The sequence below is a fragment of the Artemia franciscana genome, chromosome 2, assembly GCF_032884065.1.
Source record: "Artemia franciscana chromosome 2, ASM3288406v1, whole genome shotgun sequence".
Lineage (NCBI taxonomy): Eukaryota > Metazoa > Arthropoda > Branchiopoda > Anostraca > Artemiidae > Artemia > Artemia franciscana.
In genome coordinates this window covers 3,757,275-3,829,363 of record NC_088864.1, presented here as the reverse complement: position 1 = coordinate 3,829,363, position 72,089 = coordinate 3,757,275, and the positions used below count along the sequence as shown (strand labels likewise).

Genomic DNA, 72,089 nt, shown 5'->3' with positions numbered 1-72,089 from the left:
GTTTAGTTATTAATTATGTTATTATGTATGTTATTAATCATGTTCCCAACCTTTTTTTCGCATGAGATAATTTTAGGGGAAGGCGATGTTTAAAACTTGTCTAGACGCCTGAAAAATTCTCCCTTATTAAGAACAAGTAATTGCAAAATTATGAATTACCAAGCCGTTATTGGAGGCGTAAACGAGGGTGCATCATTGCTACCCCCTGATGTGTTTCTCAGTAAATACTTCTTGATTTTCTTCCGCTTACATCAGAGCCCCTCCCTGCAGCTACTCGAAGAAAACTATCAAGGTGGTCTGCCAATCATGTCAATACAATTTTTTCTTCTCCAATACAGCTACAAAAACTTGTAGTGCTACGTCAAAGAAGAGACGGCCCCAACAGAAAGTACATATCTTCAATGCCAAAGAGGATTCTCAATGGAGTAATGGATGCAAAGTTTTGAATACCAAGGAGTCCTCTCTTATTTAGTAATATTATCGCTTGTTATTATGGAGCCTACAAGCATCAAACCCTTAGATGGCTCCAAGTTACAATTTAAGGTAAAATTAGAATGTTTCGGTTTCTTGCAAACTCTAATCTCCTTTCTTCTTACCTCTTGCTGTAGATATTACATATGCCATATATATTATCTTGCCATAATATTGAAGCATATTGAAATGTTTCAACACAAAAATCCCACTGAAATACAAAAATTACAAATTTAAAGTGCTCGAGGGGATGTGGGTCCTTGGAATCATCTCCTTTTCCCTGTTTGTAGGTCTGTTTCTGAATGTTCAATTGTTTCTTTGTTGTAGAAATGCCCACAAGTATTCGATTTTAATTCAAGATCAAAATTGATGCCCATGATTATTCGATTCTAATTCAAAATCAAACTTGCTGCCTACAACTATTTGATTTTAATTCAAAATCAAACTTGATGCCCACAACTATTCGATTTTAATTCAAAATCAACGGACTCGGTCGAGGCCGAGACCTCGTTTTGAAAAAAACTTTCCCTGTGATTTTAATTCAAAATCAAGATCAAATTCAAGACTTATCTTTTAACAAATGAACTAACATCATTTTTATACAATCCTAGTAAGGGGGGTTAATGCCAGATTTGCCTCTGACTCAGTTGGACTACATGTCTTGGCTTTTCCTACAACTATCCATGGCTTGATGCCCACAAGTATTCGATTTCAATTCAAATTACACACAGCGCAATTCTTTCCTTGAGACGGTTTTATTATGCTTCTATTTCAACTTAGTGGCACCGAATTTTAACATGTATTTACTTCTTTTACGCTCACACTTTTTCTTTAATCATTTTTTAAGTATTTTTATTTTGTATTTTGTATTTGAAAGACCAAGAATTCCATAACATAAAAAAAGTCACTCATTCATGTTCCAAGAGAAAATCATTGCACAAATATTTGAGTCTAAAAAAAGCGGGATTAATCTTTTACATTTGGTATAAAATGTTGTAATCAACTTCAAGGAAAGTTTTCTAACCTTTTAAAGTTCAAATTTTCAAATTTTTCCAATTTTTTTTTCAAAAAATCATTTTTGCATATGAATCAAAATTATTGATCACGGGAGAATTATGAACGTGTTTTCAGATTCTGTTTGCCCTATTAAATCGTCTAAAGGACAGACAAATTGACAGCCAACCACAATCCAAATAACAATAATTTGTAACCCAAGTTGGGTCTATTATGACAATAAATATTGTGAGACGGACAAAATTGCCTGTTCATTTAAAGTTTTGCGACATTTGAAAACAAATATCATGACTCAGAAGTCATAAAACATGTCAGTTCTATGACATGACATTTTGTGACATTCTGTAAAAGTTACTAGAGTGATGTTACCCAAGTCCCTTAGTAAATAATGAATGTTAAATCTAAGGGACTTTTATAATCTGGAAAACAAATATTTAGTGGCATCCCAATTTGATCTTGTTACCAATCTGGAGGTGAAAGCATTTAATAGTTTTCAAACAGTCTGGTAACGAACTGTAGTAAGGAGCGACCCGGCTCAATAGTAACCAAAACTCTAAAAAATGGAATTTTGATACCAATAGCTACATCAAAAGAATCGCGTTTTAATGCTGATCTTAAATATATAAGTTTCATCAAGTTTAGTCTTACCCATCAAAAGTTACGAGCCTCAGAAAATTTGCCTTATTTTAGAAAATAGGGGGAAACACCCCCTAAAAGTCATAGAATCTTAACGAATATCACACCATTAGATTCAGCGTATCAGAGAACCTTAATGTAGAAGTTTCAAGCTCCTATCTACAAAAATGTGGAATTTTGTATTTTTTGCCAGAAGGCAGATCAGGGATGCGTTTTTTTTTTTTTTTTTTATTATTATTTTTTTTTTTTGCAGGGGTGATCGTATCGATCCAGTTGTCCTAGAATGTTGCGAGAGGGCTCATTCTAACGGAAATGAAAAGTTCTAGTGCCCTTTTTAAGTGACCAAAAAATTGGAGGGCACCTAGGCCCCCTCCCACACTAATTATTTTCCCAAAGTCAACGGATCAAAATTCTGAGATAACCATTTTACTCAGCGTAGTCGAAAAATCTTATAACTATGTCTTTGGGGACCACTTACTCCCCCACAGTCCCCGTGGGAGGGGCTACAAGTTACAAACTTTGACCAGTGCTTACATATAGTAATGGTTATTGGGAAGTGTACAGACGTTTTCAGGGGGATTTTTTGGTTGGGTGGAGGGGTTGAGAAGAGGGGGGTATGTTGGAGGATATATTTGGGGAACTATCCATCGAGGAATTTGTCATGGGGAAGAAAATTTCCATGAAGGGAGCGCAGGACTTTCTAGCATTATTTAAAAAAACACAATGAAAAAATAAATATGATAACGTTTTTTCAACTGGAAGTAAGGAGCAGCATTAAAACTTAAAACGAACAGAAATTATTACGCATATGAGGGGCTCACCTCCTCCTAATACTTTCGCTCTTTGCGCTAAAGTATTTTTACTAATTTCAACTATTTAATCTACGGCTTTTTTGATTCAGGGGTCATTCTTAATGAATTGGGAAAATTTTTTAGCTTTAGTGTAAAGAGCGAGGTACTGACGAGGGGGTGAACCGCCCCATATATGTAATAAAAATATGAGAATACAAAAGTACGTTACGTAAGCTAATTTATAAGTTGTGTATATCTTTTACTAATAAAAACATTCGCAAAAAATTAAAAGTTCTAGTTTCCTTTTTAAGTCAAAAAATCGGAGGGCAACTAGGCTTCCTCCCCCACTCCTTTTTTCTCAAAATCATTTGATCAAAACTATGAGAAAGCCATTTAGCCAAAAAAAAAATATGCAAATTTGGTTTTAATTATTCCTCTGCGGAGAGCCAAAATCAAAACATGCATTGATTCAAAAACGTTCAGAAATTAAATAAAAAAAAAACAAGTTTTTTTAACTGAAAGTAAGGAGCGACATTAAAACTTAAAACGAACAGAAATTACTTCGTACATGAAAGGGGCTGCTTCCTCATCAACGTCCCGCTCTTTACGCTAAAGTTTTTTACTGTTTTAAAAAGTAGAGTTGAGAGAAAGAGCCAAACTTTAGCGTAAAGAGCGGGACGTTGATGAGGAAGCAGCCCCTTTCATATACGAAGTAATTTCTGTTCGTTTTACGTTTTAATGTCGCTCCTTACTTTCAGTTTAAAAAAACTTTTTTTTTATATTTAATCACCAACACTAATCACAAAAAGAAACAACAAACAACGTTAAAACAAAGCACACCATGAGTGAGCAATTCGTGAGCCACATTATAAATTATTTGGATTGCTATCCAGATTGCTATTATAAACTTTATTTGATTGTCTATTTATATTGTGATTGGATTTATATTTTAATTTGTTTTTGTTCTGGTTGCACACATATATTCAGGTTTTAGCTATGCTTATGATCTTCCTGGCACATTCGTGGGCATTTTTGCCGCGCCGAATTGATTTGCAGTTTATGTAATTCTTGCAGTGGACATTTGAGCCAACACTCTTGAACCTATAATTTTACCTGCATACTTTGCTTTAAAGATTTTTGTTGTAGTTTTTGGAGCCAGATTTTTTTTTTTTTTTTTTTTTTTTTAATTCAGGCAAAAACAAATTTCAATTCGTTTTCATCAATCCATCGACTTTTTCCATTTATTTTTGTATAACTTAGATAAGTTTGGTATCTATATTATATAAATTTCAGTTCACTTTGCCCCCCCCCCTCACTTATATTCATGTATTCTCGAGAAAAAATTTACTTTTTGATCTATTTTGAACACTATTTTAATTTTCTTTTACGTTTTTTATATACCAGTAAAAAAGCTAATCATAAAAATGATTGTCAAAGTTAGTGGTTCTTGTGCCAGTTTACGATAAAGGTATTATCAAATAATGAATTTAATTATTATGAAATATAATCAATTTTAATATCGAAACTAACTTAGAGCATAATATTTTTTTCGAGAATCTGAATGCAAGTGAAAATAAAGAGTATAAAACGGATAGGACTTTACATGCCTTTCATTATGTATTTATAGCTTAGATGAATTTAGTATCTATTTGTTGCAAAGACCAAGCCATTTTGCCTTCCCTCCTCCATCTTTTTTACCTATATTCGTAGATTGTTCAGAGAAAAAAGATCCTATTTTTAATCTATTTTGAAAACGAGGTAAGTATTTTTTTTTTTTTTCGAAGACCACACTGCCTTTCAGTGATCGTCATAAGCAGAATTATCTGCGACCCGGAAGTAATTATTTTATTCTTTATAAATATAATTTTTTTAATTGTAATACTTTAATTTATCTGCTGATCACGATCACTGATCCATGTGGTCGAAATATCCTAAACTTCTGTATTTGTTTTTCACTGTACAATAAAAGGACTTGTCCCTATTTGAACTTTTATTTGTTCGTTTGAAAACAAGTTAAACAAAATTTTGTAATCACAAGTAAAGCCTCTGTTTCCCTGTGCTTCAACTTCCAGAATAATAATGGATGTTGCAAAATTACTTTGTATTGTGCACTGTCCGGGTTTGAATATTAATAATTTCATTTATTCTTCCAAATATAGGTTTTTGATGCGTTGGTATCCCTGCCTCTGCTTCGGCTGGAAGTTACTTTGGATGGAATCGTTCCTGATACTAGTTGTATATCAAATCGACCAGTTAAATTCAGTCCCTCCAGTCTACTCGATTCTGATTGGTTGCAAGTCGTATGTAACCAGGAATACACTGTAAATATTAATATTAGCCGACTTCCTACAAACTACAAAAAAAGAAGTGACAGAAGGCATGCATTTGCGCCTAAATTTCCCAAACCTAAAGAAGAAGGATGGTATTTTGTTCTGGGATCTGTTGAGGAGAAAGAGTTATGGGCATTGAAGAGAAGTGGCCCGTTGCGGTGGGCTAAATCAGCCCAGCAGTTATCTTTCGCAGTGCCATCTAATCCAGGTAGATTTCAATTCCCTAGTTTTAATCAAAGAGTCTGATAAACTGAAGAGGAAGAAAGCATATAAAATACCAAGGACATCAAAACCAAAATTTTTAGCCCAAACATTAATATTTGAAGTCGTAATTTTCTAATTTTTCTTTTATTTGTTTCAAATTTTTGATATCTTAGGACAGTACCACATTTTCGTCAGTGTTGCCACATTGAACCTCAAAAAATAAATAAGCAATACTAATTGAGTAAATTTTACGACGCTTTTCGTCCTTAAAAATTCAAATATTAACAGTCTGTTGATTCCCAAATTTTAGAACAGTACCACATTTTCGTCGGTGTTGCCACATTGAACCTTGAAAAATAAATAAGCAATGCGAATTGAGTAAATTTTACGACGTTTTCGTCCTTAAGATTACAAATATTAACTATCTGTCTATTCCCAAATTTTAGAACAGTACCACATTTTTGTCGGTGTTGCCACATTGAACCTCAAAAAATAAATAAGCAATGCGAATTGAGTAAATTTTACGACGTTTTCGTCCTTAAGATTACAAATATTAACTATCTGTCTATTCCCAAATTTTAGAACAGTACCACATTTTTGTCGGTGTTGCCACATTGAACTTCAAAAAATAAATAAGCAATGCGAATTGAGTAAATTTTACGACGCTTTTCGTCCTTAAAATTACAAATATTAACTATCTGTTGATTTCCAAATACAACTTTACCTTCGAAAAAAATTACACCTTTTTAAGTGTGGAGCCAAATGTTTACAGCTTGTTTTTTTCCCTCGTTTCTTTCTTTACAATTTGGCAACGGCTGCTGTCAAAAACTGTAGAACTGCAAATATGGAACTGTAGAACTGCAACTGTAGAACTGCAAATATGGACGTCTTTTTTTTTATTAAACAGTAGATTCTGGATTTGTTCTAACTTTTTAATATACTTATGGTTGTATGTGATCCCTCTTCCCCGGTTTAAACAATCAGATTTCGTTTTCACTATCTATGGTACTTTAAGTTTTTATCCGGAAAAAGATAATAATCATCACTATACAAGTATACTCCATTAAATCGCAGAGCTAATTGTAAAAACCTAAATAAAATTTTAGTCTTTCTCTTTGTATTTTGTTTATGTCCTTTTATTTGAATTTGGCTTTACATTGAGCCGAAGACAGATAATTCACTTTTGCTAAAAGCGCACGGTACGTTTATTTGTGTTTTTTTCTTCACCTAACCTATATTCTGTAGGGTTAGCTATTTTAGTTGACTCGAAGCTTTTTTATTATAAAAAAATGTTTTCTTTTGTTAAGTCATTTTAAGAGCGATATTGTTATGGCTGACCCCACATTCCCAATTTAATTCCTTGCTGAAAGGCCATGAAACGGAGATGAGCACTGCCGGTTTAGGCTATAGAATCTAGTGCTTCATCCTTTCCTTTTTTCATTTGGTATTTTTAGGTGTGTTTTTGAAATGTTTTTATTTTGTATTTTGTATTTGTTTTTGAAAGACCAAGAATTCCATAACATAAAAAAAGATACTCATTCATGTTCCAAGAGAAAATCATTGCACAAATATTTGAGTCCCAAAAAATTGGGATAAATCTTTTACATTTGGTATAAAATGTTGTAATCAACTTCAAGGAAAGTTTTCTAACCTTTTAAAGTTCAAATTTTAAAAAAATTTCAGAAAATCATTTTTGCGTATGAATCAATATTATTGATCATGAGAGAATTATAAATGTATTTTCAGATTCTGTTAAGCTCCCTTGACACTTTTCAAAAAATCAGATTGACATTTGGAATGTCTAAAATACCTAAAAATACCAATTATTTGATATTTTTAGGTGTGTTTTGGAAGTGTTTTTATTTTTTATTTGTATTTGAAAGACCAAGAATATTTTTATGTTTTTTAGGTAACAATTTAGCATATTTGTAGGTATTCAAGTTATTAATATCAAACCTTATGATTGCATGAGGACCTGCATTGAAAGCAGCCATATTTTGGCATTTGTTAACGCGCCCTGTACATTTGTACATTTACTCAAGAAATATTGGACTAAATGTCTTTAATATTATTTCGCTTTGTCTGTCGTTAACTCTTTCTCATTATTATAATTTATTCAGTAAATACTGAACAGGAAGAAGAGCCAAAAAAAATACAGAAGAAAACAAACTGACTTAACAATAAATGAACGCTGCCGTTAAATAAGTAACCGTGATGTTATGCATGCATTATAGTAAAAGTTCTCAACTCTCAATTATACTAGCAGAAGGTGCCAAGAAAGCCACTTCATTTTTATATTATATTTTGCATTTAATGAAGTTGCAGCTTCCTTAGGGTAACTAGTCCAAGCCTACAAATTACCCTTGAACTTCAGGCTCGTGAAGGGAGGCGGAGGAGCAGTTTTTAGTACCGTTTAGCACTATTTGTAAATTTAGAATAAATTTAGTATCATTTATTTATTCATATAATGTCTCTTATCTTAAGTTTGACTTGAATGCTCATTTAATTTGTGTTTTTTTTTGTTTGTTTTTTTTAGGTTTGACCTGTTTATTCATATTAATTAATATCTATTTTAGGCTTGATGTATTGCATGAAAATATTTTTCTTGTTTTAGTTTTTGATTCTGCAATAGCGTTATAACTTACTCCTGGGGCACATGCTTCCGCACATTTCACAGAAAATGGGAGGGGTAGGCTTATTGATACCGCGTTATACACTCAGTTTTATACCATTAAAGCTCCAACCCTGCTAGACTCGTATAAGAAAAAATTACTTTCTTCAAGTTTTCAGACGAGACGCTAAAAAATAATTGCTGCCTGACTTCAAATGATTTGAATATGTCTATCTTGACTTTGTAACGGTTAGAGATGAAAAATCATAGCGGACCAATCGCATGTTGGTGCTGATTTTAGTAGGACTGTGTCTGTTACTCACAGGCCTAAATGGCATATGTTACTTTTTATTACAGCAGTCGTTACACCTCCGTGCTCCGTGCTTCAATTAATTGTGGAGTAAGTTGAGATTATTTTTTAACGTCCCACCAGTTTTATTGAAATTTGACAATTCTGTCTTGATAGCAAGAATTTAATTCCTACCTCCCCAATTCCCTGTGAAGTTAGGATTATGTCCTAATGGTCCTTCCTACTGGATGGGATGACGAGTATTGTCTTTTCCCTCTATTTCCTCTACAGTTCAGGTTTAGGAGTTAGATCACAGATCAGTGGTTCAAAAGGCATAGTTGATACGCTTGCTCTTCTTTCCCACAATGTTTATCTGATAACCAATACTGATAACCAACAATTTACAACAGTTTAATTGTTGGATCCGAAATTTACATGCTTCCAGAATCTCAGAAAGCTCAATCCAAATGGAAAATTTTTCGAAATCTGGGTACCCTACTGACTGACCGTATTTCAAAAAGTAGGTTGTATGAAAAATGTGGTTCGATTCCGCTTTCTAGGGCTATAATGAAAGAAAGGTTGAGATGGCTAGGCCATGTTCTGCGGATGAAGGATGACAGATTGCCGAAGATTGTCCTTTTTGGTCAACCGTCTGGGGATACACGGAAAGCAGGTCGTCCTTGTCTGGGCTGGGAGGATGTCATAAATGAAGATTTGAAGGAAATGGGAACTTCCTGGGAGGGTGTAAGGAGGGAGGCCTTGAATAGATTAGGTTTGACGAGGAGCGTGCGTAGCTGTGTTGGCCTTAGGCGGCTTGGTGCTGCAGTGAGTTATTAGTAGTAGTAGTAGTATTAACGTTAAATTATAGAAAAGGTTTGTAGTTTTTTCATCGTTATCCTAAAAGGTGTTATCCTATTCTACAGGGATCCAGCATTATATTACCCCCGAAAGCCATGAAATTGGATTTCAGGGCTACGACAGTTCTGTTTGATTTCTTCTCCTCACTTTATATTAGGCTAGAATGAATTATATTAGGCTTAGTGCTGATTTTAGTAGGACTGGGTCTTTTGCTCACAGGCATAAATGGCATCTGTCACTTTTTATTACAGCAGTCTTTACACCTCCGTGCTTCTTGTGCAGTGAACACCCTCCAATTAATTGTGGAATAAGTTGAAATTATTTATAACGCTTCAACAGTTTTATTGAAATTCGACAATTCCGTCTTGATAACAAGAACATAAGTCCTACCTCCCCCATTCCCCGTGAAGTAAGAATTGGGTCTTAGCGGTCCTTCCTACTGGATGGGACGATGAGTATTGTCTTTTCCCTACAGGAGTACTGCTGTTTCCTCTACAGGTCAGGGGTTAGATCACCGATCAGTAGTCGCAAAAGGCACACTTGCTCTTCTTTCCCACAATGTTTATCTGATAACCAATACTGATAACCAACAATTTACAACAGTTTCATTGTTGGATCAAAAATTTACATGCTTCCAGAATTTCAAAAAGCTCAATCAAAATGGAAATTTTTCGAAATTGAAATTTGGAATTTCGAATGTGATTTTTGCTGAAGGATTAACGTTAAATTATAGAAAAGGTCCGGAGTTTTTTCATCGTTTTTTGAAAAGTTGTTATCCTGTTTTACAGGAATCCAGCATTATATTACCCCAAAGGTCATGAAATCTGATTTCATGCCTATCACAGTTCTATTTGATTTTTTCTTCGCACTATATATTAGACTAGAATGAATATTTTTTTTCTTTGGAAAATCATTATTTGGTCTTGTGACAAGATATGACTCAAACCTGTAAATACTAAGTTGACCCTTGTAACTCAATAGCCGTTATATTAGAGAGTGTTTCACGAGAATCGAAAAGCTCCAAAATATTCAACAATGTTGAAAATGTTTAAAATCCAAGGAATATAGTTTATGATCTTATGGGCACGGTGCCTCTTGGGTTGATACCCTTTATTGTTATAATCTATTATCTTAGAAACAAGTCTTATTTCCCTTTTCTATTTCCTAGAATTTATCTTTTTAAACTCAAAATTCATCTGCCACCGAAATAAATCCCCAAATTCATTTTAGGTCGTTTTGTTGTTGTCCTTTTTATGCTGAGTGATTCGTACCTTGGCTTAGACCAGCAATACTCTTTGCACTTGGAAGCCGTAAAAGTCAAGGATAATATGGGGCCTTATACCCGCAGCACTTATGTGTCACCGTTTTCGCCTGCACAACGTTCAAATAGAGCCAAGAAGTCTTCAGAAAAGGAAGTATCTGAAACTTGTAAAGGCTGGATGGAAGAAGATGGCCACCCTTCATGGGAGTAAGAAAGTGCGTTTCTATGACTTATTTATCCGAGGTTTTTATATGAAGAATTAAATTCGATTGTTTGTTGTTTTTTTATTTATTCGTGGTGACGTTTAGGCGGCTGAAAAATTTGTCTTGGCTCACGCTCCCTAATTTGAGTCTAAAGATACTTAAGAGAGTTAAAAATACTTAAAGATACTAAAGAAAGTGCGTTTCTATGACTTATTTATCAGAGGTTTTTTATATCGAAATTAAATTCGATTGTTTGTTGTTTTTCTTTTTATTTATTCGTGGTGACATTTAGGTTTCTTAAAAATCTATCTTGGCTTACGCTCCCTAATTGGAGTCTAAAGATACTTAAGAGAGTTAAAAATACTTAAAGATACTAAAGAAAGTGCGTTTCTATGACTTATTTATCAGAGGTTTTTTATATCGAAATTAAATTCGATTGTTTGTTGTTTTTCTTTTTATTTATTCGTGGTGACATTTAGGTGGCTTAAAAATCTATCTTGGCTTACGCTCCCTAATTGGAGTCTAAAGATACTTAAGAGAGTTAAAAATACTTAAAGATACTAAAGAAAGTGCATTTCTATGACTTATTTATCAGAGGTTTTTATATCAAAAATTAAATTCGATTGTTTGTTGTTGTTTTTTATTTATTCGTGGTGACATTTAGGTGGCTTAAAAATCTATCTTCGCTCACTCTCCCTAATTGGAGTCTAAAGATACTTAAGAAATTTAAAGATACTAAAGAAAGAACGTTTCTATGACTTATTGATCAGAGCTTTTTATATCAAAAATTAAATTCGATTGTTAGTTGTTTTTTTTATTTATTCGTGGTGACATTTAGGTGGCTTAAAAATCTATCTTGGCTTACGCTCCCTAATTGGAGTCTAAAGATACTTAAGAAAGTTAAAAATATTTAAAGATACTAAAGAAAGTGCGTTTCTATGACTTATTTATCAGAGGTTTTTTATATCAAAAATTAAATTCGATTGTTTGTTGTTGTTTTTTATTTATTCGTGGTAACATTTAGGCGGCTTAAAAATCTATCTTCGCTCACTCTCCCTAATTGGAGTCTAAAGATACTTAAGAAAGTTAAAGATACTAAAGAAAGAACGTTTCTATGACTTATTGATCAGAGCTTTTTATATCAAAAATTAAATTCGATTGTTAGTTGTTTTTTTTATTTATTCGTGGTGACATTTAGGTGGCTTAAAAATCTATCTTGGCTTACGCTCCCTAATTGGAGTCTAAAGATACTTAAGAGAGTTAAAAATACTTAAAGATACTAAAGAAAGTGCGTTTCTATGACTTATTTATCAGAGGTTTTTTATATCAAAAATTAAATTCGATTGTTTGTTGTTGTTTTTTATTTATTCGTGGTGACATTTAGGTGGCTTAAAAATCTATCTTGGCTCACTCTCCCTAATTGGAGTCTAAAGATACTTAAGAAAGTTAAAGATACTATAGAAAGAACGTTTCTATGACTTATTTATCAGAGCTTATTATATCAAAAATTAAATTCGATTGTTTGTTTTTTTTTTTTATTTATTCGTGGTGACATTTAGGTGGCTTAAAAATCTATCTTGGTTTACGCTCCCTACTTGCATTGCATCTAAAGATACTTGCCATCTCGATTTGATTATAGAAATTTGCGAACTAGCTTCTCAACTAGACCTCCATACTGAATGTTTTGTTTTATATGGACTTGCGTTTTCTGAACTAGTTTGAGATCATATAGCTGAAGATGGTGCACAAAACTATATTGTAAATTACAAAGGTGTCGCTGAACAATACTATTCTTGCCATATTTGTGTATAGTTTCTTAGGAATCAGGTTGTCATGCTTGTTCTCACCAAGTATAAAAATCCCAAACGAAATGTGATGTTCACACTGTAGTGACAAACACCACCTATAACAAGAAGAAATGGTCCTTTATGACCACGGCCTTGACTCAGTTTGGTGATTCTTAGAAGCTGTTCATAAAGCCAACACTGAATTTTGTCAACCTTCATCACAGCCGGCTTGTAGAATTGAGAATTCTAGTTTTATTTCAGAAGTATCTCACATTTGATTAAAGAATAATAAGTCAATATTCTGCCTGATATTATAATCTGTTGGGCCCATATCATGTATCTATGAAATATGCCGTATTTTGTAATGTCAAGGAACTGTTGGCAAGATGCTTTATGATTTAGAGTTTGTTTCAAAAAACGTAGGAACAAAAGGGATATTGCCAGTAATATTGTAGACTACTGTATGATCTATTGTTTGTGAACAATTGAATACTGGGTATTATCAAAAAGATGCTGGATCAAATTGGAGATCGATTTTGAAGAGGCAATTTTAGTTTTTTTTTTGTTTCCTTTTTTTATATATATATCATTTAGTCTTATCATAGATTCTTCGTCTTTAAACAATAAAGAAATGGCATTGTAACCTATGAACAGGTTAGCTGCCACAACGAATCTAAAATAAATAATGGAAATTTTGACATAATCAGTTTAGATAATCCCACTTATCAGGGTATTAGGAAAAATATTCATAGGAATCTAAATAGTGTCCTCTATATTCTTTAAAAGGTATTTATTCTCTATATTCTATGTAGGTATCCTAAGACCAGCTTTATCAAAATTACATAAGGGAAGCTCCCAACATTCATAGGTGGTTATGTGCTGACTCTAATCAGTGACAGGATTTACCGTGGATATCAATAGAAGATGAATGGTGGGTAATATCCCCCGTGGGAAGAAGAAAAACAATAAAAAACTTTAGTTTGAAGTCTAGTCCTCTGCGTATTCGCCCCCTTTATCCTTAGATCTGTGTACAACTAAATTATGTTCATTGACGATAGTACGACCTATTAACATATATGAAGTGCTTTAATTTGTTAATATTATACCTATTCATCGCAATACAAACCGTGTTGACACTAGTCATAATTCGTCATTTCCTAACGGCATTCAATCATTTCTATTGCGTTTTTACCAACTTTCGAAATGTTAAACTATAAAAACGCATGTTTTTTCGAATGAAAGTAAGGAACAACATTATAACTTAAAACGAACGGAAATTATTTTGTGGATGAGGGGAGCTGCTCGCCCCCCCCCCCCCCAACCCTCTCTTTTTATGCTTAAGTTCAACGCATGCTTAACCACAATGGTGTTGAATTAAACGAAGAGTATTCTCGTAAAGAATCGTGGTGTGTGGAGGGAACGATCCCCCCCCTCACCTATAAAATAATTTATGTTTGAGCTCCTAAATAACAGAGTACAACATAAGGGGAAAAAGGAGAAAAGAGAAGAAAAATTGTACACTGAATAAAAATAAGCAGTTTTTAGAATCCTAAGAGCATGATTGCAAGATCCTTAACACAACACAAGCATTAGACACAACACATACGACATAAATCATAGAATCGCAGCACAGTCTTAAGTTTCGACCTGAATTTAGGCCTCTTGGTCCCCACTGTTTAGCAGAAAATAATTCTTACATCTCCCAGAAAGCATCCGAGTACGCTAGTATTCTCTTTAAATCTTCATTATTTCGTAAGAGCAGAGAAAAACCAATCGTGATTAAGTTTACTTGCAAAAGATTTAAAATCTTTCGCTCTTTTATCAATAGTTGTCTAGGGGGACATATGCAAAAGAAATTCAGTAAATTTAAGATAAATTTGGTGAACAAATTTGTTTAAGCTGGAAATAGTTGCCAAGTAGGAGACAGAGCAAGAAGATGATGCACTGTTAGACTATTGTAAAATTTAGAAAGATGGAAACGACTAGGGTGTGTAAGATTAGAGACAAATGACGTTTAAACGATCCTCGTCTTTTTTTCAAGATTCTTTATCGCAGACTTAATAGTTTCTTTAATTGAATTTTCAATGGGTATTCCCAGGTAAATAAGGCTTTTAGAGAGGGGGATAGAAGTTTTAGCAAGTTGGAGGGATTTATCAGAGCATCCTTTGAGGTTCAAACTGACAGTTATAGTTTTATTCACATGAAAACTTAAACCAATCTGCTGATAATCTTGTTCTAACTTTGAGGAAGTGCTCTCACAACAAGAGAGAGTGCAACTCAGATTCAGGATATTATCAGCATACGTAAATAATGACAAGTCTAAACCGCCATAATGGTGGACTCAATAGAACTTTGGGCTGGAAAGTTTTTCTCTTCGTCAGTAGGGCAATTGTTAGGTTATTAGGAAAAATTCTCGTTGGAACTTCAATGGAATCCTCTATATTCTATAAAACATATATATTCTCTGTATCCTATATAGGTATCCTTAGACCAACTTTATCAAAATTACATAAGGGAGGTCCCAACACTATAGGTGGTTATGTGCTTACTCTAATCAGTGACATGATTTAAATGATAACTAGATCTACGTTGCTTGGGCAACGTGAGGTGTTGCGGCAACCTTTGTATGGCTTCGCTGAGTAAAGTGTTGCGAGAGCAGTTTTTTTTTCCTTGCTTTGATTAAATGCTGAAGTTGTTAATCTGTAAGGATCTTAAAATAAATACTAGGTATACCAACTCGCAAAAGTTGGAAACCCCTCATTGCAACTAGCAAAAGTTGCAAACCCCTCGTCGCTGAAGATGATTGTAGCCTAACAGCCGATTGTTACTTACAAGTCCCCTACATGTCTTACCACTGGAACCAAATTGGTCTTACCACCAAATACACCGGAAACAAAGTATAGGTACACCGACTAGCAAAAGTTGAAAACCCCCCATTGCCGAAGATGCTTATGAGCTAACAGCCGACTGTTGCTTAAAACTCCCCTATATGTCTCACAATTGGTATCGGCCTATCTTTGGTTTCAGTGTGTGAAGTTGTCAAACCCTTTAAACTTTCAAACTGGTATATCTCATTAAAGAATTTTTCTACCAAAAAATAGATGACATATGCTTTGATCAGCTCATCAAGAGCTTTCGACTGCTGTCGGAAAAAAAATCTATCTAGTTCAAAAGTTGACTTTTTTGCCGTAGGCCAAGTTTCTAACGTCATCACTTAGAAAGGAGCAAAGGATAAACTCTAATTTCTTTAGCAATGAGAGAATTTTTAAAGTTTAAGAGGTACATCTGATACTATTTCTGTATCGGCCTATTTTTGGTTTCAGTGTGTACCTTACTACTGAAGTTGTCAACCACTTTAAACTTTCAAACTGCTATATCTCATGAAGGAATTTTTCTACCAAAAAATAGATGACATATACTTTGATCAGCTCATCAAGAGGTATCGACTGCCGTCGAAAAAAAAATATATCTGTCTTAGTAAAAAAGATGACTTTTGTGCCGTAGGCCAAGTTTCTAACGTCATCAGTTAGAAAGGACCAAAGGATAAACTCTAATTTCTTTAGAAACGAGAGAACTTTTAAAATTTAAGAGGCACATGTGATGCCATTTCTCTACCGCAATCCCAAGTGCGAAAACCGAATGATAAACTCAGCTGAAATCACGAACAGAAACGGGTAGAAATAATAGATGGAAGCACTTTCGGTTCCCACTTTTTTGTTTTTGTGAATTTTTCTATTTATCACTCAAAGAAGATATATTGGCTGTGGGGCCGGGTAACTGCCGCATATATTTAACACTTATAGATTTTAGTCCATCTCCAATTTGAAAGTGGTGCGTGTCTGCCTGTCTACTAGAATGGAGCTTTCCACTCAAAAGCAGAAACATGGTTTGACGAAACGAAAGCTTGACTGCATAACTTCAGATATTTATCTCTTATATAGGCTATAAAACTCCAAGTCACTTCACACAATATGGGCTCTGGCTCAAGGACAAGCAAAAACCATCCTTTTTGGCCCAGGCAAGAGTTCTACAAAGCTTTCCAAAATGAAGTCATATTCATCAATTCGGCCTAAGGTCCAAACTTTCCAGCAGTTTTGATGTCATCGAGCTTTTGGCACACCAACGCAGCATTGTCAGCGAATTCAACATCCAACAAAATTGAGCGATATAGATGCCAAATGGATGCAGCAGCAGTGTTTTGTTGAGAACATGGCCCATAGCACAGTTGTACAGTTTGGGACTAGCAGCGCAGCCTTGCCGAACACCATTTCTAATTTGAAAACGTGATGAGAGCAGGCAATTTACAACGACAGTGCTTTCAGTCTCAATGTATAATTCTTTGAGCTGATTGACGATTGAAGAATCAACAAAAGTAATTGTCTGTTGACAGCGTCGAAAGCAGATCAAAAACCGACGAAAGGTTTTCTATATAAGCTATCTAATTGTACGGACTTGTTTAGTAATGGACCGATCCGGCATGAGCCCAGCTTGCTGGTGGTGACTAAGGGGAGGGTAGAGCTTTGTTACCCACTTGAAAATCAGCATGGAGAAGAGTTGCCGGGTACCGATTGTAGATTTTATGCCATGATAGCTATTACATTCATCTTTTTTGAGGCCGTCTTGGCTGAGTGGTTGGCGCGCTGGCGTGAGAATTCTGTGTCCAAGGGGCACGGGTTCAATCCCAGTTAGGACCAGTTATTTAGTTTGGGACGGGGGTCAGTGGTGTGACTCTGTAAGCTCAGCCAGAGTCGACCCAGCTCTAAATGGGTACCTGGAGAAATCTGGGGAAGGTAAGCAGGAAGGGTGTGTGAAAGCACAGGATGGTTGGCCCCCAGCCCCCCATTGCACTTCCTGGCTGAAAGGCCATGAAACGGATATCAGCACCGCCGGTTTGGACCTCAAGGGTATAGTGCCGTCTATTAGTTTAGTAAATTCTGCTTTGATTCCTTTCCTCTTGTAGACTGGCAAAATTAAGCCTGTCTTCCAGTTTGATGAATCATTTCAGAGCGTCACGCATTATTAAACATCACTTACAGTTAGAGGACCTTGGGTGGACCACCATTCTTCAGGAGTTCTGATGTCAGTCCTTAAAATGGCTTCTCAGCCAAAAAGTGTTAGTAAGTTATAAAGTTGTGTCTACATTTGGTGTTTTATTAATGAAACTGGTAATCTGCGAAGTTTAAACTTCTGCTGTTATTTCAGTTCACATTTGTGATTATATATATATATATATATATATATATATATATATATATATATATATATATATATATATATATATATATATATATATATATATATATATATATATATATATATATATATATATATATATATATATATGTATATATATATATATATATATATATATATATAAACAAAAAAAAACCTAGAAGTGGGCCGGCATGTAAAACAATTAAAAGTGAAGATGCGTTGTTCTGTTTTCTGGGAGCTTCGTCAAGCAATAAATTTGGAAAGGAATCTTGAGGTTTAACAAGAAAGATGAAGAAGCTTCTAAAAGCTTTCAGAAATGATCAAATGAAAAGACACTTTCTCACTAATTGAAATCTGGAAGGAAACACTTGATGATCAAAACGCTGCACGGAAAACTAGGGACTGGAAAACAGGTAGGGTTGCCACAACGGTCAGTTCTTTAAATATTGCAATAGCCCAGATTTAAGTGGTATACAACGATTCCTGGTGCTACAGTTGACAAGTTTTTTGTCGATTGTAGCCCAAACAAAAATATATCCTGAGCTGATAAGAGTGCTGATTTGGAAAATGTACGTGCACATATACCCCCTATTTAAATGTATTCAGACATGCAGGGTTGCCACAACGGTCAGTTCTTTAAATGTTGCAATAGCCCAGATTTACGTGGTATACAAAGATTCCCGGTGCTACAGTCGACAAGTTTTTTGTCGACTGTAGCCCAAACAAAAATATATCCTGAGCTGATAAGAGCGCTGATTTGGAAAATGTACGCGCACATATATCCCCTATTTAAATGTATTTAGATTATTGTCTTCCATATAGATTTTCTGACACATTTTTTATGTGAGAAATATCATGTAATTGCATTTTATGTGTCTATATTTTCAATTTCGTCACATAAAAGAAAAAGTGCTGCGCTCAATGTATCATGTACTATACATTATGAAATAGTGCCAAAATAGCACTTTTGTGCTACAGGCGGCAGTCCTGGTTTGAAATTCAGTTTCAAGATTTTGCACTAAATATTTAGGGTGCTATTGGACTGAATTTTTGCTAGGATTTTTGGCACCTCTGCCAGCACAAGCACATAGGAAAAACCAGGGAATCTTGATATGCTTGATCCTGAAGACAGAATATGTAACAAGCCTTTATGCCTCATCAAGCTATACTAATACCCGAAGCTCCTTATTTCTTTAAGACTTTTTCTTCGAAATATGAAATGCTTCAGAAATTTGAATAGTTTGCTGCTCAAAACGCTCGTAAAGTACTAGGCTCACATGAGCGGTGACAACTTTACGGAAACAAACTTTGTGAACAACTTTACGAACTTTACGAACGCCGTCTGAGCCATCCATAATAAAGATATTAGTCCCGTCTAGCAGGGTTGTCCCCTTTAGTGAGAAAGTGTTATTTTAGCACCTTTTCATCGTGTGTAAAATATGCTACATTTAATGACAAAATAGTAGCAATTTCGTGCTATAAACTTTTCTTTTTGCATTAGAAGATATTATGAGGATTCTGAAAAAAAAGGATTCAGAGGAATTAATAAACATCGCTGACCGCTTTTCCCCGTCTTTGTTTTGAGAGATTGGTGCAAAATTTGTTGCAACCAAGATGGCCTTTCTGCTATGTTTGTTTCGGAAGATTGGTGCTTAGTTTTAAATAACCAAATGTATAAGATTAAAAAATTGACCTAAAAACTAATTCGAGTGAATTTAAACGGACCATGTTTATTGTTGCGGCACAAGCCACAACCTGTGCAAAAAAATTTTCATTGTAGCACCGAAAATCGCTGTGCAGCACCCAAATCAGCACCTTAGGAACTGACCATGTGCGCAACGCTGTCATATTTAAATTTCTGCATTGATTTTTAAACTTAAACAACGTGTCTTTCTGAATCCAAAAACCTCACCGCTACAGGCTGTATTGCAGTATAGGGTACATATTTGCACGCTAGGGGAAAGGGGGAGTAAAGTTTACTTCTAATGCAAAGCAGAGGCAACTTTAAAATTCTCCCCCCCATGTGAAGCCCCAAAAAAGAATAACACACTTAGTTTCCTTATTTTATCTTCTTTCCAAATATCATATTTTTCAGACAGCAATTCTGATTCTTTGATGGTCCCAGATGTAGCCCTAAAATATACAAAAACTAAAAAAAAGTGATTTCAAATGATTTCAAACTTCTACCTTATAATATGTAGCATTTTTTTTTTTTATTGATAACATTAATATATGTTGTTCATTTTTATCTCTTGTTTTGAATTTGATTTTGGTAAAATTCTAGTTAACTGAATTCTTGCTATCTTGGAAAGGGGTTAGGTTAGTAAAATTAAACTTTTGGGGATAGGTCTACAGGCTAAAGTAGCCTATATCCCAGGAAGGTATTTTAAAGTACCCACCTCCACTTCTTCTCAATCTAGAGGTCCCTGAAGTTTATATGACCACCATTCCATAAAAATCTTATATGTTAATAATGAGCAACTAGCATAATTTGTAGCCCTTGTCTTGATGGCTTGAAGGGGAGATGACATCCCCAAAGACATCCCATTTCAACTATTTTGAATAAGTGTATTTTCAAAATTTTGACAGTATTAATACTACTACTACTAATAACTCACTGCAGCACCAAGCCGCCTGAGGCCAACACAGCTATGCACGCTCCCCCTCCAACCTAATCTATTTAAAGCCTCCCTCTTTATACCCTCCCAGGAAGTTCCCATTTCCTTTAAATCTTTATTTATGACATCCTCCCAACCCAGACAAGGACGACCTGCTTTCCATGTAGCTCCAGATGGTTGGCCAAAAAGGACAATCTTTGGTAATCTGTCATCCTTCATCCATAGAATGTGGCCTAGCCATCTCAACCTTTCTTTCATTATAGCCCCAGAAAGCAGGATTGAACCACACTTTTCATACAACCTACTGTTTGAAATACAGTCAGTCAGCCAGGTACCCAGAACAATCTGTAGGCAATTTCTCTGGAAAACATCTAGTAAATTTTCATCTGCTTTTCAGAGTGCCCATGCTTCAGAGCCATATTTGACCACTGTCATTACTGTAGCTTCCAATATTCTAATCTTGGTTTGTAGACTTATCTTTCTATTCTTTCAAACTTTTTTTAACTGTGAAAAAACACCCTGAGCCTTAGCCATTCATTTTGTTCACACTTTCATCTAATATGCTTAAATCATCAGCATAATCTAAGTCCAGGAGCATTCTTCCTCCCCATTTGATTCCATGGTCTCCAATTGCCTTTCCTGTGCTCCTTAAGACAAAGTCCATCAAAATGATCCATATAAAGGGGGATAGAACACAACCCTGCTTAACTCCTGATTTAATACAAAACCAGTTGCTAACCTCATTTCCTACCTTAACCACAGCATTATTATTCTTGTACATAGCACAAATCACTTAAATGTATTTTTCTGGTATACCATATAATGATAACACTCTTCCATCAACAGAATCGAAAGCTTGCTCATAATTGATAAAACTGAGGACCAAAGGTGTTTGACAACAAAGGGACTTCTCAATTATTAACCTAAGGGTGAAAACATGGTTGACACATCCTCTACCTTTTCTAAAACTGCATTGTTCTTCCCTTAAAACTTTGTCTACAGCATCTCTCAGTCTAAAAAGTATCATATTACTCAGTAATTTGCTACCTACAGAGACCAGACTAATGTCTCAATAATTACAACACTTGCTCTTGTCACCTTTCTTATACAGTGGTTTAATTAAGGTTTTCCTAAAATCATTGGGTACCTCCCCTTTTTCAAAAATCATGTTTGTAATCTTCAGTAGCTTATTCCTAACCTCAGAGCCACCATATTTAAGAAACTCATTAATCATGCTATCAGCACCTGGGGCCTTGTTATTTTTTAATCCTTTTAGTACTGTTGCTAATTTTTCCTCACTGAACAAATCTTCCTTCACATCCAAGGTATCACAAACTTTTTCATTTTCATCTATATCTTTCCCTGCAACTGCATCTTGGTTTAGCACATTCTCAAAATGTTCCACCCATCTTTCTTTAACTTTTTCCTTATCACTAATTGTGGCCACTAATCACTAATTTGACAGTATTATTTGGGGAAATTAAGGCTGCAGAAGGGGTTGGCTACCCCAGCCCCACCCCCCGCCCCACGGGAGACTTCGCTGACCTGACTTTGCTCCAAGAGGCTTTGCTGAACAAAATGGCTATCTCAAAATTTTGATTATATGTGTTTAGAAAATTAATGGGCTTGGGAGAAGGGCTGCTCTACCTTCAATCAGTTTTGACTCTTGAGGACACTACAACTTTCAGTTTACAATTGAATGATCTCCTTTTGAAGTTTCTACAACAACTCCTTCTATGCAAAGTAACAAAGTTTTGTTCAGAAAAAAGCAAAAAATAAATAAGTGATGTATTATACCACTTTGCTCTTTACTTAGGCGGCACTATTGTGGTAGCTATGATCCTAAATGTATAAAATTCATTAAGTTTAATATTAGCCATCAAAAACTATGACCCTGAGAAAGTTTGACTGATTATGGAAGGGGGAAGACACCCCTAAGAGATCAAGTGATCTGAATGAAAATCATATTGTCTAATATAGCATATCAGATAGTTCTACTGTAGAGGTTCACAAGCTCCTATCCACAGAACTGGAATTTGTATTTTTACCAGAAGAAAGACCACAGATGCATGTTTATTTCTTTTTTTCCTTTGCTTTTTTCTTTTTTTATGGGTGATTGTATGAAACTAATGGTCCTAGAAGATGGGGAGAGGATTCATTCAAACAGAAATCAAAAGTTCCATTAAGCAAACAAAAAGATTGGAGATCATATAGCCTCCCCCCCCCCTCTCCCACAGCTATTTTCTTCAAAGATATTCAATTCAATTTATTCCAATAAAATTTATTCAACACAGTTGAGAAATCCAATAACTATGGCTTTGGGGATGACAAGAGTCCCTATAGCCCATACAGAAAGGGGTGTAAGTTATACAATTTACCCATTCTACACAATAATATTTGTTATTGTGAAATCTACAAAAAATGTTGAGGGGGGGGGAAGAATTTTACATTGGGAAGTTTCTGGTGGGAATTTTATATGGGGAGGGAGGGATGGGGTCTCCTGAGAAGATTTAGAAATGATCAAAAATCAAACATAAAACAACAAGTGTTTTGTGTGTTTTATAGTGTTTTAACATAAAACAACATTAAAACTTAAACAAGCAAAAATCTCTGTATGAGAGGGGCTACCCCTTCCTCAACCCTTGCTCTGTACACTAAAGTTTGACTTTTTACACAATTTCTTTTTAAAAAGGGCTACTGGAACACAAGAACTTTTTAATTTTTATGAAAAGTATTTGTAAAGAACTTTGTGACCTTAATTTTAAGGACTGAGGGTTAAGGAAGGGGTATCCCCCCTCATATATGGGAAAATTTATGCTTTTTTAAGTTTTAATGTTGCTCCTTTTTTGTAAAAAATTGTTATTTAATAAAACAAGAATCAACAAATTATTTACAACACGTTGACTAAGAGCATGCCAAACTTGAGTATGGTGAACACTATTGAATGCTTAGGTATATCAGGGTTGCAAAAATGAAGATAATAATAATTCTATGCAGCTTCCTTAATAATCCATGCAAAAACATGGTGAGTATGCTTGCAACTTAAACCAGATCTAAATGTGAATTGATAACCTCATAATTAACAAACTTTTCAGTGCATACAAGTATGTACCCAGATAATTGATAGAAGTAAGAGAGAACATTAGAAGTAACATTTACATATAAAAATGAGTCAGGGATGATAGACCTAGAAAGACACATCTGAAATAATAATTGAAGAGGGAACATATGTTCAGTTGAATTATAGTGTGCTCTGTAAATACCCATCAATCAATCAATTTATTGATACTAAAAGAAAAAACTATTACAAAAGTAAAGTGGTTACTAGGCCCAAGAAGCTTTGCTTGTAATGGACCACAGAGAACAAGAATAAAACACTATTATAAAAAAAAAAAAAAAAAAAAAAAAAAAAAAAAAAAAAAAAAAAAAAAAAAAAAAAAAAAAAAAAAAAAAAAAAAAAAAAAAACTGGAACAAGACAAGGACATCGAATAGATAGGATATTTAACAGATAGAAGATTTAGAAGGATATCTAACATATAGCTGAAAATGATTTTAAAAGAAGAGAAGAGACATACAAATTAGGAAAGGATTAATAAAGAGAGAGAAAAGTTATTGAATTGGAAAGACCCGACGAAATAATGCCTTTGCAGAAAGCCCATGTCACAAGACTTTAAGTTCAACACCAAAGAAATATCAGAGTGTTAGAATTTCCTACAGCTGTGCACATCTTAATTAATTCATAAGAAAGGGCACCCTTATTGTGACTGATTCATAACAATCTTTGAATAATATAACTTGGTTAAGAACTTTCGTGTTTTGACACAAGAGATGCACTTTTTCCACTGTTTTCAGTAAAGCCTATAAAACAATCTATGTTTTTTTTAGGAGAGTATGGCGCTGAGGACCAGCATACCGCTTTACTAATTTCTATTGGTTTGTCTGTTGTAGTTTCTGTTTGCTATTAGCTTTATTTTCTTCTTCACAGTCATTTTTCCTTGTTTCAGGAATTAAATTTTACTGAAGTTGATAATTGCTTGTTTTATATTTCCTTTTTACTTTTTGGATTTTTTTGTAACTTATCATTTTGACATTTCTGTAGTCTAAAATTATTAGACCTGAAATTTTTATGTAGATGTCCCAGTTCTTCATTATAATAAAGACACTCATTGTTCGTGCCTGTTTTTCTGAATCTGCAAAAATTTAGGTTTTAAAACGACAACACATACTTTACAAGTTTCTCTACATTTGGTAAACTCAATTTAATAATCTTTTTAAGATAAGGTCTGCCAGATTTTTTTTTTAATAGTTTTTTTTGTGAAAAAAAAAAAATATATAGATTGTATTGTTTCAGTATGTAAATTCATTTATAAAAATACCCCTAATGACTGCCTCCCAGCATTTATGTATCCCAGATTATGAGAAAAGGCAATTCCTTAACATATGATTTTAGGAATATTTAAAATGGATAATAAGTTTATTTAAAAGAGATGATAGGATTAATAAATGCTCCTGTCTCAATTTATTTTTTACAATTAAATCTTTTATGCAACATCCTGAATGAGGCATGAAGGGGATGGAAATTTGCATTCTTTTGCCTTAGAACAAAAAAAAAAGCAATAAAAATAAGGAAGACACAACAAAAAATAAAAGAATTTGTGAAAAAATAAGTAAAACCACCAAACTGAATTGAAATAAAATGAAACAAATTGAGAAAATTGTGACTTTTAGTTTACCTGAATAACTGTACAATTGCCAGCTTAATAAAATTTGGGGCCTTCACCCTGACCCCAGTATTATTAGTCCAGTAATTTATTTCTCTTTTTGAGGAATATTGGCAAGAAACAAAGAAATTACACACGTAATGCTAGAAGTGACAAAGCCACATTAACTTGTTTTATTCTTAACATTATGTTAATGTGCTTCTATCTTAGTAAAATATAATACAATACAGTAGGTTTGACAGACTCGTTTTCCAAAAGAGGAAACCAATTTCAATTCTTAAAACAGGACAATCCTTTTCATATGAAAAGACTATAATCTATAAGAAGAGCCAAGCCAATTGAAAACCAATTTCAATTAAATAATTCCTAAAAAACAGGACAATAATTTTCATACGAAAAGACAAAAATTTATAAGGAGTGAGGAAACAGAGAGGGTTTCAAGTTTCAAATTTCATGGAAATTTTATGTAAAGAATAGGAATATTTAGAAACTTTTATTGTACAAGATGCTGTCTATGAAGTTTAAATCTGGGTAGTGAGACAGAGAAACTCTTACATAATATGAAAACAGTTATGCAACTATAAATTGTTGTTCCATTGTTTACTGGATTTTTTTTTGCAGGGAATTACCAACTGTAGAATAATGGCTGTGATCATGCTTGTTGTTGCTGTACTTCTCATTGTTATGAATTTTGCATCATTTGTGTTTAAGAAAGTAGGTATTTATTTTCCATGAAGGTTCAATGTTATATGTGGAAAACATAAGAGTATAATGCCTATTATAGCATAGACAATTTTTATTGCAGAGCAGAATATATTCTCTTTTAGAATCCCAAAATTGACTGTTTTATAACCTATTGATGTATTTCCAATCCCTAGAAATTACACTAAAAAACTGCATAAATATCTTTTTGATTTTGCAGCAGCAAATTCGAAGTGTTCACTGCAACACAAATGACTAAAACCAGATTTGTTACAAATACAATCAAGAGATAAAAAGATGATCTGTGAAACCTGCCATCAGCTCCCATTCCAATCTAATGTTTTCGTAGTCATATTGCTGATATATTGCAGCTTTTTTGACCAGACCTTTGCAAAATATCAATTTGGATGATTGAAGAGGTGGAGCAGGGGAGTACCCCGCCCTCCTCACGTTCATTTTGCTTGTAACTTTCTAGCAGAAATATAGGCTTACTTCACTGAATTTGAAGTGGAAACTTGTATGGATCATCAATCAATATGACGACACAAGTGGGCCATTGGCCTCTTTACCCCCCCCCCCTTTCCTGAAAAAGAAAGCCTCGTCACAAACATTTTGGGAGAAAGGCAGTCATGCTGGACCTTGTTTGAACCAAAATCATGCAATAATTTTGAATCTGTACTACTGGAGGCAGACAGTGGGCTCTTGACACCTCTAAAATCCCTGCCCCACTCATTGGTATATTCGTAGTAGAAAGAATAGCGCATTGCACCTTGTTAGAAATGGAATTACGCAAAGATTTTCAATTTTGTAATTAGAGAGCCAAAGCGGGTGAGAGGCTCTTCATTGTCATTATGACGATCTCATTGCCGAATGTTAGTACCATGGTGGGTATTTTGCTCCCTTTTTGAACGCCAAGTATAGAAAGATTTTTAATCTGTATGAGTGGAGGGTCAGAGGGAGTCCGTAACCCTTCCAACACTACCCCTCCATCTCCAATTTTTATACTGGAGGCAGACAGTGGGCTCTTGACACCTCTAAAATCCCTGCCCCACTCATTGGTATATTCTTAGTAGAAAGAATAGCACATTACACCTTGTTAGAAATGGAATTACGCAAAGATTTTCAATTTTGTAATTAGAGAGCCAAAGTGGGTGAGAGGCACTTCATTGTCATTATGACGATCTCATTGCCGAATGTTAGTACCATGGTGGGTATTTTTCTCCCTTTTTGAACGCGAAGTATAGAAAGATTTTTAATCTGTATGAGTGGAGGGTCAGAGGGAGTCCGTAACCCTTCCAACACTACCCCTCCCTCTCCAATTTTTATACTGGAGGCAGACAGTGGGCTCTTGACACCTCTAAAATCCCTGCCCCACTCATTGGTATATTCTTAGTAGAAAGAATAGCGCATTGCACCTTGTTAGAAATGGAATTACGCAAAGATTTTCAATTTTGTAATTAGAGAGCCAAAGCGGGTGAGAGGCTCTTCATTGTCATTATGACGATCAGATTGCCAAATGTTAGTACCATGGTGGGTATTTTGCTCCCTTTTTGAACGCGAAGTATAGAAAGATTTTTAATCTGTATGAGTGGAGGGTCAGAGGGAGTCCGTAACCCTTCCAACACTACCCCTCCCTCTCCAATTTTTATACTGGAGGCAGACAGTGGGCTCTTGACACCTCTAAAATCCCTGCCCCACTCATTGGTATATTCTTAGTAGAAAGAATAGCACATTACACCTTGTTAGAAATGGAATTACGCAAAGATTTTCAATTTTGTAATTAGAGAGCCAAAGTGGGTGAGAGGCACTTCATTGTCATTATGACGATCTCATTGCCGAATGTTAGTACCATGGTGGGTATTTTTCTCCCTTTTTGAACGCGAAGTATAGAAATATTTTTAATCTGTATGAGTGGAGGGTCAGAGGGAGCCCGTAACCCTTCCAACATTTCCTGCCCCTCCATCTCCATTTTTTACAATGGGTATTCTATGCCTTTTAAATTGAAAATGTGGAATGATTTTCAACCTGAGTGATTTGAGGCACAAAGTGGACCCGTGTACCGTCAAAGAATCCTCTTCCCGTCAGCTTTTTAGCAGAAAGGCAGACATGTTGCACTCCGTTTGATTTTTAACCCATACTGATAGAGGCAGAAACTGGACCCTTAGGCCCAGGCTGCTGCACCCCTCAAACTTTCCCTGGCAATATAGTTTCAATTGGGTTATAAAATAAGGTTTTACGAATCCTAGATGAATTTCATGAATATCCCATACAGCTTCCACAGCATTCTGAAACCCAAATTCCTTAATGATTGTAAACTATCCGCTAATGCAGCTTAAAAATCTGGAAAACTTCCTTGTTTGCATGTACTCTCTGTGTAATTATTCATGTTTCTTTTATGGGCGATATTTGTTTGTGGGTACTGAAAGATTGTGGTGCTAAATAAGAAAATACCCTTTTTTGCTCATGAAAGGAGATGTTACAAGCCAGCCAAAGTCAACGTTCTAGAGTCTAAGCATGCTGAAACATCGGAAGCTGTTCAACTAAAAGCACGCACCGCCAGTAGGTCACCGAGAGGTGACCACATCGAACACCGAGTAGGGCTATCGTTTGCTTTTTTTTGTTACAAATAAGCTATGTTTCAACTGCCGTCTTCTTTCGAAACTTTTTAACTCAGTTGCTCTGCCACATTATTTATGCTTAGTACTGCTTTAGGAAATGTTTACTAAAGCAGAAGAGTCAGAACTTCGTTAAGTTTTCTTTCATTTCTCTAAATATCTTCCACTTCCTCCCCCTGCTCCCACCCATGTAATTGCAACTCTTATCTTGTTTGAAAATTCAGCTTAGTTGAACCTGTTATAGCTGTAGAAAAGCAAGTTTCTGTATACAGTTAAATAAAAATAAAATTAAAAAAGTTTTTTTCAACTGAAAGTAAGGAGTAACATTAAAACTTAAAACGAACAGAAATTATTACGCATATGAGAGGGGTTGCCATCTCCTCAATGCCTCGCTCTTTATGCTAAAGTTTGATTTTTTGTTTCAGTTATTTAAGAATAAGCCCTAGAGGCCATTTAATTCGAATAATAAGCTCTTTTACTTCTGCTTATTTCAAATTTTAATGTTCCTCCTTGCCTTCAGTTGAAAGAACTTGTTTTTTCTTAAATTTAACTTATGGGCTGTTTCTCAAATAATGCTGGGAAATCCAGCTCCTTCTCCATGCAAAATTCTCTTTCCCCCATTCCTCCATGGCAAAATCCTTCCATGAAACCCTCCACCATAAAAATCCCCCCTGAAAAACGTCTGTATACTTCCCAATAACCAATACTATATGTAAACAATGTTCATAGCTTACAGCCCTTCCCCATGGAATGGGAGGGTCAAGTAAACCTCAAAGACATAGTTATTAGATTTTTGGCGTATGCTACAAAAATGGCTATCTCAAAATTTTGACCAGGCGAATTTGGGGAAATAATTAGCGTGGGAGGGGGGCTATCTACCCTCTAAAATTTTGGTCACTTAAAAAGGGCACTATAACTTTGGTTTCCTATCAAATGAGTCCTCTCCTGATCCTCTACGATTTCTGGTCCAGTACGATCACCCCTGGAAACAATAAATAAATAAATATGCTTCCTTCATCTTTCTTCCGGGAAAAAAAAAATACAAAATTCCACATTTTTGTACATAGGAGCTTGGAACCTTTACAGTAGAGTTCTGCGTTATACTGTATCTGATGGTGTCATTTTCAGTAAGATTACTTTATGTTTTGGAGGTGTTTCCCTTCTTTTTCAAAAATTGGACAAATTTTCTCAGGCTCATAACTGTTGATGGATAACATTAAATTTGGTGAATTTTTACATATTTTGAGTAAGCACCAAAATTCGATTCTTTTGATGTATCTATTGTTATCAAGACTCTGTTTCTTAGATTTTCGGTTACTATTGAGCCCCATCGCTCCTTACTTTAATTAATTTAAAATAAAACTTTTTCCACAAAATAAGATTTTCAAAGAAAAGTAAAGAACTCAGTTAAACCAGAAATGAGCAAAAATAAAATAATCTGCCAAACGTAAAACTACCACAAATCAACATCGATAAGTATATGAAACCCGAAACAAACATAAATTACACTAAATAACCGAGCCAAACTCAAAATGAGGAGAAATTAATATAAGGGCTCAAAACCTCTATACCTTCCCTTGGCCGGAATATAATTTGCACTTTACTGGAAAAAATACGAATGAATGTGCATTTTCAGTTTAAAATACATATGCTGATATTTATTCCTTAAAAGGTTTAATTTATTAAAGTTATAAGATTGGAAACATTTAATTTTTTCAAAAACATACTTCTATAATTCATCGCGAGACGAAGGAATCATGCTAAGCTTCTGATACCCATAAAACACTCATCCGTACACACTCTCGCCAACCACTCAAAATCATAATCCCCCTTACCAAACACTTCAAGTCTCCAATCACTAAACTCCTCACATTCACACATAAAGTAATATACGCTCTCATCTAAACTTCCACACATAGGACAAAATTGAGGAACAGTCTTTGACCATTCCCTCCCGATAAATTTTCTTTTTTGGCCCAGTGGCAAACTATCTGCCCTCATCTCAATTAATAACTTGATTTCATTGCTATTCAAACCCACCTTAAAGAATAAAACTTCACTCCGAATCTCCTTTGACCGACAATAAAGACCCAGTGAATTCGAAAACAAACGCTGGACCTGTCATGCTTGGATTTCTTGGTCCTCTAAAATCCTTTCAACTAATCCACGTACTTGGTTCCCTATATCCTCGAGCCCTAAAACATCCTCCCATATTTGACCTAGTCCACACTGATCTAATACACTCCTAGTTTGATCCGGCTACCCTCTACATGAGCTGCCCTTCAATATTTCTAAATATACCGCCTTCATCACCCGCACCCGACAGTAATAGTGGTGGTAGTAGTACTTGTGGTAGCAGTAGTTGTAACAACAGTAGCGTGCAAATATTGCCTTTTTGGTCAATTGATCATCTCCCTTATCATTTCCTGAAAATTTCAGATTAATATACTGGCAGGGATTCCTGAATTACACCTTTTGACAACCCACATACAAATAAAATGCTATGATTTAGTTCAGCACTTCCCCAACATGTCACTTAGTCCACACTGGTCCCAAAGCCTAGCCATCTTAATTAGCCTACGACTTCTTAAAGAAAACAAACCTGAATCACCTCTAACTACTAAACTATTTGCATGCATACTTATCTTTAGCCACCTCTTATAATATCCTAATTATAATTATTAGCAGTAACAGTAGTAGCAGCACTATTAATAGCAGTAGTAGGAGGTACATTTTGCCTTTTGGTCTACTGAATATCCCACTTATTATGCCCCTGAAGTTTCCTCTTGATATGATAAGCCGTTCCAAAAATATTGCTGATACGCCCATATCAGCAATTTGTATACACATAGTATGTTTTGATTTAGTTCAACTTTCTCCTCAGAGTTTCCTCAGATATATTTTTTTTTCAATATCCTCAAAGTTAGTAGTATGCGATACAGAAGTAGTAGTTTTATGATAGTAGTGGTAGTAGTAATAGTACTTGTGGTAGCAGTAGAAGCAGCAATAGTTGTAGCAGTAGTAGCGTGCAAATATTGCCTTTTTGGTCAATTGATCATCTCCCTTATCATTTCCTGGAAATTCCAGATTAATATACTCAGTGATTCCTGAGTTACACCCTTTTGGCAACCCACATACACATAGCATGTTATGGTTTAGTTCAACACTCCCCTCAACATTCCCTGAAAGACTCATCTTAATGACCTTCGTATTTAGGCAAAGTAGAAGTCAAACATGAGTACCTTTTCCCAATAACATATACTATATGTAAACAATGCGTAAATTGCATAACTTGTAGCCCTTGGCCGTAGGCCTCGGGGGAGGGGTTGACATCCCCAAACGCATAATTACGGATTCTTTCAACAATGCTGAAAAAACTGATGTCCCAAATTTTTTTGGATGTTTGTTTTAGGAAATGATGGGTGTGGGGGGGAGGGGGTTCTCTCAAATCACTGTGATTCTTAAAAAGGGCACTATAACTTCCAATTTAAAATAAAATGAGAGCATCCGAATTTAATACGACCACCCATTCCATAAAAACTGTATATGCCCCTTGGGCGTAACTTAAAGCTCTTGCCACAGGGCTATGTGGGTTGAACCAACCCTGGAGACATTGTTATATGTTCTTTGGACTATTTTAAACCAAATTACCATCGTTTAACTTCAATCAGATGCGTTTGGTTAAAAGAGGGGTAGTTGGGGGGGGGGCTCCATCACTTTTGACCCTTAAAAGGAAACTAGAACTTCCAATTCCAACCAAATGAGCCACCTCTAAAGTTTATGCAACCATCCCTTCCATAAGAACCTGAAATGCCCCAGGGTCATAGCTTACAACCTCGCCCTCAGGCTCTGGTCGTTTGTATTAACCACAAAAGCCTTGTTATATGATTTTTGGGCTATTTTGAATAAAAGGACTGTCTCAAAATTTCTATTGGATGCATCTGGGGAAAACGCGACGTGTTTGTGTGTGTTTGAAGGTGGGGGAGCTGCGCTCGGATCACTTTGACTCTTAAAAAGGGCTCTAGAACTTCTGATTACCAATTCAATGAGTCCCCTCCAAAGTATGTACGACCACCCTTTCTACAAGAACCTTATATGCCCCCAGGGCATAGCTTACAACCCTTGCCCTGAGAGCTATAGGGAGGGGGTGTCTTCCTCACAGAGATAATTTCTGGACCCTTCAACTAGGATGAACAAAATTGTTATCTCCGAATTTCGATTGGAGGTGTTAAGGTAAATGATGAGCGTGGAGAAGGGGGGCAGTTTGCTCTCAAATCATTTTGACTCTCAAAAAGGGCACTATAACTTCCAGTTTGAGATCAAATGAGTCCCAACTGAAGTTTATACGACCACCCATTCCATAAAAATCTTATATGCCCTCCTGGCATAACTTACATCCTATCCCCAGGGCGCTGGGGAGTTGTCAACCCTAGAGGCATTATTATATTCTCTTTGGACTATTTTGAACAAAATTGCTATATCTTAATTACAATCAGATGCGTTTGGTGAAAAGAGGAGTTGTCGGGGAGAAGGGGATGCTAAATGCCCTTCATCACTTTTGACTCTTTAAAAGGAACTAGAACTTCCAATTTTCAACCAAATGAGCCTCTTCTAAAGTTAAACAACCATCCTTCCCATAAAACCCTTAAATACCACGCGGCATAAATTACAACCCTCGACCCCAGGTTCTGGTGGTTTGTATCAAACCCAAAAGCCTTGTTATATTATCTTTGGACAAATTTTAATAAAATGGGGACTGTAAAGTCTAATGCCGTATCCCTTTACCTTTTAAGGTAATGGTTGCTCTCAAATTACTTTTGACTTCAAACGCTATAACTTGCAATTTCAAATCAAACGAGACTCATCTTAAATTTATACGACCACCCATTTCATATAAGCCTTATATGCGCTCAAGGAAGGACTTACAACCCTATCCCCAGGGCAAAGGGGGTTTGTGTCAACCCTAGTGTTATTGTTGCATGATCTTTGGACTATTTTGAGCAAAATCGCTTTCTCACAATTTTAATCAGATTCGTTTGGTAAAGAGAGGTAGTTGGGGGGGGGGGGGGATTTTGTTCAACTACGTTGAACAAAATGGCTATCTCAAAATTTTGCTTGAAAGTGTTTGGTGAAATGATGGGCGTGAGGGGGGCGGGATTTGCCAACCTATCACTTTCGACTAATAAAAAGGGCACTAATCCTTTCAATTTCCAATCGAATGAGCCCTTTTTGAAGTTTCTACGACAACGCTTTCTATAAGAACCTTATATGCCCCAAGGGCATAACTTAAAACCCTTACAGTGAGGGCTCTGGGGGGGGGTCATCCTCAAAGACATAATTTCCAGACCTTTTAACTACGTTGAACAAAATGGTTATATTAGTATGATCAGAAGGGTATGGGGAAATGATGAGCATAGGGGAGGCATTTGCCCTCCAATCACTTTCGACTGGTAAAAAGCGCACGAGCCCTTTCAATTTCCAATCGAATGAGTCCTTTTTCAATTTTCTACGGCAGCTTTTTCGATAGAAAGTGTCTTGGTCTAAGAAAAACAAATAAATAATTCATTGTGCCAACATCAATATTTACTTGGGCAGCGCTATTGCGCTATCTATTATAATAATTAAAATGTTATATTAAAAATAGGGGCCAGATTTTATTCGAGGGCAATCATTCCTTGTTATTTATATTCTCGGTAGTCCTATGAAATGGCTCCGAATTATGTAAATTGCCCTACGTTCTCCGACAGGTTTCAATAGACAAGGTGATCATGTTTGGTCCTGGCTGTCTGATCGTCTTGATCTCTTAGAGATCGTTTTCTAGACCAATACATTCAAAGGATACACTCTGAAAATACACATGCGCCTGAGTGCATAATTAAATGTTTCCAGAATTTTCAAAATATGTTATCTCTAATAACTTAGAAATTGCCCGGAGGATCGAATTGAAACTATCAGGGAGTTTTGGGGAAGACGGGAGGACTGAATATATTGGTCTGGGAGCAAGGGGAGTGGGAATGTGCCCTAAACATGTTGTCTCTGATTCACTTAGAAGTTTAGGCTATGAGCCCCAATGAAGCCTTTGTGTTATGCTGAAGTAGCAAGGTAATCGATCATAAGTGAATATTTCAGGAATAGCTTTTTAGGCTTTGAATAGATGAGGATGGAGGAAGAGCGTGCGTGTCTGTGTTGCCCTTTGGCGACTCGGTGCTACAGTGAGTTGTTCGTAGTAGTAGTGGTAGTAGTGTTTTAAATTTCAGGAAAAATTATTAAATGCTCAAAATTAACTGAAACTATAATTTTTAGCTGTGAATGATAAATAAGTAGTGGTTTTTCCGAATACTAGGACTTGCGCACTGAGGCTTTATTATTTTTTGCCATTTCGCAGGCATCCTGAAGCTAGGCGTCTGAAGTTCTAGTAATTTTTAATGCCAAGCACCTGTAACGTCATAATTAACGTTTGTACTGACACTAAAATGTCTAAAAGTAATTTCAGTTACCGATTTGGCATGTCTGCAAAAATGCAACTAATGCCAGGTTATTTCCTCAATTAAAACTGACACATACTATTGTTGTCATTCCTAATATTTTCTAACTTGATTCCCTTTTCTAGAATATATTATTCAGTTTAAATAATTGATATCAGGGAATTGGTTGTCCTTTTTTTTCTAGATTGCAAAATTATATTGTACTGACCACAAGAATGAAAGACATCTAATTGAAGAATTGAAAACAGTTTTTAACGAGCTTAAAACCACCTCAATGGTAGATGAGTTTTCCAAACATGCCAAGCTTCAGAGAAGAAGGACCAAACTTCAGGAAGAATTAAGAAAATGTCGTAAGTCTAGCTAAAGCAGTACTTCGTTTAATATACAGCTTATTTTCGACATACTTTTAGTGATGTTACTTTGCACAAACACCGTTTTGTGTCATTTGTTTTTAGAATTGCATTGGTTGTACCCCTCTCGTTCATTGCTTCAAAGTTTGCTTCTCGGCTGTACTGAAATATTGGTAGTCTGAGAGGGAAGAAGCATGATCTATGTAAATACATAACAAATTTTTCATCGTTGGTAGATTGTTTCAAGAGTAGGGGTCTGGTGAATTTAAAAAATTATTTTTTATCCATAAATTTTGGGAGTTTTGCATATTTCAAGGCGCTTTCCACAAGATTATTCTTCGGTTTGCTCTGTAGACTTTTAATCTGGAAGGCGTTTTCCTTCCGCCAATTTTCCGGCTGACATATATGGATATTATCTCGTGTTAGATCAGTCATTCCCGAAGTGGTCTAGGTGGACCTCCAGGGGTCCACAGGAGACTTGAAGGGGGTATACATTGGCGTGACAAAAAATAGGGGTTTAGTATTTGTAAACGGGGTCCATGAAATTGAGGAACTAGAATGATAGTGACTTCACCTATCAATGTTGGCAGATAGTATCTTAAGAAGCTCAGTGACTGTTCCGTGAAAGAGATAACCATAATTCATTGTGTCATCCCACCGACAACATTTAGTTGTGAAAGATTTGAGTGATCGATAGCACCAATTGCATCAATTTGTGACTAACGCAGTCAACAAAAAGAAGCAATGCGTTGAATATGCCCTTATTTGCGCAGTTGTACAATTAAAATGTTAAAGGCTTCCAACGATTGCCCTTGCATACTGAAGTAAGCTGGTTTTCAAAAGATGATCGTTTAAAAATATTTTACCCAATTTTTTTTATCAGTTATTGAGTTGCTGGAAAGTAGAGGTCCAGATTTAAAAGAAAATCTGATCAATTTCAAAGCAGGTATTGCAGATTTGACAGATTTGTTCTGAAAAAGTGAACGGTATTAGGTTAACTTACGATAATAAGTGGGCCGACCTCATGAAAAAGATACACAAAAAACAAATGGTGTAATTTCAGGTTTTCTTGGGAAATCGTAATTTATGAACCAGAATATTAGTTGGTGTTAATTTTCCTAGTTTTCAAACTTGTCACAGGTAAAATATCCTTGGTGAGGATATTCAGATACGTGTTCAGCATTTAATTACCCTCATGACTTCAAAATCAGATTAACAGATCTCCTGAAGATGGAAACACTGCTATGCATCATAAATACAATTAATGAAACAAAAGTGGAGAGTTTAGTACTTCAAGAGGAGGTACTCAAGCCTAGCACTAATGAGGAGCTGAATATGGAATATAAATGAGGGTATCAAATAAGGCCCCCCCCCCCCCCGAATTGTTTGTCTGACTCATAAAAACGTTACAAAAATTAATATAGACAAATTTTAGATGCGTTTTTAAGTTTTTTGCACACCCGCTCCCCGGAAAAAATCCTTTGGTAACCACCCACCCATCAAAAATATCCTGGATACAACCTTGGTATCAAAAATTTTCGCTGCTGGCAGAAATACTAAAAAAAATCCTGTACTGGGGAACTGCGATAAAGCTTTTCATAGCGTTTCTCTCGTCACAAAAAAATGTCGAAAAATTGTTGTTTCGTTACAAACCTTTCAAAAAAAAATGAAGCAAATTGAATGTCACATAACAAGGAGGTTTGTGGTTATTCCTGACTAAACTGAATCCACTAAAATTATGAGTATTCTGTGATTGTCATTGTAGAACTTACGTTTAAATTGGGGATTTCTAAATGTGATGAGTGAAAGTTGATTGGTTGCTTTGTCTATCAGTAGATTTTTAAACAGTAAAGTTGAATGGAATCCCTTTTTGACCAGGCAACTTTACTTTTTTGTAAATATTGAAAAAGTAGTCACTTCAGACATCCGCTGATATCCCAGTCATTTAATTAATTAACCAATAAATTGTCACTTTCTTTCACGAAAACTGATATTTCGTGGTTGGAACTCAGCCGCAATAAAAATTTCCAATGTTAAATCTAATCATAATTTTTTTACTATTTTTTATATTTATTTATTTTTTTAAGATTCGAGAATGTAGTAGAAACTTAGCCAAGAGGGTCAACCGCAACCAGAAAAATTTTCAAAGGGGCCAATGACAACAAAAGTCGAGGAGTCTCCGTGTTAGATCATACTGAGCTAACCAGGATCATGGTCATCCCTTTGGGCGCCTAAACTCTGCAACACGATTTTAGTTGTAAAAGATCCAGTTTTATGGTAGGCCATGATCAACTCGTGGCAAAAACAGCAGAAGCTGTTTTTTTTCCCATACTTTTTTAGAGGGGAAGGGACAAGAGGGGAATTATGCTTTTTACGCTGGTAAACTTAGATTACGCTGGTGATCGAGTAGACAGTGATTGGAAAGATTATAAAAAAGAAATATAAATAGTCAAAGAGGGGAAAGGAGAAAAAGAAAAATGATATAATAGGAGATTAGACCTTAAAAAATTGGGAAAAGGAAAATCAAAACAGGGAAAGAACTGTTTTCTTTATCAATACCAGTACAGATATTTAATCAGATATTTCCAGATAGTTAATAAGGGTGTCTCTAATATGCTCTTCTGGCAATAAGTAAAAATAGACAAAACCAGCAAAATATCTACAGTATTGTTGAGGTTTGGCAATGTCGTATTTAAATAAGTACAAATTTCGAACTAAAGAAGTATGTTTTTTGAAGATTGGAATGTTGTCACGCCTAATGGTTGTATCTGAGGTTGTTGGCTGAACCACATTTCTGAGACTATTGCCACAAACTTGTACCTAACCTGTTCTGAAATCGAGGATTGGTAAGGCAATGCAGATTAGGAGGGGAAAAGTGTGTTGAACGTGAATTGCCCTGTGAAGAACCTTATTTTCCTTATCACCCTTATGTGAAGAACGTAGTGAACGTTTTATAAAGTTATCTCAGATGTGAAAAAATGTCAGATACGATCTCTAGGTGTAGCAGCGACGTTATGAATTGAAATCTTCCAATTTGAGTGTCATAAAAGGCAAATAAAACAGCCCCGGTTCTTTTTCAGACATTCCAACCATCTCTAGAAGTGAAGCATTAGAGCGTGTGGCTCGTTTTTTGGCAAATAATATTACTTCACCAGAGCCAGGTCCAAGTGGAAGAGGGAACAGTAGTAATGTTGCAGGACAAACAACGCCCTCTTGTAGATGGGGTTCCTCAAGCGACAGTGATGTTAAAGTGGTTGCTATTCTAAGGCCGAAGCAAGAACGAATTCCTGTTCTGATTGATACACATTCTGATGAAGAGACACCCGTATCTGTCCCAGCCTCGCCCGTTGATCCAAATCCACGAAAGTCCAAAACTGGAGAAAGATTGAAAGGACTTATGAGACAGCAATTGAACTTATGAGACAGCATCCAGCCTCGCCCGTTGATCCAAATCCACGAAAGTCCAAAACTGGAGAAAGATTGAAACGACTTATGAGACAGCAATTGAACGGCGCTGGAAGTAGCTCTAGATTAACTGTAGGTGAAAGCTCATAATCCTTGCGGCGTCGCATTCAGAGAAGTGTTTCAAGTGATGAATCAAGTGCAAAAAAGTTTAGGAAAAGTTTGTATGGCAAGACTGACTATGATAGTTCTGATTCTGAATTTTAGCCAAACCGTAAAATGAAAACTCCTCTTCCCCTGGAAATATCATCTCGAGATGAAATATCTCGTAGTTCCTCTAGTAATGAAGAAAAAACACCCTTATCTGTCCCAAACTCGCCCGTTGATCCAAATCCACGAAAGTCCAAAAATGAAGAAAGATTGAAACGACCTATGTGACAGCAATTGAATGGCGCTGGAAGTAGCTCTAGTTTAACTGTAGGTGAAAGCTCAGGATCCTTGTGGTGTCGCATTCAAAGCAGCATTTCAAGTGATGAATCAAGTGCAAAAAGTTTAGAAAAAGGAAGTACCCCAAGGCTGACTATGATAGTTCAGATCCTGAATTTGAGCCAAACCGTAAAATTAAATCTACCCGTCCCCTGAAAATATCATCACGAGATGAAATCTCTCGTAGTTCCTCTAGTGATGAAGAAAGGAAGAAAAAGAAAATGCGTAAATAATCAAGGGATGAACGATCTGATTGGAAGAAATCGGGAAAACATAAGAAGCATAAAAGGAAAAAGAGTAAGGAAAGAGACTCGAAAAGAAAAAAGTCAAAAAGTTATCGAAGATGTTATTACACTTCCTCAAGCTATTCTAGTAGAGGTTCTGCGAAGCGTTCTTTGGCAAATAATGTTACTTCACCAGAGCCAGCTCCAAGTGGAAGAGGGGACAGTAGTAATGTTGCAGGACAAACAACGTCCTCTTGTAGATGGGATTCCTCAAGCGATAGTGATGTTGAAGTAGTTGCCATTCTAAGTTCGAAGCAAGAACGAACTCCTGTTCCGATTGATATAAATTCTGATGAAGAGACACCCATCTTTGTCCCAACCTCGCTCGTTGATCTAAATCCACCAAAGTCCAAAAATGGAGAAAGATTGAAACGACCTATGAGACAACAATTGAATGGCGCTGGAAGTAGCTCTAGTTTAACTGTAGGTGGAAGCTCAGGATCCTTGTGGTGTCGCATTCAAAGCAGCGTTTCAAGCGATGAATCAAGTGCAAAAAGGACGTACCCCAAGGCTGACTATGATAGTTCAGATCCTGAATTTGAGCCAAACCTTAAAATGATTAATCCTCGTCCCCTGAAAATATCATCACGAGATGAAATCTCTCGTAGTTCCTCTAGTGATGAAGAAAAGAAGAAAAAGAAAGACGTAAAAGATCAAGGGATGAACGATCTGATCGGAAGAAATCGGGAAAACATAAGAAGCATAAAAGGAAAAAGAGTAAGGAAAAAAACTCGAAAAGAAAAAATTCAAAAAGTTATCGAAGATGTTATTACACTTCTTCAAGCTCTTCTAGTAGAGGTTCTGCGAAGCGTATTTTGGCAAATAATGTTACTTCACTAGAGCCAGCTCCAAGTGGAAGAGGGGACAATAGTTATTTTGCAGGACAAACAACGCCCTTTTGTAGATGGGATTCCTCAAGCGATAGTGATGTTGAAGTGGTTGCCATTCTAAGTTCGAAGCAAGAACGAACTCCTGTTCTGATTGATATAAATTTTAATGAAGAGACACCCATATTTGTCCCAACCTCGCCCTTTGATCCAAATCCACCAAAGTCCAAAAATGGAGAAAGATTGAAACGACCTATGAGACAACAATTGAATGGTGCTGGAAGTAGCTCTAGTTTAACTGTAGGTGGAAGCTCAGGATCCTTGTGGCGTCGCATTCAAAGCAGCGTTTCAAGTGATGAATCAAGTGCAAAAAGGACGTACCCCAAGGCTGACTATGATAGTTCAGATCCTGAATTTGAGCCAAACCTTAAAATGATTAATCCTCGTCCCCTGAAAATATCATCACGAGATGGAATCTCTCGTAGTTCCTCTAGTGGTGAAGAAAAGAAGAAAAAGAAAGACGTAAAAGATCAAGGGATGAACGATCTGATCGGAAGAAATCGGGAAAACATAAGAAGCATAAAAGGAAAAAGAGTAAGGAAAAAAACTCGAAAAGAAAAAATTCAAAAAGTTATCGAAGATGTTATTACACTTCTTTAAGCTCTTCTAGTAGAGGTTCTGCGAAGCGTATTTTGGCAAATAATGTTACTTCACTAGAGCCAGCTCCAAGTGGAAGAGGGGACAGTAGTTATTTTGCAGGACAAATAACGCCCTTTTGTAGATGGTATTCCTCAAGCGATAGTGATGTTGTAGTGGTTGCCATTCTAAGTTCGAAGCAAGAACGAACTCCTGTTCTGATTGATATAAATTCTAATGAAGAGACACCCATATTTGTCCCAACCTCGCCCGTTGATCCAAACCCACCAAAGTCCAAAAATGGAGAAAGATTGAAACGACCTATGAGATAACAATTGAATGGCGCTGGAAGTAGCTCTAGTTTAACTGTAGGTGAAAGCTCAGGATCCTCGCGGCGTCGTATTCAGAGGAGTGTTTCAAGTGATGAATCAAGTGCAAAAAAGTTTAGAAAAAGGTCGTATCGCAAGGCTGACTATGATAGTTCAGATTCTGAATTTGAGCCAAACCATAAAATGAAATCTCCTCCTCCTCTGAAAATATCATCACGAGATGAAATCTCTCGTAGTTCCCCTAGTGATGAAGAAAATAAGAAAAATAAAAGGCGTAAAAGATCAAGGGATGAACGATCTGATCGGAAGAAATCGGGAAAACATAAGAAGCATAAAAGGAAAAAGAGTAAGGAAAGAGACTCGAAAAGAAAAAAGTTATCGAAGATGTTATTACACTTCCTCAAGCTCTTCTAGTAGAGGTTCTGCGAAGAGTTCCAGCTCGAGTCTCAGATCTTGGCATGAATTTGTACTAACTTAAGACTCAGTGGACTGGAATATTTATACAAGTGTCCAGTCATTTCTGTGATTTAAGCAACGCTTTTTTTTCTTGAAAATCAAGAAGTAAGACTGATCTGTTTCTATAAGGCTTACTTCATGTCTTCTTCGGAATTATTAAGCTTGGGACCACATAATGATAGCTTCATGCTACGCACACAAAACGAATATTTCGAAAGGACAACTCCCTCTCTTCCTCAGCGCGAACAAATAGTATATTTAAGGAAAATGGCGAAGAAAAAAACAACAAAACAAACGTGGAAAGTCAATGTGAGAAAAAAAACAATGAAAAAAAAAAAAAAAATTAAAAGATAAATAATTTTCAATAAAAACCAAAAATTATAAAAATTAAACCAAGTGTAAAAGTTTTAATTCTTATTATTTTTGGCTTTTATTGAATTTTATTTATAATTCAATTCTTTTAATTTTTCATTGTTTGTATTTTTTGTGGTCTTTTTCTTCGGCATTTTCATTGAATATACTATTTTGTTAGCGCTGAAGAAGAGAGGCAGCTATTCTCTCGAAATGTTCGCTTTGTGTCTTTTCTCAGTATTCTCATTTGGCCTTAAAAGACCCCATTTTGATCGTTTTCTTTGTTTATATTATGGCAGGCCAATGTGGTTTAAGAAATTATCCTTGCAAATCTAGTCGTTGCTACTGTGACAATATAGTCTAGGGTGATATCTGGTCCCACTGGGGGAGTTACATTCATCGTGATTCCAAATTCTTAGTAAAGTGAAAAAATCAAAATCACTATGAAAATTCAAGCTCTTTTTTTGTTGATTCTGTTAAGACTTAATTGCTTATTCCATAAAGTAAATTTGAATAAATCTATCACAACATATTTAACGAATTGTGTATTCTTGTGTCAAGATCTTCAGTATCATAATCCCATTGATAAACTTGGAAAAATCGGAAAATCTAAAAAAAAATCGCAAGATTTCGGATGCGGACAGAGAAAATTCTCTCTTAAGGCCCTTATCAAAGCCGCTACTAGGAGACATAAAAAGAAATTAGCCCCTAATAACGAACTAGCTTTTACAGAGTTTTATAAAAATGATTGATTTCATTTCTTGATGACAGTCAAGCCCTTCCGTCGATAATAATAGTGACAGGCAAGAGGATTTTTTTTAATCCTCATTTTTTGCCGCAAATATATTGCTAACAACTTTTAGCGTTGTAATCATGAGTAAGGTTATGCTAATGAAGTTAAAACTTTTATGTTTGTTAAAAAAGCAATATAGTAAAGAGTTAATGTTAGATATTTTTTTCTGAATTTATTGTGATGTGCTATATCCCTCAGAGTGCATTGTTTGTGGCTAAAATTTGTTAACCTTAAATAAATCTATTTAATGCACTAAATAATGTACTAATATACATTCGGAGTGACAACTGATTGAAATTTAAAAAAGATCCAGTTAGTATATTTTATTATTGTAATATTTTTTCTATCAGTTAATTTTCTTCTAAATTAAATAAAAAAAACTTCTGCGACATGCATGATTGTGCCAAATGCACAAAAATAGCCAATTTGAATCAATACAAACCATCGTATTGAAACAAAAGGGCTTACCTCACATATCGATTAATTTTTAAGACAAAAAATACAGTTTTGCGGCAACATTTTTCTCCTGAGTTTCATGCAAGAAAAAGGCTGCAAAAGCTTCTGCTCGAAACTGACTAACATGGATTGATTGAAGGCATTTGGTATGATAACTTTAGTGATTTAATTGGTACTTACCGTGAAAATATTCCGTTGGTTGGGGTGCAAAACCCATGCAAAAAGTTATACATGAAACGAGCAGCAATTTGTAACATACATGAAAATACATATAACATATAACATAATAACATAATATAACATAACATAATACATATAACATATAACATAATACATATAACATACATAGCAATACATGAAACGAGCAGCAATTTGTATAGGTCAAATTAAGCCTAAAACGAACAGAAATTGCATTATATAATAAAGGTGAATTCACACCGAATAACTACCATAAATAAGAATGGAGGTGGTGTCACCTCTAAAGACTAGGGTATCATTTGCTTTTTGCTTCAGACTGCTTTTTCCTTGAGATTTGATAATTATGTGTCCTCTCCCTTATCAACTTTTGATGGGGAATTTAAAGCCTTTTTTATAAATATATTTGGAATGAAATATATATGGAATGGAATGAAATATATTGGAATATATATCGGAATGGTAAAAAACTTCTCGCCCCGTAAAGCTGTTAAAATTATTTTGTTAAGCAACAACTGGGAACCACCTGCTGTCAAAAAGTGTTTTCCAAAATAATGTAAAAAGCCAATTTACTTGAAAAAAAACTGATAAAAGGCTTTTCGAAAAAGTTAGATAGTTTTTATGGAAGGAAACCCCCTTTTCTTCCTCTACTTGGACGTATACTTCTATGTAGACGTATCGAAATTTCCAAAATCTAGCTATATATCTATATATATAAAAATAAGTTGTCTGTGTGTGGATCTGTGGATCTGTGGATCAGGTGACGTCATGTTTCGGCTGACGTCATGAAATTAGTTGCCATCATTTTTGTTATGACGATGCTTAGTATATTGTAAAACACATTAATTTGGTTAATAATATACCATTTAAAACACCAAAATGAACATGCTGGAGTAGTCACTCGGTGAGAGAGGGTGTCAGAACGGAGAATGAAGGTCCCAGGTTCAAATCCTGGTTAGGCTAAAAAAGGTAAAAAACTAAAAACTAAACAAAAAACTGAAAAAACTAAAAAAAGGCAAAAACTACAAAAAAAACTAAAAACTAATAAAAAAAAATAAAAAAGCTAAAAAACTAAAAAAAACTAAAAAAAGGTAAAAAAATAAAAAAACTAAAAACTAAAAAAAAAAACTAAAAAAAAGGAAAAACTGAAAAATAGTAGAGAAAAAGAAAACTAATAAAATTAAGAATAAAAATAAAAAAAAATAAAAAAGATAAAAACTAAAAAAAAAGTAAAAAGAAAAAACGAAAAAAAAACTAAAAAAGCTAAAAAAAAAGGTAAAAACCAATAAAAAACTAAAAAGAAAAAAAGGAAAAAAACTTAAAAAAATTTCATCTAAAAAACTAAAAAAAACTAAAAAAAAGGTAAGAACTAAAAAAGAAAAAAATAAATGACGACACTCAAAGAGAAAGCGACCGGGACAAAAGGAATGTTCGATTAGCAATCAACAAAGCACCGGGACACAGGGAGTATAAATGACGACCAGGACATAAGTAAAAAAAAAAACTAAAAAGAAGGTAAAAACTACGAAAAAACTAAAAAGAAAAAAAAACAAAAACTAATAAAAAAACTAAAAATCTAAAAATCTAAATAAACTAAAAAAGAAAAAATATAAAAAAGGAAAAAAATAAAGGAGAAAAACAAAACTAAAAAACGAATGTATATACAGACCGGGACACCGGGATACAAATGACGACCGGGACACAGGGAATATAAATGACCATACATAAGCCATAATGACCAGGACATAAGTAAAAAATATAAATGACGACCGGGACACAGGGACACAACTACAACGGGGACGCCGGGGGGCACAGGGGGATATAAATGACGATCAGGACACCGGGACAGGGAATGGTCGATTAGCAATCACCATCAACAAAGCTCAAGGGCAATCATTAGAATCATGAGGTATAGATCTGAATACGGATTGTTTTCCCATGGACCATTATATGTTGCATGTTCAAGAGTCGGTAAACCTGACAATCTATTTATATGCACAGACAATGGGACAGCAAAGAATGTTGTATATTCGCAAGTTTTACGTAGTTAAAAACATATATATAATATATCTATCTATATTCACAGGTGGGACATAGGGACACAACTACAATGGCGCGTAACTAATATGGCGCGTAACGACTTACGCGCGCGGGGGGGCTTGGGGGGGGCGCGAAGCGCCCCCACCAACTAGGTGTTGGGGTGGCGCGAAGCGCCACCCCAACAGCTAGTATATATATATATATATATATATATATATATATATATATATATATATATATATATATATATATATATATATATATATATATATATAATGTGGGTTTAAAGAAATTATTATTTTGTAGATGTTTTTTTGTACTACAAACACTTCCTTTTTTCACCGGGAATTTTGGGGGAAAATGTTAGACACTTTTTATGGAGGAAATCCCCCTTCATTCCTCTACGTGGACGTCTACGTCTACGTGGACGTGTCGAAATTTCCAAAAACTAACTTTATATATATGTATTGTATTTACATGGAAGAAAATGGCTTAAAGAAATTATTATTTTATAGATTTTTTTTTGTGCTACGAGCACTTGACATCCTCGTGTCCTCTTGTCTCTTATTAATTTTATTTCCACCTGGAATTTTTGAAAAAAAAGCTAGACAGCTTTTATGGAAGGACTCCCTCTTTCCTTTCCCCTCTTCATGGATGAATCAACATTACTAAAAACTAGCTTTATATATATTTTTTTTATAATGGAAGAAAATGTGTTTAAAGAAATTATTATTTTCTAGAAATTTTAAGTACTACAAATGCTTCAGATCTTCGTGTCTTCTTGTCTCTCATTCATTTTTTATTTTCTCATAATTATTAGTGTTCTTCACCAATTAACAAACCTAGATACCAAGAACATTTCAGCTTTCAGAATTTTCTATGTTTTGAATAAAAAATTGTGTTGAAAGAAGCTTGAAGAATAACCCTTATTTGGGCTGAGTCCTTAAAAATTGCATTTTTTAGTGAATTTTTTTTTTTAATCTTACGTTGTAACATTCAAAAGAGCTTGTTTTGTTTGAGGGTGTGAGGTGTAAAAAAAAATTCAAAGATAATAAAGTTTCAAAAATTTCAAACTTTATTTGTATACCTTTCAGAGAAAATGTCGTCTGGAAAGATATCAGCTTTAGCCTTTGGTTTCTCCCGGCTTGTGCGCATTATTGGAGTAAGTTTCAATTCAGTCTATTATTTAAAAAAAAAAGACGAAAAAACAAACAAATTATATAACGCAAGAAGACAAGGCCCAGAAACCACTGCTTGTGTGGTGCTACATGACACACAAGATGTATGCGTAAAATTCGTGTAAATTTTCGTATTTCAATTATGTTTAATTCGTAAATGCATTATAATTACATTATAAACACTCAACTATTGCAACGGAGAGAATAAATCATTAGTTCAGATATTGACAATTATTCACTTGCTTTCACCAGAAAAGTACTTTTTAAGGATTTAAATTAGAAAACATCTGTTGAAACAACAACATATTGCTGACTTTTTAATTTTGTTTTTGTTTGCCATTTGACTGCATACAAGTACAATTATGTTCTGGAGTGTCTGTAGGTAGCAATTTGGTTAGTAATATAATACTTCTAGACTGAGAGATGCTGCAGACAAAGTTTTAAGAGAGGAACAGTGCGGTTTTAGAAAGAGTAGAGGATGTGTCGACCAAATTTCCGCTCTTAGGCTGTATAAGAAAGGTGATAAGAGTGAGTGTGGTAGTTATCGAGGCATTAGTCTTGTCTCTGCAGGTAGTAAATTACTTCGTAACATGATACTTTTTAGACTGAGAGAAGCTGTAGATAAAGTTTTAAGAAAGGAACAGTGCGGTTTTAAAAAGGGTAGAGGATGTGTACACCAAATTTTCGCTCTTAGGTTAAAAATTGAGAACTGCCCGAGTTACCAAACACCTTTAGCCATCAATTTTATAGATTTTGAGCAAGCGTTCGATCTTGTTGATAGAAGAGAAATCGTAGAAATCGTAGAAATCGTAGTTAGAAACCGGACTTGCTGTATCAATCAAATATCTTTGAATAGATTTTAGTAACAATTGAAAAACCTTAGAAAACACAAACAAAAGTTTGAAGCTTAGTAGAAATCGTTGTTAGAAATTGGAATTGCTTTACTAATCAAATATCTTTGAAAAGACACAGTATGAAAAGACATCAAAATGCGTAAAGAGCAAAAAACTTATAATTGCAAAAATATTTATACATATTTTAACAAGGGATTACAACAATTCAAAAACCTAAAAAAAACAAAAGTTTGAAGCTTAGTAGAAATCGTTGTTAGAAATCGGACTTGCTTTAATAATCAAATATCCTTGAATAGCCTTTAGTATGAAAAGACATTTAATTGCACAAACAGTAAAAAACTGATAGCTGGAAAAATATTTGTTTATATTTTAACAAGGGACTACAACAATTCAAAAACTGTAAAAAATAAAACTAAAAGCTGTAAGCTCAGTAGAAATTGTTGTTAGAAATCTTACATGCTTTAATAGTCAAATATCTTTGAATAGATTTTAGTACCAATTCAAAAACCTTAAAAAATATAAACAAAAATTTGAAGCGTAGTAGAAACAGGATTGCGTAAAGAGAAAAAAAAAACTGGTAATTGTAAAAATATTTGTATATATCTTAACAAGGTATTACAACAATTCAAACACCTCAGAAAATAAAATTTAAAGTTTGAAGCTAAGTAGAAATCATTTTTAGAAATCGGACTTGGTGTAATAATCAAGTATCTTTGAATAGATCTTAGTAACGATTCAAAAACCTTAAAAAATATAAACAAAAGTTTGAAGCTTATTAGAAATAGAATTGCGTAAAGAGCAAAAAAACTGGTTATTGCAAAAATATTTGTATATATTTTAACAAGGGATTACAACAATTCAACTACCTTAAAAAATAAAACCAAAAGTTTGAAACTATGTAGAAATCGTTGTTAGAAATTGGAATTGATGTAATAATCAAATATCTTTGAATAGATTTTACTAACAATTCAAAAATTTTTAAAAATACAAACAAAAGTTTGAAGCTTAGTAGAAATCGTTGTTAGAAATCAGACTTGCTTTAATAATCATATATCTTTGAAAAGATACAGTATGAAAAAAAAATTAAATTGCGTAAAGAGCAAAAACCTTGTAATTGCTAAAATATTTGTACATATTTTAACAAGTCTATTCAAAGATATTAGGATATTTTAAGGTTTTTAAATCGTTGTTGTAGTGCCGGGGCCTGTGAAAAGACATTTATTTGCGTAAAGAGCAAAAATCTGGTAATTGCAAAAATATTTGCATATATTTGACAAGGGATTAAAACAATTCAAAAACCTCAAAAAAGAAAACCAAAAGTTTGATGATTAGTATATATCGTTTTTAGAAATTGGACTTTATAGTCAAATATCTTTGAAAAGTCCAGTATGAAAAGACAGCAAATTGTGTGCGGTTAGAAGACAAGCGACAATGAAAATCCATATAAAGAAGCTTGCCGCATGCAAAGTACTGGGGCCTGGTTGCTAGTAACTGCAAAAATATTTGTATATTTTTTAACAAGGAATTACAACAATTCAAAAAGCTTAAAAAAGAAAACCAAAAGTTTGATGCTTAGCAGATATCGTGTTTAGAAATCGGACTTGCTTTAAAAATCAAATATCTTTGAAAAGACTCAGTTTGAAAAGACAGCAAATTATCTGCCGTTACAAGACAAGCGACAATGAAAATCCATGTAAAGAAGCTTGCCGCGTGCAGAGTACTGGGGCCTAGCGGCTAGTAATTGCAAAAATATTTGTATATATTTTAACCAGGAATTACAACAATTCAAAAAGCTTTAAAAAGAAAATCAAAAGTTTGATGCTTAGTAGATATCGTGTTTAGAAATCGGTTTGAAAAGACAGCAAATGTCTCAAATTGTCTGCGGCTAGAAGACAAGCGACAATGAGAAGCCATCCAATAAGCCTGCCGAGTCCCGGTGCCTGGCGGCGAGGCCGCGGGTTTTCTTGTACTTATTATTATTTATGTTGCTATTATAATGGTATTTATAATATACTAGCTGTTGGGGTGGCGCTTCAGGCCACCCCAACACCTAGTGGTGGGAGCGCTTCGCCCCCCCAAGCCCCCCCGCGCGCGTAAGTCGTTACGTGCCATATTAGTTACGCGCCATTGTAGTTGTGTCCCTGTGTCCCACCTGTGAATATAGATAGATATATATATATGTTTTTAACTACGTAAAACTTGCGAATATACAACATTCTTCGATGTCCCATTGTCTGTGCATATAAATAGATTGTCAGGTTTACCGACTCTTGAACATGCAACATAAAATTGTCCATGGGAAAAACAATCCGTATTCAGATCTATACCTCATTATTCTAATGATTGCCCTTGAGCTTTGTTGATGGTGATTGCTAATCGAGCATTCCCTGTGCCCCCGGCGTCCCCGTTGTAGTTGTGTCCCTGCGTCCCGGTCGTCATTTATATTCCCAGTATCCCGGTCGTCATTTGTGTCCCAGTGTCCCAGTCTGTAATTTCTCTTTGAGCGTCCCGGCCGTCATTTATATTCCCTGTGTCCCGGTGTCCCGGTCGTCATTTGTGTCCCCGTGTTCCGGTCTGTAATTTATCTTTGAGTGTCCCGGTCGTCATTTATATGTCACGGTCGTTATTTGTGTCCCAGTGTCCCAGTCTGTAATTTCTCTTTGAGTGTCCCGGTCGTCATTTATATTCATTGTGTCCCGGTTTTTGGTTTTCTTTTTCTCCTTTATTTTTCAGTTTTTTTTCCTTTTTTTATTTTTTTTTCTTTTTCAGTTTTTAGTTTTTTTTAGTTTTTTATTAGTTTTTAGTTGTTTTTTTTTCTTTTTAGTTTTTTTGTAGTTTTTACCTTTTTTTAGTTTTTTTTAGTTTTTTTCTTTTTTAGGTTTTGGTTTTTTTAGTTTTTTTAGTTTTTTTATTAGTTTTTAGTTGTTTTTTTTTCTTTTTAGTTTTTTTGTAGTTTTTACCTTTTTTTAGTTTTTTTAATTTTTTTTCTTTTTTAGTTTTTTAAATTTTTTTTAGTTTTTTTTTAGCTTTTTTAGTTTTTTTAGTATTTTTAGTATTTTCTTTTTAGTTTTTTGTAGTTTTTACCTTTTTAGTTTTTTTTTCTTCTTTTGTATTAATGCTAAAGCCAAGGTTCGAACCTGGAACCTCTCGGACCTAGAACCTGGAATATAACGCTTTACCAACTCAGCTACTTCAGCTTGAATACATTTGTTTTTGAATTGGTATATGATGAAATAATTCAGACGTCATATGCGGACAGACACACAGACACACAAACAAACAACTTATTTATATATATGTATAGATTTACTCAGGTGATCCCTATTCCAGACAAACGGATAAAATTTGTGATTTAAGATTTTACTTGATTGAAAAAATATCGAATTTGAAAATTAAAGTTTTTTTTGACAAGCAGCCAGTTATTATTCAATTGATTGAATAGTATAAATAGTATAATACTATTCAATAATAGTATAAATACTAACAATAAATAAATCAAAGCTACATGTAATTACAGAATGGTTATGTTTGTTGCACACAAATAAGCTGTAAGTTTAGTATCTTATAAATCAGAACTATGCCTCTGATGCTAAACTTGAAGTGTTGCAGAAATTATCACCCATACGCCAAAGCTGTGGTGCAACACATGCATCTATATCTCATGGGTAATAAATTTATATGCTCCTATATTACCTTTGTGATTTTCTAACCCATGCGTCGCAGTTGTGGAGCAACAAATGGATGGGTAATAAATGTGTTACCTCCCATATTACCTTTGCGATTTTGTGACCCATGCGTATCACAGTTGTGGTGCAGCACATGCAGCTATATCTCATGGGTAATAAATGTATGTGCTTCCATATTACCTTTGCGGTAATATGAGGTAATTTGCATAATCATACCATACACGGTATGATTATTGTAAGTTATCATTTGTAAGCTCTACGTGTAATTATAGACTTTTTGAAATTTTTGTGTTTACAATGTAATCCAATAATTGTACTCGTATCTGTTTGTTTTTACTATTTAATATCTTTGTCTGATTAGTGTCTCACAAGCTAAAAACAGGCATAATTTTTCAATATGTGCGTTTTTCTTCCCCACTTTAATTTTTCTAGATTAAGGCTTATTTTCAACGTTTTTTCGCTGACTCCAGTTTGAGACTTAGACTAAATAAGACCGAATATTGTTAATACTTGACTTTGGAAATATTTTCTATATAAGTCTAAGTTCGTCCAGTATTGCTTAATCCCCTTGTTGATGGGTATATTCAAAAAAAAAATTATTTGAACACCCATCTTTTGCAAATTTAGAAAGTTTGCCAACAAAATGTTGCCTTTTCTGTGAAAAAGACGGCTCGCGTCTTGGATGTTTACACTCTTAAAATCCGTGAAGGAAATGCTAGTACTGTTTTGTTCAAATAATTCCAATTTAAAATATTACTTTGGACAAGAGAAATATCCAAGATGAATAAATTACAGCTATTGCTAAAATAGTGATTTGAGTTTAAGTCAATCAACGAGTTGAACTAACTGTCAGAAAAAGTTCAAGTTCGCTATTTTAATTAATGTCCTACATTGAACGGATTAAATGTTTGTCCTTCCTTTCATGGTAGTAATTCTAATAAGAAATTTCTCTCTCCGAAGGAGCTTGAATTAAAATCAAGTTGCCATCAAGCCATGGCTATTTGGAGATAAAGCCAAGACAGATAGTCTGAGCGTGACACAAAGCTCGCATAAGGTGGTCGTAAGGAAAGATTTAAGGGATGTTGGAACTTTTTGGGAGGTTGCAAATAGGAAGGCTTTGCTTAGATTGCGATATGGGTGGAGTGGGCTTAGCCTTGTTGTCCTCAGGTGGTTTCATGCTATAGTGAGTCTTTTAGTATTAGTGGTGGTATTAAATCTCCTGACGCTGTTGCAAATGTAAGAGTTAACTAGGTCTTTATGACCGCAGTTGGAACAAAATTGAAATTGATCGATTAGGTTTCTGTATGGGTCACACATAGGCACGATCACTGTAACAACTTCGTTAATGACTTCTTTTTGCAGGGAGTTATTTTGCTCGTCATCATGTATTATTACAAAGCTGAACCGATCATTCGTCTAAAACCAGATAGTCTTTTTCCATTTTCGTACTATCTGAGTTGGCCATTAAATCAACCAGGAGCTGTCACTGTCTGGGCTTGGTCAGCGATCTGTGCTACAGCTACAAAAGCTCTTGAGCGTAAATTGGCCGCCAAATATCCTTAGCACCACCTCTTTTTGTACTTGGAAAAATCAGTAAAAGAAAGACAATTTTTTGTTTGTGTATTGTCTCATGCATTCTGTCTCTAATTTTACGGTAGGCACAATAGAGATGGCAGAAATTCTTCTACAACTGTGATATAGACTAGTTTTCTAAATAAAGTATTCCTTGCAAATTTGTGACATTAAGCCTGAGAATGTAAGATATTTTTAATTAGAATAGGCTCTATGGAATCACAGTAATAAGAAAATATATAAAATCTTATATCTCAATATGAGCAAAATTTCTCATTATAATAGATGCGTCGATGTTAATATGGTTATTGGATATACATTTAATAAATCAAATTTTATACAGTTTATACTAAAATTTTCCCCACCTTCCAATAAAGAAGACTGGCCTTTAAATGAATTTTAAAAGTAAATAACAATAAAGTAGAGATAAAATCAATGGATTCATTGAAGCAATGGCTAAAGAATGTAAATTCTTGTATTCTGTTGCAGTTTTGACAAAACGGTCTTGGACTTATTAGATGAAAATTACGGTGTTTTCAAAAATGAAAGACATATCATTGTTGTATATTTTTAAGTAATTTTTGAAATACTTCATCTCTTTTTCTTTTCTTTTTTTACTCAGCCAAACCACTTTACTTAGTAATAATCTAGTTTCGTTATCTAGCTATAATCGATGTTTGGATGACTAATCTTTTTCAGTCTTAGGTGAGCTACAAAACAAGAGAAGATAACAAAGTTGAAGACAGTGAATAACACAGTGAGTACAATTAAGGGGGATATTTCGGCTATATATACAGAAGGCCTAATCAGAGGGATAGCAAACTAAATAAAACACTTAAAAACAAAACAAACTTACTCGAAAAATCTCGTTGAAAAAATAAATTTAGAAACTAAAATCATGATTTAAATTTTGAAAAAGTGTCGGCTTCCTCACCATACATAGGTTCAGCCAAGACATGTTTCCTTATCATCTTATCTTGCTTTGTACGAAAGAAGGGCAGTGTGGTCTCTGTCAGTATTTAGCTGAGCTTTCTTAGAATAACTAGAAAACTCCTTAAGTTGTTGAATTCAATCATGTAGCTTTTTAATAACGGTTGTATTTTTTTTTCCTTTTTATTGTAAACATCTGGTAATATGACTAAAGTATCTGTTACTTAGTTTGTCTATCACTGTCTTAGTAGAAAAAAGTTATGTTTTTATGGAATTAATTTTGTTTTTGATTTTTAAAAATGATCTGGTATTTCAATAATACAAATGTTTTATAAGATAAAAATTGATATTTTGTGATGATTTATTTATTCCCAAGCATATAAAACCGAACATAATCTATGAACATAGCAATTGACCATTATATATGCACGTACTTTCACCTAAATAGGATCAAAGTTAATTAAAATATAATAAATTAAACCAACCATATGAAAATTAAAAATACAATAAAAATAAAAAATTTACAAAATCAGATATCAAAAAAACTTTTTGCTCTATCTTCGACTGTAAAATATAAGCCAGAAGAAAACCAGGAAGCTTGCATAATCTATAAAAACAAAAGCAAATTAAAACATTTCCATCAATTTTTACTTTCACGAATTTTTTTGGTGGAGAGGGGGAGGGGGGCAAAATGTATTTTTTTTCCTAAACAATTCATATCCCATCAAATGCATTACTGGTACTCTACATTAGTATACTAAATAATCGCTAAGTATAAAAACCCACACAAAATAGGCGAAATATTAGTTTTTGCCAGCAGCTATTGATATGTTCAACATAATGTTTGGTGAATCGCATACAGAACAACTGTGACAAATACCCCTTGCTGATAATTCAGTTGGCTGAAGAACAGACAGTGTCAAGAAACAAAATTGGCCTTCAAGCACTAATTAAGAGGAAACACCCTGTGTTCTCAGGACAAACCGCATGCTTTCCATAGCAGCTCTCGTGTAAATAAAATATGAGTGACAAACTTAACCGCGTTTTTTGAAAATTTAGAAATTAAACAAGAAACAGTCCAATTTATTGTTAGTTTGTATTAAACATTTAGGTTATTTGCAAAGCTGTGTTTAGACATGGGAGCTGCTTACACCTCACTTTTGTACTATTGTGAAGTACGCTGGCTATCTCGTGTGAAAGTGATTCAAAGAGTGCTCGAACTCAAAGAAGAAATTACAAGGTTAGAAACTGCATCAATAAAAAATTGTAACTATGGAAGACAAGTTTCGATAAAATTAAGTTTGCTTTTCCTCCACATTTAAAATTATGTGCCAAAAGTAACATAACCGAAAGCAAAAATCGATTTTTTGAGCGCTCTGAAGCTTTGCTAATTCATTTTTCGAATTGTTCTTAATGGTCTTGATTTTACAAAATATGCAAGGATACAGAATCCATGTATTGACGAAGATGACGCCCTATTTGGATTAACAAGTAATTAGAAAGAACAATTAATTAAATTATCTAGTGATACATATTTTAAATAAAATTGTATTAATATATGTCTAGTTCAAATTGGCTAGATATCAAGAGTGAATACAAAAATTATTGTCAAATAAAACTCTAAAAGTATTTCTGCCATTCGCAACGTTTTATTTATGTGAACCAGAATTATCTGCATTAGCTGAAATGAAATTGAAATATCCTGTTCATTTGCTTGTAGAAAAGAAGCTTCGTGTAGCTTTCTCGTCATTTACGAAAAACTATGCAAAAAAAAACGGGTTGTAATTTCAACAAAGCAGTGATCAAAAAACAAAAACAAAACTACACTTTACTTAAAAAAAAAATATTCCGAATATTTCGGCCCCACGTCCGGGAGCCTTTCTCAATGAAAAAAACAAGAACGAAAAAAAAAACAAAAAAACCACTTGTTTTTAAAAAATACAACACAAAAAAAAAACGACAAATAAACACACGAAAAACAAATAAGAACAACTGACATAATAAACAAACTTCCTGCACTGATGTTACAACACAAGAAAAAAGCCAAAGCGAATGTCTATAGTGAAACCATGGGCCACTCTCGTCTTAACATTCAGTGTATAAATTCAGAGTTTTATGCCCTGAATGTTTAGAGAAGAGTGGCCCGTGGTTTCACTATAGACATTCGCTCTGGTTTTATTCTTATGTTGTAACATTAGTGCTGGGAGTTTGTTTTTAAAGTGAGTTGTTCTTAATTATTATTTTTTTCGTGTGTTTATTGGTCGTTTTTTGTGTTTTATATTTTTTGAAACGACTGTTTTTTTGTTTTGTTTTTCGTGCTTTTCGTTGTTGTTTTTTCTGTTGAGAAAGGCTCCCGGACGTTGGACAGAAATGCTCGGAATATTTTTTTAATTAAAGTATTTTTGTTTTTTTTTTCACTGGTTTGTTGAAATTAAAACCTGTTTTTTTACTTTTTTTGCTTAATTTTTCGTAAATGGAAAAGCAGTATGGTCTAAGAAATTATTTCTCATAGTTTACATCGAGATTTGATAAAATTTGCGGCAACAAGCAAGCACAGTTGTCATATTAACTAAGAGACAATAATATAAAATTGTTGTTCTTTTTCATTGTTTGTAAGTTTGCCCTAATTAATTTTTTAGTACTAAAACTTTTGGTGTTTTTATTATTTTATAAAATGGAAGGGAGGCGTAAACAAATATTTTTAAGGGATCCGTGGTAAAATAAAGGTTAAAACTACTGGTGTATTCTAAGGTTGACTTACCATTCAATGAGAGTAAGAGCGAAATATCTGCCTTTGATCCAAATTCTCAAGAGTTTTTTTTTTTTTTTTTTTTTTTTTTTTTTACTGGGAACGCTGGGTGATTCGTAGAACTTCATGTAGTTTTAGATATCTAGGGCTCTGAGCAGTGTCTAACCATATGTCGACTCGGTTTAACTTATTCAACATTCCACTGAAAAAGCTTGCCCAAGGTATAGACACCTTTCTAGTTAAACATTGAATCTTAGTCATTTTTTTCTTTGCCTGTGTTTATAATGTTGCTGTCATCCTACATATTTTGTAGATTCCTTATTTCTAGCTAATTTTTTTTTTTAGAAAAGTGGTTAAAGAGCTCTGCAATCTTATTGTAATGAGTATTTTAAATTTCTAATGAATCTTCCGCCTTTATCCAGGAGCTCTAAAATAACATTTATGTACGCTGCCACTTTTTCACAGTTGTTACGGATAAGATTAAAATTTAGAAGTTTACTTGAACCAAACTATCATTTAGTTATGTTTTCTCTTCAAGTTTTTTTTTAAATAGTATTCATCCCAGTAGCGGTTTTAGGCCTCTAATCTGGGAGGAAGCAAGGTATAACACAGGAGTGTAAAAACAAAACAAATTTAATGTCAGAAAAAACGGGGGGGGGGGGGGTAGTTGCCCCCTTCCCAGGCCTAGAACCGCCACAGTTTCACACCCTGAAATTATGACATTAAATGTAAACACACCTTAATGTATCTTCCGCCTTTAGCCATTAGCTCTAAAGTAGCATTTAGATGCGTTGCTAGTTACTGTTTCACAGCTGTTACCAATAAGATTCGAAATCTAAAATTTTGATTGAACCAACTAAGCATCGGCACTGTTTCTGTTTTTGAGAAAAACAGAAAAAAACAGTTAGAAAAAAAAACAGAACAGAAACAGGTCAAACAAAAACAGGTGACCTGTTTCTGTAATCTATTCTGTTTTTCGAAAAAACAGAAAACAGCTGTTTTTAAAAAAAACAGCTGTTTTTCCTGTTTTTTCCTTACTTCTTCTATTTCTAATAGGAAAGAAAACATCTTCTTGTTAAATCCTTGTAGTCACATACAAAAGATGAGCAACTTCGTGTAATTCAACACACTAGCGTATTTTTAGGGGGGGGGGCGAAATTTGTAATAAAATGTGTCCAATCGGGTGATACCAACGCTATATTCCTTTCAAGCTTAAATGTCATTTATAATTGACAATTTACCCTAGTTGCTCTTAGACCGTTGCTTTAGCGGTAAACCATTGCTCAAAGCATATACCAACACTATATTCACCGCTTAAAGCACGGATGCTTTCAAGCCGAGGCTACTTAGACCGCTGCTTGCTAATATATACCAGACAGACACAGAGTCATCCCATCTAGCTTATGTCCACCGCTTAAGTTAGAGGCTATTTAAACCGTCGCTATAGCGGTAACCCATTGCTCTAAGCAAATACCAACGCTCTATAACGCTCTATGGTTAGACCATTGCTCAAGTGGTAATAACCCTCCGCTACACACATACCAAGGTGTCTAGGTTCACCGCTTAAAGTACGGATGCCTTCAAGCCGTGGCTTGTTGGACCGCTGTTCTAGCGGTAACCCATTGCTCTAAGTAAATACCAACGCTATATTCCTCTTTTATATGGGATTTCATTGAGCCCATGTTTGCCGCTTAAAGCACGAATCCTTAAAGCCGTCAATGGTTAGACCGTTGCTCAAGCGGTAATAGCCATCCGCTATACATATACCAACAGTAGAGACATTGTCATATGGGGTTCCCATCTAGCCCATGTCCACTGTATAGCGTTCAAGCTTCTCTCTCTTTCTCTATCTCTCTCTTTCGCTCAGATTTACCCCGCCGTGAATTAGCATGAGAGGTTGACTCTAGTTGAGCATTGTGGAGTGACATGCATGAGAGGAAAATTTTCAAGTAGTCAACCCGTAGTCAACGGGTTGACTCTATTTCGGCATTGTCAAGGGACATGCATGCACGGAGAGGTGTAGCATAAATGGGAGACAGTCACAACGGCAATCAAAGGGGTAAAATTAACCTGGACTGGGTTGCCCACTTAATTGGACAATCTGTCTTAGCTTTTTTCTACAATTGGCCATGACTTTGACTTTTCCCACAACTATTCCCTTTTTGTTTAAATTCAAAAATCAACGGTATCATGGTATCATGCCCGCTAGATGTGCGTTTCGGTACGGTAGGTACGGGTAGGTATCATGCGTTTCGGTATCATGCCCGCTAGATAGCGCGGCATTTGAAAAAAAAAAGAAAAAAAAAACAGAAAACAGATAAAAAAAAACAGAAACGGTAAAAAACAGATGAAAAAAAAACAGAACAGAAACAGAAACAGGTAAAACAAAAACAGGTAGCCTGTTTCTGTTCTGTTTTTTGTAAAAACAGAAACAGGCAAGAAAAAACAGAAACAGAAACAGTGCCGATGCATAGAACCAACTACTCATTTTTTTCATGTTTTCACTTAAAGTTTTTTTTTTTTTAAATAGTATTCATCACAGTAGCGGTTTTAGGCCTCATAATCTAGATGGTAGTCCCCGATGCCGCGCCTGTTTTCTTTTTGACGGCAAATAGCTGGACCAAAGGGATAAATGCCAGCTCGCCGCCGACTTTTCTCCAGCGGAGCGCCACCAGTTGACGCCAATTTTACCTGTTAGGAAAGAGTTTAAAACCTATTCAAAACACCACAAGCGAAGTATCGTTCAAATAAAAACAAAACTCAATCAAACAGTTCGTGGTAACGAGCTGTATTAAGGAGCGACCCGGCTCAATAGTAACCGAAACTCTAAAAAATTGAATTTTGATACCAATAGTTACATCAAAAGAATCCCATTTTAATGCTGATTTCAAATATATAAGTTTCATCAAGATCAGTTATACCCATCAAAAGTTACGAGCCTGAGAAAATTTGCTTCAATTCAGAAAATAGAGAGAAACGCCCCCTAAAAGTCATACAATCTTAACGAAAAATCAAAATCACAAGTTTCAAGCTCCTATCTAAAAAAAAAGGAAATTTCGCATTTTTTTTTGGCCAGAAGACAGATCACGGATGCGTGTTTATTTGTTTTTTTGTTTTTTTTTTTTTTCCCAGTGGTGATCGTATCGACTGAGTGGTCCTAGAATGTCGCAAAAGGGCTCATTTTAACGGAAATTAAAAGTTCTAGTGCCCGTTTTAAATGACCAAAAAAATTGGAGGGTACCTAGGCCCCCTCCCACGCTCATTTTTTCCCAAATTTTCACCGGATCAAAATTCTGAGATTGCCATTTTATTCACCATAGTCGATAAACTAATAACTATGTCTTTAGGGACGACTTACTACCCCGCAGTTCCCGTGGGAGGGTCTGCAAGTTACAAATTTTGACCTGTGTTTACATATATTAATGGTTACTGGGAAGTGTACAGACGTTTTCAGGGGGATTTTTTTGTTTAAGGGGGATACGTGGGAGGATATTTCCATGGAGAAAATTGTCATGGGGGAAGAGAATTTCAATGAAGGGGGCGCAGGGTTTTCTAGCATTATTTGAAAAAAAAAACAATGAAAAAATAAATATGAAAAGTTTTTTCTACTGAAAGTAAGGAGCAGCATTAAAACTTAAAACGAACAAAATTTATTACGCAAATGAGGGGTTTACCTCCTCGTTATACCTAACTCTTTACGCAAAAGTATTTTTGGTAATTTCAACTATTTATTCTACGGCCTTTGTCATTCAGAGCTCATTCTTAAGAAGTTGGGACAAAATTTAAGCTTTAGAGTAAAGAGCGAGGTATCGACGAGGGTTGAACCCCCTCATACGCGCAATAAAAACATATGAATATAGAAGTTCGTTACGTAATTTAATTCGCAAGTTGCGTATATTTTTTACCAATGAAAACGTTTGTAAAAAATTAGAAGTTCTAGTTGCTTTTTTAAGTAATCAAAAAATTGGAGGGCAACTAGGCCTCCTCCCTCGCTCCTTTTTTCTCAAAATCTTCCGATTAATTGCAGGGGCTTTTCCTCCTGCTCTTTACGCTAAACTTTCTTACTGTTTTAAAAATAGAGTTAAGAGAATGAGTCAAACTTTAGCGTAAAGAGCGGAGTGTTGAGGAGGAAAAGCCCCTTTTATATACGGAGTGATTTCTGTCCGTTTTAAGTTTTAATGTTGCTCCTTACTTTCATTTAAAAAAACTTGTTTTTTTTATTTAATAATATATAGGATCAAGATTCGTTTTTCCAGATTTTTTAATCTCTCGCTTTTCAGTAAATGGCAGTGTTCGCTTCCCTCCGTGTCCATGTTTTCATGATGCTTGCCATTGTACTCAATGAAACCCATTTTAAGTATCTCCTAGCTGACAGGCAATGGGCCCTATTCATATTTTGTTTTCAGGATGTACTTTTGAGGAAAACTTGAAACTTTTGAAATTGAAAATTAAAGGCTCGCTACAGGCAAAAAGTCGTTTCAGGATGTCTGCTTTTGTTTCCTAGAAGTTCTTTTAAGTCTTTTAAAGCCGATATTGCGCATTATTTTTTTTTTCGCCAAAAGTTAAGAGGGATACCACATATTGATGCGCCTCCTACTTGGTTGCCCCTAGACTGCTGAATCTCCTATTGATCAATGTCAAGACGAAGCATGGCAGACTGATGAAAACATGTTTCATTGTAACATGGACATGGTGCCCGACTGGCGTCCTGCTGAGAATTTTTTTTTTTTTTGGATATGGATGCATAATATGTCTGTAATTTAGTTTGTGTAAATAGAAAAAAAGGGCAAATGAATACTGATCATTTTTCTAAATGGACTAGATCCTACCTACCTTTTAGTTTTCATGGACAAAGTGCAGCTGGTGGATTCTGATTGGATCTTTTAGCACTGACAAACAGACCCTCCTTTGAAAAGTGACGCTTGGCTGACGAATTTGTGGGTGCAAGGGCTACCACCGCAGGTATTCAATCTCTTTGATGCTTCCAGAGCGCAATGCATTGATTTTCATTTCAAGACGGCTGGTTTTCATTCGAGTTTCAAACCTCAAAGTTCAGTCACAGTTTTTTGTATGTTTGCTTTCCAACCCGTTTTTTTTCTTCGTAGAAGCTGAATAAGACGAGCTGATGTCGTCATATTAAAAACCCCGTAATTAGCTCTCCAGCTCCAACAGCCAAACCGAACCGGAATCTCGACAAAACCATAAGGCTAAATAGACATATTGGAAGCCCATCGCTGCACCGATGGTACTGGTGGCACGCCGCAGAATATTTTGTCTACACCGGAGCGTCTTTCAACGGCGACGCAGTGCGGATACATCAGCCTGGCGTCAAGGTCTACTGGGGGGGGGGGCAAGGTATACCACAAGATTGTGAAAATATAATAAAAGAAATTTGATGTCAGACATCATAAATTTTCCATCAGGGAAGGGGAGGACGATTATCGAGGGAATAATCCACGGAAGGGGATTTATGGCATTATTTTAAAAACGATCGAAACTTTAAAAAAAATCTTTTCAGATGACAGTAGGCTAGGGGGAATTTTCTAGGCGAATTATCTAAGGAAACTTCCCGGGGGTAATTTTCAGCGAGGATGGAATTGTCGGGAGGAGTTTCTGAGTGAGGATTTTCAACGGGAGAAACTATCCATGAAGAATTCTGTTATAAGGGGAACATCAATGAAGGAGAAAGGCAGAGTTCCCGGCGTTATTTGGAAAATGATCAAAAATTGGTTTAAAAACAAATTTTTCAACTGAAAGTAAGAAGAAACATTGAAACATGAAACAAACAGAAATTATTCCTTATATGAGGGGGGCTGCCTCCCCTTCAATACTTTTCTCTGTAGGTTAAAGTTCGACTGTTTTTCTCAATCCCATAAGAACAATTCATGAAACTCATGAGCCATTTAATCAGAATAAGAAGCTTTTATAAAGTACAGAAAAAAAACTTCAGGGGGAAGATTAAGGTATCGAGGAGAGGGTAGTCCCCCCCTCTTATACAGAAGAATTTCTGTTGCTTTAGGTTACATTGTTGCTCCTTACTTTTAGTTGAAAAAAACTTGTACTATATTTGTTCACTTTTAAGATCTAGCTGTAACTTTTCATTCCCTCGGCCATCCCCATCATTGTGTTTTAGTTTCCTGCGCATTTCATCGCAGAATTTTTGTTTTATGAATTTTTATCTTGGACTGAAGATTATCAGTTTTCGTCTTCAAGTGACTCAGTATGTCTCGAAGGGCAAAATCTTTGGAATACATTACAAAGTGTGTTTATCTGCATTTTTTTTCTTCCTCCATAAAACGACCTCACAAAATCATTTATTAACAAAAGAATTGAACTTCTTGAATCTGTGATAGCATTGAAAGATATATGACAGTTTCAATTTGTTTCGAATTCTGAATACTAAAAACTGGGGTAAAATACATTCAATCGTTATGTTCGTTTTTTTTAACGAGATGTGAACTTAGCTCTTGGTTGCAAAAGTTCAAGAATATACTTTCAATTCACCGCGTCTTAGAAATATTCTTAACTTAGAATCTTTCCGAGATTCCATTGTCGCCACCCGGTTTTTTCCCGGGATTTAGGGTAATTTTGGACTTTTGATTCAAATTTACCGAATCTCAAAAATTTTGGTTGCTGCCTTTTTAAGCGAAGCCCATGCCTGTTACATTCGGGATATAAAGCAGCATCCTCTTGCTTTTACATGCGTTGCAGCTTCCATTGTATAAAATTTGTCTTATTCAAGGCCTCCAAACTAAGTCTAACTTAAATGTCATTTGCAAGAAGTAGTTGTCTGATGTTTTTCTTCCCCTTTTCCCAAACGAACTGAATAAAATAAACCGAGTATTTTGGCCAGAAAATAGAAAAATTGGACAAAATGATGATGTGTGCTGCTTTTCCAGAAAAAGTAGTGGAAAGACAAAAAGAAGTGATTCATAAATTTCAGGTGGTTTAGAACAAAAGAGATTAGAGATTCCTGCTTCAAGTTTTCCGTCGCAGTTCTCCAAAAAAAGAACAGATATTCTTGACAAATTATTCGTCATTAAAGACGAATGCGAATTCCAAAAATCGGCCAAAAACCTTTATATTTTACACCAAGAACTGTATTAGTCCAATGAATTTGAGAAGATAGGTCCAGGGTGTCTTTTTCCCTTTCCTGTTTCTACCTTTATTGTGCAAATTACAGGGAAAAAAATTAAAAAATTTTAGCTACAAGGCATTTACGGGAAAAAGTGATAAGACATTAATTGATTCTGAAAATTGATGTTTTTTAATAAAATTAACAAAGTAACCATATTGTATGTAGGAATCAAAAGTCATCGAGAATTTCAACCCATTTCAGTTGGAAGATTTCGCAAAAAACCGCTTTTTCAGTCGACCATCGCCGCTTGTGTCAAGCGGCAAAACTGTTTGACACGATAAAACTTTTATCTTAAATTCGCACTGGATTTCGAATATTTCTTCACATGTTGTGCAATGGCTACTAGGGACACCTTTAAGGTAAAAGTAAAGTTCCTTTTAAAGTGTAGTACGAATTGCTTGTGCGTCTGTTTATGTAAATTGAAAAATATATTCTATGGTAAAATCCAAGTCTATGGGCTCTTCTGAGGGAAAGAGTATAATGACAAAAAATTAAAAACCTAGGCTGCCATTTAGGCTATTCCCCAATATCCTATAGCCTACACTCGCCAAATATGTTATATATATATATATATATATATATATATATATATATATATATATATATATATATATATATATATATATATATATATAACTAGCTGTTGGGGTGGTGCTTTGCGCCAACACCTAGTTGGTGGGGGCGCTTTGCGCCCCTCAAGCCCCCCATGCCAATGTCAAATGACTAGGATTTTACCCAATTTCCATATTAACCTGTTTACTGAGCTTTGCAGGCTGAGTTTACAGTAAATTTATAGCAAACCATATAGCCTAACTGGCTTTTGTATAAAGTGAATATACTACTTGATGCCTTTTTTATGCTCTTTATGAATATAATAATTGCTTCTAGGCCTACCCTGAATTCAGATTTAAGCACTTTTTAACCTAAACTAACCTTATTATAAATAAATTTAGCACTGAGAAAATGTAGGGTAAAATTCTAGTTTAGTGACTTTTGGCTATTTTGGAAAGGGGTTATGTTAGGAAAATGAAACTTTCAGGGATGGGTCTACAGGCTAAATTGTAGCCCAGGAAGGTATTTTAAAGTACCCACCTCAACTCCTCCCTCTAGAGGGCCCTGAAATTTGCCTACATGAAAGGTCTACACCTATTGAAATTTTGATAAAACAAAATTTTGTGACTTCTGGCTAAAGTATGTCCCTGAAGGTATTTTGAAGTACATACCTCAACTCCCTCTCTCTCTAGAGGGTTCTGACCTTTTAAAATATGTGTGTTATAAAAGTGAAACCTTACAAAATATATCTTCTGTTTGAATAAAGTACAACAAAATTGTTTTCAGCTTCACAACTTGGCTCAATCCCAACTTATAAGGTTTTAAAGATATGCAAATATAATTCCTAAATTAAAAAAAACAACATTGATATGGCATAGAATTCTACTCAAATAACAGGAACTGCATTTTCAGAACTAAAGGCAGAGAAAAAGCAACTGGTAACTGAAGATTAAGGTAAAATGTTGTTTTGTCAAAATATCAATAGGTATAGACCTGTCATGTAGGCAAATTTGAGGGCCCTCTAGAGGGAGAAGGAGTAGAGGTGGGTACTTTAAAATACCTTCCCAGAATATACTTTAGCCTGTAGACCCATCCCCAAAAGTTTCATTTTCTTAACATAACCCCTTTCTGAGATAGCAAGAAGTCATTAAACTAGAATTTTACAAAAAAAACATTGATATGGCTCAGAATTCTACTCAAATAGCAGGAATTTCATTTTGAGAACTAAAGGCAGAGAAAAGCAACTGGTAACTGAAAATTAAGATAAAATTTTGTTTTATCAAAGTTTCAATAGGTGTAGACCTTTCATGTAGGCAAATTTCAGGGCCCTCTAGAGGGAGGAGTTGAGGTGGGTACTGTAAAATACCTTCCTGGGCTACACTTTAGCCTGTAGACCCATCCCTGAAAGTTTCATTTTCCTAACATAACCTCTTTCCAAAATAGCCAAAAGTCACTAAACTAGAATTTTACCCTACATTTTCTCAGTGCTAAATTTATTTATAATAAGGTTAGTTTAGGTTAAAAAGTGCTTAAATCTGAATTTAGGATAGGCCTAGAAGCAATTATTATATTCATAAAGAGTATAAAAAAGGCATCAAGTAGTATATTCACTTTATACAAAAGCCAGTTAGGCTATATGGTTTGCTATAAATTTACTGTAAACTCAACCTGCTCAGCTCAGTAAACAGGTTAATATGGAAATTGGGTAAAATCCTAGTCAATTGACTTCTAGCTATCTCAGAAAGGGTTTAGGTTAGGTGAACAAAACTTTCAGGGATGAATCTACAGCCTAAAGTATGTCCCAGGAAGGTATTTTGAAGCAACTATCTCCACTCCTCCTCCTTCTAGAAGGCCCTGACCTTTGATGACCTTTAAAATATGTGTGTTATAAAAGTGAAACCTTGCAAAATAGATCTTCTGCTTAATTGAAGTACAACAAAATTGTTTCAGCTTCATAACTTTGCTCAATTCCATTTTATAAGGTTTTAAAGATACGCAATTACATTTCCTAAATTTAAAAACAACAACACTGATATGGCTCAAAATTCTACTCAAATGACAGGAATTTCATTGTCAGAACTAAAGGCAGAGAAAAAGCTAGTAACTGAAAATTAAGGTAAAATGTTGTTTTGTCATGATTTCAATAGGTATAGACCTGTCATGTAGGCAAATTTCAGGGCCCTCTTGAGGGAGAAGGAGTGGAGGTGGGTACTTCAAAATACCTTCTTGGGACATGTCAATGCCATATCATTTTTTTTTTTGTAAAATTCTAGTTTAATGACTTCTTGCTATCTCAGAAAGGGGTTATGTTAAGAAAATGAAACTTTTGGGGATGGGTCTACAGGCTAAATTATATTCTGAGAAGGTATTTTAAAGTACCCACCTCTACTCCTTCTCCCTCTAGAGGGCCCTCAAATTTGCCTACATGACAGGTCTATACCTATTGATATTTTGACAAAACAACATTTTACCTTAATCTTCAGTTACCAGTTGCTTTTTCTCTGCCTTTAGTTCTGAAAATGCAGTTCCTGTTATTTGAGTAGAATTCTATGCCATATCATTTTTTTTTTTTTTTTAATTTAAGAAATATATTTGCATATCTTTAAAACCTTATAAGTTAAGATTGAGCCAAGTTGTGAAGCTGAAAACAATTTTGTTGTACTTTATTCAAACAGAAGATATATTTTGTAAGGTTTCACTTTTATAACACACATATTTTTAAAGGTCAGAACCCTCTAAAGAGAGAGGGAGTGAGGTATGTACTTCAAAATACCTTCAGGGACATACTTTAGCCTGTAGACCCATCCCCAAAAGTTTCATTTTCCTAACCCCTTTCTGAGATAGCAAGAAGTCACTAAACTAGAATTTTACTTTCTTTTGTAATTGGTTTTTAATAGTTTACTTTCTAATTATTAAGACTGGTTCTTTTGTGCAAGCAAGCTTGAAACAAGGTTTTAGTTACTTTATGTGGTCTACCACACATGTATTTACTGCCAAAAAGTATTTAATTAAATTTAGGTTTGTTGAAGGAATATGTCTATTTTACTGCAAAAGCCAGCTGGGAGGCAAAAATCTTTATTTTGTAATAACAAGGAGGGAAAATTTAAATCCTAACTTGATTAGGCTGTTGAAATGATATTTCAAGATTGTATTGTCACAACAAGGTTGCAAATCAAATTACTTAATTCTTTTTGCTGTCAAAAATTTGTTTTTGAGTCTTGCTATAGCACTGAGGCAAAGAAATTGATGTCATTACTTTTTTGGCTGTCTGTTTTGGTTTTTTGGGTTTGTCTTTTTGTGAAGTAGGGTGGTTTTTACAATATTGTTATATTTTTAGGGGATTTGTATAATAGAAAGTAAATGTATGAGAATTGCAAAAATTATTAATTTAAATTTTGGTGAGCAAATAGTGGCCACTTTATTGCCTATTTTCATCTTATTGAAGGTCTACTCTACATTATATGACAATTCATCTCCATTCATCCTAAAACACTAAAATAAAGGCTACACTCTTTAAGCTTTGATAAAGGTTTGTGTAAGTATATACTGAAAACCAAGTATATGAGATAAAATACTCCTTCAAAGGTTGCAGTAATCATTTAAGAAGAATAGATTTTCAGAAAATTGTTTATAAAAGAAGGCAAATAATTATGTGTTCATTTTTTATCTAGCTGGTATAGATTGGTCTCTGAATTCTCAGTTCAAATCAGTGGAATGGCATTGATTTTTTTCAAACATTTAAAAATAAAAAATGATAAAATGGGGAAATTCACACAACTTGAGCTAAACAGAGAAACAGAATGCAACTGCCATATTACTTCAGAATTTCTCACCTTCTCAATACCAACCAGTCACAAAATATAGTTATGTTTTTGTATAGGGGTGAATATGTTTCTCCATAAAATTATCTAAACTGCTATATATACTGCTGAGGATTTTTATACTTATTTTGATACACGCCATCTAATCATATTTCTGTGATTGGTTGTTTATAAATCAAAATGTTTACAGGACAATTGTCTTAGTTAATGCTAAATCTGAGTAAAATTTCAAATTTGTATTTTTGTGCTCAGCAGAGATATTGAGGTTTAAACATTTGAACTGAATATCTGAAAATATCAAGATAAAAACAATTAATTAAAAATCTCCACAGCTTGAAACCCTGATAATTTAAATCAACATTTATACCTATCAAATACAAAGATAACAAACACATAATTATTTGTATTTCAACTCATACACTTAGTTTGAAGCACATAGCTACATGTGTCCTATAGGAAAATAGAGTTCTTATTTTTCTGAAAATTTTGGTGTTTATTCAAGTATTTTAGGATGAATAGAAGAGGAAATACTAATACACAGCTCTATACTGTCAGGACTACGTTCACCAAAATATTGAGGTAGACATCAACCATGTAATAAATAGACATGATAGGAGTGGAAATAGAGAAATCAACTTTTTCTTATAAAATTGTAAATTCTGTAATTTAAGCAAAATATATTGAACTTTAAAAAGCAGAAAGATACACTACATTTTTAAGAAAAGTAAAATTTTGATATTTCATCAAAGTTGACACTGTTTATTAAAACACAAAGAAACTGTGATTAGTTAATGCTTTGTTGCCTATACTTAAAACTCTCGTTTAAATGTCTTGTGCATTTCTATTCTCTTTGTTCTGTTTTTCTTTGTTACCCCCTAAAAGAACTAGTATTTGATGTTTAATATATCTTTTACAAATATACAAGTTGTGTTTTTTTTTGTCATTTCCCACTCTTCATCACTATCATAGGTACTAAGCAATGCCACAAAGTTAGGCGACTTGCTAAATGATTTGACCTATATGAATTGTCATAAAGAGTACAGGACCCCAAAAGATGGTTCAAGACCAATTATTTTTTTTGCAATAAAAAGCTTAACTCACCTGCTATAGTGGTCAGAAGTGCAAAGGCAAAAAATTATCCAGAAAATATTAAATATCATATTTTTTTTTTTATAGATGCTGAACAGCTTTTTACTTTTTTTTTTATGGCGCGGTGGTTTTTATAACTTACTATTTTTTGCATCAATATTTTTATGCCCTTTTAATTTCAACAGATCTATTGCAGCACATAATTGTTGAGGTTCCCTTTTAATTGTAGGTATTTCTTTGTTTGCAAGTTTATAGAAGCAAACTATTATGTGCCCCCTCCCCTAAGAAAAATATTGGATCTGCCCTTGACCTTCATAGGAGACATAGGCCAAGGGCCAAACTAGTCCTTTGGAGTCCATAAGAGAAAATGGGGCACCCTTGCCTGTGGGCTGTAAATACAGGGGGAGGAGGAAGAAGGTCCTTTGAATATATACTCAGCAGGACCCACCAGTGTGTGGACAAATCCTGTGAGCTATCAACTTTCTCCCAGCAATAGGCTACACTACATGGGGACACAGAACACTATTATGGAAAGATCCTTTATAGGAGTACAACTGCAACAGAGCATAAGATCCAGATGCATAGAAAACAGCCTCTGAAAAGGGCTGCCTTGACCCTGTTGGGGTACCTGCAAGACTGGGGACTTTGCAGTCAACTCTTCATATTTTAGGAGTGACACCAATTGAGGAAATTATAACCTGGTAAATGACACAGCGTTTACATTTCTGATTAATGAATTACTCTTCTGGGATTGGTCTGTTTTGGTGGCCATATTTGGACTGGAAAACTTATTTCCAGCTAACTTATCTACTATGCATTACCTGAGATTGGCTTGAGATTGTATCTTGAAGATTTTGACTCTCGTTGACAGAAGAGCATTGCCAAGTAATAAAAATCATGGGACCAAGATTGGCTCACAAAGCCTCCAGTTGACTGAAGGTCCCAGGGACTTCTTGCTTTCCAGTTCTAAGCCAGCTTAAGCACTTCTGTGTAGACTTGAGAAGATATGTTAGTGCACATCCTGTACTGGTTCTGGGAATGTTGCTTTTCCTGAGACCAAAAGAACGTCAGTGAATAGTATGAAAATTGCTACTTGGAATGTTACAATGTTAAAAAAACAATTATTGAATTGACCTTTTGACTGACAAATTCAAACACTTCAAACTTGGCTTGCTATGAGTTTCAGAAACTCATATCCCAGGGATAGGAAATGTGATATTAGGGAATATAGAAGATGCAGTACATAAACAGGGAGTACAGGTCATTGTGAATAAGGAAGCTGCTAAATCCTGTTTAGGCTGGGAAGGGATTAACAATGGAATGCTAATGACTCATTTTCTGACAGAAATATGCAGAGTTTCAGTCATAATAGTATATGCCCATGTAGAACCAACTGACAGAGATATTAGTTCAGAAAAATTTTACTTATTGTTACAGGAATAAATAGACAGGGTCCCATGTAGAAATAAGGTGTTTTTATGGCACTTGGTATTTACCAAGTGACATATAGCAATTGCAAATTCTGTTGGTCTGTCAGTCTGTCCGTCTGCCTGTCATGGTTTTGCTAGTTTGGGCACTTCGAGATAAGCTAGGACAATGAAAGTTGGCAGGCGTATGAGGGACCAGACCAGGTTAAACTAGAAATAGTCGTTTTCCCGATTCGACCATCTGGAGGGGTAGTGGGGGAAGGTAAATTTTGAAAAATTAGAAAAAATCAGGTATTTGTAACTTATGAACAGGTGATTGGATCTTAATGAAATTTAATATTTAGAAGCATATCGTGTCTGAGAGCTGTTATTTTAAATCCTGACCAGATCTGGTGACATTGGGGGAGTTGGAGGGGGAAACCTGAAATCTTGGAAAACGATTAGAGTGGAGGAATTGGGATGAAAATCGGTGGGAAAAATAATCTTAAATCCTAGATACGTGATTGAAATAACCGGAACGGATCCTCTCTCTTTGGGGGATTGGGGGGGGAGGGTTAATCTTGAAACATTAGAAGAAATGATGTATTTTTAGCTTACAAAGGATTGATCAGATCCTAATGAAATTTGATATTTAGATGGACCTCGTAACTCAGATCTCTTATTTTAAATCCCGACAGGATCCAGTGTCGTTGGGGGAGGTGGGGGGGATTGGTAATCTTGGAAAACGCTTAGAGTAGAGAGATCAGGATGAAACTTGGTGGGAAGGATAAGCACAAGTCCTAGATTAACCGGACATAGATTGACATAACCGGACCGGATCTGTTCTCTTTGAGAGAGTTGGAGGGGGGCTTAATTTGGTAATTTGGAAAAATTAGAAAAAATGAGGTATTTTATAGTTACAGACACGTGATTGGATCCTAATGAAATTTGATATTTAGAAGGACTTCCTGTCTCAAAGTTCTTATTTTAAATCCTGACTGGAACCAGCGACATTGAGGGGAATAGGAAGAGGAAACCAGAAATCTTGGAAAACGCTTAGAGTGGAGAGATTGTGATGATATTTGGTGGGAAGAATAAGTGCAAGTCCTAGATACGTGATTGACATAATCAGACTGGATTGGCTCTCTTTGGGGGGGGGGGGTTGATTTGAAAAAGTTAGAAAAAAATGAGGCATCTGTAACTTGCAAATGGGTGACCAGATCTTAATCAAATTTGATATCTAGAATCTGGTCCTTTAGAGCTCTTATTTTAAATCCCGACCAGATACTGTGACATTGGGAGGATTGGGAGGGGGACATTGGAAATCTTGGAAAACGTGAAAATTGAGGTATCTTTATATTACGAATGGGTGGTCAGATCTTAATGAAACTTGATATATAGTAAGATTTTATGTCTCAGAACTTTATTTTCAATTTGAATTGGATCCGAGGACATAGGGGGTTGGAGGGGGGAAACAGAAATCTCGGTAACCGGAAATCATGGAAAACGCTTAGAGTGGAGAAATTGGGATGAAACTTGATTGGAAGAATAAGCACAAGTTCTAGATACGTGACTGGCACAACTGGACCGGATTCGCTCTCTTTGGGGGAGTTGAGGGGATTTCCAGTGCTTTGGCGAGTTCGGTGCTTCTGGACGTGCTAAGAAGATGAAAATTGGTAGGCTTGTCAGGAACCTACA

At 34.9% G+C, this 72,089-nt stretch overlaps 3 protein-coding genes across 4 annotated transcripts in view; all 3 read left to right on the top strand.

The window, feature by feature from the left end:
• Nucleotides 1-10,752, top strand: part of LOC136036140 (activating signal cointegrator 1 complex subunit 3-like) — a gene marked incomplete in the record, with an annotated part of 134,567 nt that extends 123,815 nt beyond the window's left edge. Inside the window, 2 exon segments of the mRNA XM_065718176.1 lie at nucleotides 5,072-5,450; nucleotides 10,435-10,752. Of these exon segments, the coding sequence (XP_065574248.1) occupies nucleotides 5,072-5,450; nucleotides 10,435-10,676 (621 nt within the window).
• An 8,771-nt stretch (nucleotides 10,753-19,523) lies between these two features.
• LOC136036133 (guided entry of tail-anchored proteins factor 1-like) lies at nucleotides 19,524-52,755 on the top strand. The gene is made up of 5 exons (XM_065718162.1): nucleotides 19,524-19,607; nucleotides 25,631-25,723; nucleotides 34,996-35,161; nucleotides 46,511-46,578; nucleotides 52,497-52,755. The coding sequence occupies exons 2-5, from the start codon at nucleotides 25,652-25,654 to the stop codon at nucleotides 52,695-52,697; spliced, it is 507 nt and encodes a 168-aa protein (XP_065574234.1). The 5' UTR covers nucleotides 19,524-19,607; nucleotides 25,631-25,651; the 3' UTR covers nucleotides 52,698-52,755.
• An 11,033-nt stretch (nucleotides 52,756-63,788) lies between these two features.
• Nucleotides 63,789-72,089, top strand: part of LOC136036121 (DNA-directed RNA polymerase I subunit rpa2-like) — a 121,523-nt gene continuing 113,222 nt past the window's right edge. Inside the window, exon 1 of one of the 2 annotated variants that reach the window (XM_065718142.1) lies at nucleotides 63,789-63,882. In XM_065718142.1, the coding sequence (XP_065574214.1) occupies nucleotides 63,859-63,882 (24 nt within the window). In that variant the 5' untranslated portion in view covers nucleotides 63,789-63,858. Of the gene's footprint in view, nucleotides 63,883-63,942; nucleotides 63,962-72,089 lie in introns of those variants that run through there. The other variant, XM_065718151.1, reaches the window with a different exon arrangement.

Excerpts from the sequence above, each read along its gene's own strand:
- LOC136036133 (XM_065718162.1), top strand. The coding sequence starts at position 25,652 with ATGGCTGTGATCATGCTTGTTGTTGCTGTACTTCTCATTGTTATGAAT. Across the intron at positions 25,724-34,995 it reads CATCATTTGTGTTTAAGAAA|ATTGCAAAATTATATTGTAC; the intron begins GTAGGTATTTAT and ends TTTTTTTTCTAG. Across the intron at positions 46,579-52,496 it reads GGCTTGTGCGCATTATTGGA|GGAGTTATTTTGCTCGTCAT; the intron begins GTAAGTTTCAAT and ends TTCTTTTTGCAG.